Below are 72089 nucleotides of genomic sequence, written 5' to 3' on the forward strand. Positions count from 1 at the left end.
TTAATCTTGTAATCAACAATTAATCAAGTTTTAATACAAGTTTTATTTCCTTAATCTCTCTTTTGTTCATCCTTTATTTTGGGTAATTGAAGATTATTTGGGTTATTATTGGGAGATTGACAACCTTCCAATCAAGCATCAAGTACTTCTTTTATTCTTTGCTTTATTATTGGAATCATTAGTAGGTATAATTCTCTTAATCCCTTTTTAATTATTGTTAATTACTTTCATTTATTCATCATGTTTCAATTTATTGGTATGATGGACAACCTTGCTAGCATGTTCAACATGATAATGAGTGAGTAGTTCCTTAGCTAGGGTTCATGGGTAATTAGGGGAAACCAACATGGGGAATGATTCAGGCTTAAATTAATATGCTTTCATGGTTTATTTGCTTGCTTGTTGTGATCTCAACTCATGCACATGTTATGTTTGATGAAATGCGAGCCTATGAATCCTTGCATTTTTTACCCATCACCTATCTTTTCAATGAGACTTGTAAGACATAAACCAACTCGAGTCTCATTAGACCATGCATGTTGTTGAGTAGGGAAGATTAAGTCGACTTGTAGGTGTTGTACAATCTAATCTATTCGGCTCCGGGACCCAAACTTTCCTAGGATTGTAAAATATAAACCAACTCGATCCATCACAACAATAATTGCTTGCTTATAATTTGAGAACATGTTTGTATGATCAATTCCCATGAATCCCCTATGACCCCGTGATACCCTAGTGCCTTTTATCAATTGTTTACAACCCTTTTTAATTCATCTTGCTTGTTTCCTTTCATTGCTATTTAGTTTAGTGACCTTCTACATCAACCCCAATTGTGACACCCCTAATACACCGCTAGTTACAATAGAAATCTCATCTCAATTCCCGTCCCTTGGGATCCGACCTTTACTTGCCTCTTTACTAATTGTAGAGTTGTTTGTGAAGCTATAAATTGTGTTTTGGTCTAGGTGCTCCTAACGACAAGTAACCGAAAGACATAGTAGTCCGACCAGGAAACCGCTAAGATTATCCTAATGGACCTAAGCATAGCGACTGGAGCGAAGGTTTCGTCATAGTGTAAACCATGAACTTGGGTGAAACCTTTTGCCACCAATCTAGCTTTGTAAACATCCACATGTTTATCCACGCCGAGCTTAATTTTATATATCCATTTACACTGAAGGGGTCGCACTCCCTCAGGTAAATCCACCAAGTCCCATACTTGGTTCTCGTACATGGAATCCATTTCGGACCGCATGGCTTCTAGCCAAAGCGAGGAGTCGGGACTAGACATGGCCGATTTGTAGGTAGTGGGTTCATCACTTTCAAAAAGTAACAAAACACCATCCTCTTCGATGTTACCAAGGTAACGGTCAGGTGGATTAGAAATCTTACTTGACTTTCTAGGAACAATTACCGTTTCAGAGGAAGAGGGAATGATATCCTCCACGTTCTCCTCTACCTCATTCTCGGTTTATGGCTCTCGAACTTCTTCAAGTTCAAATTTTCTCCCACTCTGTCTCCTAGAAATAAATTCCTTTTCTAGGAAGACAGCATCACGAGCCACAAACACTTTGTTCTCGTGTTTATTGTAGAAGTAATAGCCACGTGTTTCCCTTGGATATCCTACAAAAAGACATTTGTCAGACCTGGGTGCAAGCTTATTGTCAAACTTGATCTTAACGTACGCTTCGCAACCCCAAATACGCATGAATGACAAATGAGGGACTTTCCCTGTCCATATCTCATATGGAGTCTTATCGGCCGCTTTAGTCGGGCTTCGATTTAGTGAAAATACTGCAGACAAGAGGGGAAAACCCTAAAATGAACTAGGAAGCTCAGTTAGACTCATCATTGACCGAACCATATCAAGTAAAGTTCGATTTCTCCTTTCGGCCACACCATTTAATTGCGGTGTGCCAGGAGGAGTCCATTGTGATACTATACCACAATCTTTTAGGTGTGAATCAAATTCAATATTTAGATACTCACCACCACGGTCGGACCGTAGGGTCTTTATCTTTTTATCCAATTGGTTCTCTACTTCCTTTTGAAACTCTTTGAACTTGTCAAAGGCTTCACTCTTGTTCTTCATTAAGTAGACATACCCATATCTACTTAAGTCATCAGTAAAAGTAATGAAGTAGTGAAAACCTCCTCTAGCGGTGATGGTTAATAGTCCACATACATCCGTGTGTATGAGAGCCAAAACCTCACTAGCTCGTGTCCCTTTTCCCGCAAAAGGTGCACGAGTCATCTTGCCTAAAAGGCAAGACTCGCATGTACCATAAGATTCAAAACCAAATGGTTTGAGCACTTTTGATGAAGCAAGTCTCTTAATGTGTCTTTCGTTTATGTGGCCTAAACGACAATGCCAAAGGTAGGATTCGTTTGGATCACCCTTTTTGAGCTTTTTAGTTTCCACATGATAAACGTCATTAACATCATTTAAAACATAAATGCCTCCAATTGAAATGGCCTTGCCATAAACCACATCATTAAAAAAAAAGTACAACACTTGTCCTTAATCATAAAACAAAAGCCTTCCGCGTCTAACGCGGAAGTGGAGATGATGTTCTTAGTTAAAGTTGGTACAAAATAACACTTATTTAAATACAACTCTAAACCACTAGCTAAAGTGAGCACATAGGCCCTACGGCAACGGCGGCTACTCTAGCTCCATTGCCCATGCGGAGATCCACATCACCTTTTGCTAGTGCTTGCACGTCCCTTATACCCTGCAAATGGTTACAAAGGTGAGAGCCACATCCGGTATCAAGTACCCAAGTGGAAGTACAAGCATAATTAACGTCTATCACATAGAGAGAGGAAATCATACCAATAGGCGTCACACGCCCTTCCTTGAGATCCTCCAAGTATTTGGGACAACTCCTCCTATAATGCCCCTTCCCATTACAATGGAAACATTCGGCCTCGGAGAGCTTGACACTTTTTGCCTTAGGATTGCCATTCTCAACGGCTTTCCCCTTTCCCTTGTCATTTTTCTTTGACGATTTCTTGAATTGGGACTTTTCTTTCCCTTTTCCCTTCTTGATTCCAAGAGACATGTTCTTTAACTTCATGGTTAAAACATCTCCCTTTTCACTCCCACTAGCCTCCATATCCCTCTCCGCTTGGGAGAGGAGTGCATGAATTTCATGGTAACTCTTATCCATGTCATTCATGTTGTAGTTTACCCTAAAGTGGGCAAACTTGGTGGGGAGTGAGTGAAGGATACGATCCACCACAAGAGTCTTAGGAATCTTACACCCTAGACGCTCTAGGATGTCAACATATTCGACCATTTTGAGTACATGGGGACCAACCTTTTGGCCCCTCTCAAACTTAGCTTCAAAGAAGCGTGCCGCCGCATCGTATTGACGGACTTTTGGTGTTTGTGAAAACATAGTGATCATACGAGTGAATATCTCGTAAGCATTTAAAGAAATTCATGATAGCTTGAGCTTAGGGGATATTGACCATATCAACACATTCTTTATATCATTCAACATCCTCACATAGTCATCATAGGCGGTCCGCACCGCCAATGAAGCTCTTGCACCGGGCTCGATTGGAGGAGCATCGGTCAAGTAAGTGAGCACATTGTCGGACAACGCGGCACTTTTGATGTTGGATTCCCATTCAAGAAAGTTACTACCGTCATCTTTTAAAATACATTTGTCCATTACGGACCTTAGCCATGAATCTTTGCCTAGTGTAGTAGTCGATGGAGTTGAAGAAGTTGCCATTGCGAATTAAAATGCTACAACAAAAAGGAAAAATTAACATTCATTGTTTTAAAAATTACTTGTAAAAACATGTTTAGCAAGTTTTAGCATTTATATAATGACCTCCCATTAAATTATATAAATGATTCCAAGACCCAAATATTAAACAAAAATGAGCATCGCTTGGGCGAAACATCCCATAATTGCGTAAATTCGGTAAGTCACGTTGACTAATTCTACCTCTAGAACTCTTGGTCGACGAATTTCCTCAAATTCATCTACTAGCCCCGGAACACAAGACCGTCTTATATCCTGTTGAGTCCAACCAATTTTAGCGTGTGATAACCGCTTACCACCCTACTTACCCAAGGTAAAAAGAGAACACCCCGCTTGGGCGAGCGTGGCTCTAATGAACAAGAGATTCATAGGTGTTACTAATTGGTAAGGCTAATCTCAATTTTAGTTATGTGAGAGATCTTGTCAATTTAGTCATAAATTCCTTATAAGTGAATTAATTCGGTGAATGTAAATGACGTGAATTGACAACCGCGAAAATAAAATGCATGTGAATGGCGATTTTGGCATGCGCGAAAATAAAACAAGCAAACATGTAAGCATATGAATAAATCCTAGTATGGCCACCTAGTTAATAAAAACTAGTCTATTACATTTCGGAAACCAACTCCTTGGTCCCTTGCCTCTTCATTCCATAAGTGGCTCTTCCTTATGGGATTTGGAACACCTTCCAAAAATAGACTCCGTCTCGTTGTAATCCGTCTTTTGGGAACGCCGGTAAAATAACTATTACAAATGAATTACATAGCTATTCCTATTATACATTAATTAATAAAATAAATAAAACTATTAATTAATTACAAACCGACGATACGAGATCGTATTTAATTACAAACAAATCGATATTCCCATTCATTTCGGGTAATAACGATTAAAATTAACTAGGCCATACTAGGTACAATAAGATAAATACTTTAAATAAATGATAATCATTCATTCAACTTAAATAAATATGCTTAAAATGCTGTAAAAAAAGATGCCAAAATCGCCCTATCTATCATTCATTGGTATCCATCTCGGTTTTTGTGGATTTAATCGATTTTTAACATGTAAAAATCAATAATTAACTCTTAAATCTCATTTAAGTCCAAACTAATTGTCCAAACTGATTTGAACCTCAAAATTAGTCCTCACTAATTTTATGACAAATTATTAGTTTGATTTGGTGATAATTTGCTAATTTAATAGATAAAATCATAATATTTAAGTAAAAATCCAAAATAATTGAAAAATTACCCAAAAAATTGAAACAAAAATTTTTAGTATTCTGGAACACTTTCAAGAACACCAAAATGTCAGAAAAATTACCCAAAAATTCCGGATAAATTTTGTGAAGAAAAAGATCGATATTTATCGGTTTTTAACCACTAAAACCAATAAACATCAAAACAAAGTGAAAACACACATGTAAAATCACTTTTGACATTTAAATAATATTCTTAAATGTACATAAATTTATCATGGGCAGAATCAAAAGGTTCGAAATTATGATTAATTAATTTGACTTTTATCGACTTTTAACTCAAAAAATCAATAAACATGCAAAAATTCGAACCAACCTTCAACTTTTTGCATACAATCAGTAGAAAACATGCATGAACTACCATAAAAAATCCATGCACCGAGTCAACTTTTAACTGATTTTAGTCAATTTTTCACTAAAATGCGACATTTTGACTCGGTTTTCTACCAAAAAACATTAAAAATAGCAAAATAACTTCAAAAATCACCAAAAAATTCCACAAACCTTTTGAGATTAGTAGGTATGCATGTCCAAAAAATTTCGTGCTAAAACCTCTTCTAACACAATTTTTGAGTTTTTATAAATTATTACATAATTCATTAAAATGCTTAAAATCAACATGTAAATTACAAGCCTAAGCTCTGATACCACTTGAAAGATCATAGATCCAAATTAGACTCTCTAATAAAATTAATTTATCTCATAAATTGTTATTTAGGTGATCTATGTAACATGCATGCTAATATGAAAGCATAAAAAGAAAGTATAAGGAAAAACAATTTCCTTACATTGAATTTGTGGTAAAAAAAAAAGGGCACAAGCTAGTTCACCTTACTAGCTTGTTCTTGAGCTTAAACCAAATGGAAGATCCTCCTTGCAAATCTTCAATAAGAAGATCTCCTTCTTGTTGCACCCAAGAACTAACCCAATAATAATAACAAGTATGAACTAGTAACTTGTTAATATGAACCCTTGATAATAATTAGTATTATTACTAACTAATCTTAGTAATATTAGTAGTGATGTATTATTATTTTTTAGAGAGATAGAGGAAAAGTGTTCACATGCAAAGTAGTGGAGTGTGTAAGTAAGGTAGAGAGAAATGTGAACAATATATGGAGTGTATGGGAAGGGAAGTGGCGGGTGGAAGAGTGTGGAAGTGGACAATTTTTGTTTTATATTTTTATCTTACATCACATGCAAAATCTTGTATAAGATAAAATATAGTAGTATACAAAATAAGGTGAAATGATTATGGGAGTAATCATCCACTACACTTATTTTGCACGGTCCACTTGACCCTTTACGGGTCCATGTTGGTTCTTATATTTGTCGCACAAATCCGTGTAATTTTTATTTTAAACATCGTATCATGTTTAAATACTTCCATAATTAATTCGTCCAATTCACTCTGTAAATATACGTGTACCACTACACATATTATTTACGTACTAATATTAATCACATTAATCAATTAGTACAATTTTAGTAAATTAACAGTTAATTAACTAAAACCCGTTTCCCAAAACTTATTATTTAATTATCGTATAATTAAATAATAACTGCCGCTCCTCAAGTTCGGAACTCGAAATCTCTCTAAAAATAATCGACTAACCTCTTAGTCTATAAATCAAGGGACTAAACAAATTGTATCTCATACAATTAATTAGTTATCAATTGGGGTTCGTTCCTTTAGGTGTGACCGAAAGGGGTCAGTTGATCACCGCCGTCTCACGACAATAACGTCAAACTCTAGTCAGCCAACCATTATCGATTTACGTTAATCAACTGACGAGGATCAAATAATTAAATATCTGATGATATTCCATTAATGAGATTTATTATGTTAACGCACTATTGTGGAGGACACTAACTCCAACAAGGCCATGCATAGAAGTTGATTAGGAGGAAAGTAAGTCGACTTGTAGGTGTTGTACAATCTAATCGATTCGGCTCCGTGACCCAACTCTTCCTAAGAAGCGTAAGATATAAACCAACTCGGTTCCTCCATAACATTAATTGCTTGCTTATAATTGTAAACATGTTTGTATCATCAACACCATGAATCCCCTATGACCTCATGATATCCTAGCACTTTTAACCATTTGTTTACATCCTTCCTTTTATTGCTTGTTTTACTATATATATTGCTTGCATTAGTTTAGACACCGCTACAAACCCAAACAAATTGTGACAGTAGCATAAATTTAGATAGATAGACTTAGAACCCAAAGCACACCGTCCCATGGATCGACCTCGACTTACCGCTAACTAGTTGTTTGTTGAGTATTATAAATGTGTTTGATTGGATGTGACCCGACGACATCACAACCACATCAGGGATCTTCCTCTAAAACTAAAATTGAGACTAGTCTTTATAAGAGTAAACAACTATGAATCCCTTCTTTGTCGGTAGGCATATAGGACCTTACTCTCCATATGACCCCTTCTATGTTGGGTAAGTAGTTTGTGTTGACTTATTTTATCTCAACATTATAATCCGAAGAGTTTCTCGTGATTATGATGGACTAAAGATAGAATTTACAGAAATTTATCGACCAAGAATTCTAACAGTGGAATTGGCCAAAAGGTTGGCTTATCAATTTACAGATAATTGAGTCTTGGGATCATTTATATAATTCTTGAGGGAGGTCAATTGTAGAAATGCTTGAGTCTTCGCTTATAACAGTTTTGCATTAGACTTAAATCATAACGATGGGTATGCCTATTATATTTTTCTTCTTCTTTTCGAGTGTAGAATTCGTTTTATATTGATAATACTTCTTACAACAAATGGCTGGAAATAATGATATCCCTATGCCAAGTGCCACACTTGCACGCGAGTCCTGGCTCAAAACTTTCATGGACCACATGAATCAGTCTACCCGACTGAAGAATGATGGGTCCAACTTTGCGAACTAAGAGGCATCATTACGGAATGCTGCCATTGCTGACGGTAAGCTCAAGTACTTAACTGAGCCAATACCGCCAAACCCAGGCCCCAATGCAAGAGCTAACGAGTCACTTGCTTATAGTGACTGATAGATTTGATACGTGCATTTTATATAGTCTTATTAGCCTATTTTATGCACGTATTTCTATGCTTTTATCGTGGTTTTATGCTACGAAATGCCCCGAATATGCTACTTTGGTTTGTTTTGTCTTATTTGCAGGAATGAACCCAAAAGTAGTGAAATCAAGCCTTTTACCATCCTTTTAGCATGCATTTGGAGGAAGAGTGAATTTGGAGCGGGAATGAAGCTATTTTGAGATGCGCATTGGAGTAAGGAAGTTAGGCGAGCCAAGAGAGTGCTTCAATTTGCTAGTTCCTGCTTGTAAGAGACATATCTCGAGTTCTACAACAGATATTAAGGTGATTCCAGTTGGAGGTGAAAGCTTATCCTCTTAGCTTTCCAACGCCACCAACCACGCCCTATTTGTCCAAGTAACGAAGGAATGGCAGCCATTTGAAGTTCAGTGCGCGAAGCAGGAATTACATATTTGAGAAGTGCTCGATCGAGAAGTATTTCTATTCGATCGAGAGCCCATTTGCTCGATCGAGAGCTACTTCTTCTCGATCGAGTGATTAAAGGGAAAGAAGTCTTCGATTGAGAGGAATGCTAAGGAATATCACTCGATCGAGAGCCTTAAGTGCTCGATCGAGCAACAATCCTTGACGGGCTGGGCTTTTAAGCTTTATTTTCCGCAATTAGGTTAATAATCCTATTTTTCTTATAAATAGGATAGGAGGTCGACATAATCAGGGGACTTCTCCTCTCTAATTACTCTTAATACTCTGTCACTTTTACACTGTTACTTTGCTCTTTCTTTTCCGGATAACTTAATTCAGTAATTTCTTCCCTTATTCTCTTTTAATGCTTATTTCTTCTTTAATTATTGTCATTGCTTATTTTATTATGAGTAGCTAATTCCCCGTAGTATGTTAGGATTAGGGAAGTCGTGGTAGCAATGTTTTAACTGACTTGAATAGGTTAGACTTGCGATAGGAATTGTATTAGGCAATTTAACTGTTATCCGGTCGAATGAATGCATGCAGGAGACCATAAATCTAGTTAACCCCGACCTAGATCGAAAGATTGGAAGGGAAGGCTTGCTTAATTACAATAGGGTATTGCAGTGAGGGCGAAAGTTAAGCTGTTTACGCTCTAGGGCGGTTTAAGGACCGAAAGGTGACGACCATAGCTCTTCTTATCAATAGTTTAATCACCTCAGTATTCCCGATAGTATAAGATCTGATAGCTGCCACGGTAGACCGACTCCTAGCATACTTCCCTTCTCTTACTGTTAATTCTCTTATTCATTTCCCTCGCCTTAATCTCTAGTTTAGTTAAATCAATCAAAACCCCCAATTGTGACATTAGACAGATAAATAGACAAATAGATAGTATACCGCCTCCCTGTGGAGATCGACCCTACTTACCGCTGACTTCTGTTAGTTGTACTTAGGTATTTATTTTTGGTACGAAACGACAGTATCAGTGACTTCGTCATGGAAGCGGATGCGATAAAGAACGTACTCATTTTTGCAATGGAAACTAATTTGCAAAGACGCTTCATTGCCCAAGGTGCAAACAAGATTTTCACCACGCTCACTAATGAGTTCTCAAAAGAACCGAGAATCGTTACTTATGAGCATACATGTCGCTTCTTTGATGCGAAACTCCAGAAGGGCCAACCGGTTAGCCCACACATTCTTAACATGATTAAGAATGTCGAGAAACTGGAGGCACTTGATTGCAAAATCAGTGAGAGCATAGTCATTGACCGTACGCTTCATTCACTTCATGATGGTTTTGCCCTTTTCAGGGCAAATTACTACATGAATGACATGAAGAAAAGTCCTCATGAGCTACACTCACTTCTCGTACAGACCGAGAAGGATACGAAATTGAGTGGGAGCATGAAGCAAGATGTTCTCATTATTTCCAACAATAATAAGGGTAAGGGCAAAGCTCACGGCGACCTAACTGTAGGAAAGCCAAATTTAAAAAGTCAGGAAACGGTAAGAGTGGGCCTGGTGAGACTAGTGGCTCACAAGGCAAGGCAAAGAGCAAAGACGGTAACGTTGAATGCCACCATTGTCACAAGACTGGACATTGGAGGAGGAACTGTCCCGTGTACTGTGAGGACATAAAAGCAGGCCGCGTCACTCCTGTTGGTATGTCATCTTATATTCATATGATTGAGATTAACCATGCAAGTTTCGGAACTTGGGTACTTGATACTGGTTGTGGTTCTCATCTGTGTAATCATTTGCAGGGCCTAAAAAACATCACACCTCTCGCAAAGGGTGATGTGGACCTGCGAGTCGAGAATGGAGCAAGAGTTGCTGCAGTCTCAAAGGGAACATACGTAATCCAGCTCCCTAGTGGTTTTGAGTTATATTTATATAACTGTTACTATGTACCCAGTTTGTCTAAGAATATTATTTTTGTTTCCGTACTTGATAAAGATGGTTTTTCATTTTCAATAAAGGACAATAGCTGTATTTTCTCTTTTAATGAAATGGTTTATGGCAAAGCAGTTTCCATGAATGGAATTTATATCTTAGATCAAACCAAAGATATATTACATGTGAATAATAAGAAATTAAAGGTTGGTGACAAAGATCAAACTTATCTATGGCATTTTCGAATGGGACACATAAATGAAAAACGTGTAAAGAAACTCATTGAGAATGGGACTATTCCCACATTTGATTTCTCTTCATTTGGCACGTGTGAATCATGTCTTATCGGCAAAATGACTCAAATTTCCTTCAAAGATGTTGGAATGCGTGCTAGTGACCTATTAGAACTCAGACATACTGATGTATGTAGACCTATGTCAATTACCGCAAGAGACGGCTATAGATATTTTATCACTTTCACAGATGATTTGAGTAGATACGGATATGTCTACTTAATGAAGCATAAAAGTGAGTCTTTTGAAAAATTCAAGGAATACCAGAATAAGGTTGAGAACCAACTGGGAAGAAAGGTTAAAGCACTCCGTTCAGATCGGGGTGGCGAATATCTTTCAAATGAGTTTGATCAACACCTTAAAGACTGTGGAATAGTTTTGCAGTTAACTCCACCTGGAACACCTCAATTAAATTGTGTGTCCGAACGGAGAAATCGAACACTATTTGATATGGTTCGATCCATGATGAGTCACACGGTAGTACCTGATTCATTATGGGGCTTTGCTCTTTTGTCAGCTACTCTTATACTTAACCGAAGTCCGTCTAAAGCTGTCGACAAGACTCCATATGAAATGTGGAAGGGAACGGTCCTTAACTTGTCCTTTATTCGGGTTTGGGGCTGCGACGCTTACGTCAAGTGGAGACACGAGGATAAGCTCGGCCCGCGATCGGTCAAGACATACTTTATTGGTTATCCAAAAGGAATGTTTGGTCATTACTTCTATTCGCCTACCGAACATCGAGTTTTTGTTGCGGCTAGTGCGAAGTTCTTAGAGAAAGAATTTCTCGAGAACAAGTCAAGTAATAGAACCTTCGAGCTGTCGGAGATTCAAAAACCAACAACCGAGGAACAGATGGAGGAAGATGTTCCTTCAACTGATGATACGATTAATATTCCTCAGGAACCTAGGAGGTCGGGTAGAGTCTCTAATCCTCCAGATAGATACATTGGTATGGTCAAGGAAAATGACGTTTTGCTCCTAGAGAGTAATGAACCCGCTACCTATAAAGGTGTCATGACCTGTTCCGACTCTAAGCTATGGCTTGAAGCCATGCAATCCGAGATGGACTCCATGTATGAGAATGACGTATGGGATCTTGTTGATTTACCTAACAAGGTAAGACCTCTTCAGTGCAAATGGCTTTACAAAATAAAGCATTCTGTAGACGGGCAACCAGATACCTATAAAGCACGACTAGTGGCAAAAGGTTTCACTCAAGTTCACGGATTGCATTATGATGAAATTTTTGCACCCGTAGTTATGCTGCGTTCCATTCGGAAAATCTTAGCGATTGCCGCTTTTCATGACTATGAAATTTGGCAAATGGATGTGAAAACCGCCTTTTTAAACGGTTATTTAGAGGAGGAATTGTACATGGTACAACCCGAAGGTTTCATAGATCTTGAAAATCCTAAGAAAGTGTGCAAGCTTAAGCGTTCCATTTATGGACTTAAGCAAGCTTCTCGGAGTTGGAATCATCGTTTCGACCAGGTGATAAAAGAGTATGGTTTCACTCGATCGGTCGAGGAACCATGCTTATATGTCAAGTCGAGTGGGAGTAATATTGTTTACTTGATATTGTATGTCGATGACATACTCTTGATTGGGAATGACATTCCTCTCTTATCTTCGGTAAAAGGATGGTTGAAGAACCATTTCCAGATGAAAGATCTGGGTGAGGCACAACGCATATTGGGAATCCGTATCTATCGAGATAGATCACGACGAATGTTATCATTGAGTCAGGAGTCTTATTTAGATAAGATTCTTGAAAGGTTCAGCATGACCAACTCCAAGAAGGGGAACCTTCCAATGACGTCTGGGATGTATTTGCGCAAGTCTCAGTCACCCACGACACCTAAAGGGGTTGAACGCATGAGTCGTGTTCCTTATGCATCAGCCATAGGATCAATCATGTATGCCATGATATGCACACGTCCAGGCGTGGCATATGCATTGAGTATGACGAGTCGGTACCAAGGCAATCCAGGTGAAACACACTGGATAGCTGTTAAAAACATCCTTAAGTACCTACGGAGGACTAAGGATTGGGTATTGACTTATGGAGGAGATACTAAGCTATGTGCAATTGGTTACGCAGATGCTAGCTTTCAAACAGATCGAGATGATTCGAAATCTCAGTCTGGATTCGTCTTTACTCTTAATGGTGTTGCGGTCAGCTGGAAGAGTTCCAAACAGGATGTTGTAGCAGATTCTACTACTGAATCCGAGTACTATGCCGCTCGAATAAAGAAAGGAAGCTATATGGATGCGTCAATTCTTACAAGGACTAACCATAGTTCCTAGTTCGAATGACCTAATCACCATCTATTGTGACAATAGAGGTGCCATCTTCCAGGCCAAGGAGCCTAAGTCTAGCAACAAGTCTAGACATGTACATCGGAAGGCTCACCTGATCCGTGATTATGTGGAGGAAGAGCAGATAGTGATTGACAAGATTGCTTCGGATGACAACATCGCGGACCCTCTCACTAAACCATTGAAATATGATAAGCATGAAGGGCACGTTATTTCCATGGGAATTAAACGTGTTCCTGAGTTGTACTAGTTGCTTATGAATTCGATACATTTTCTTTTCATATGCTATTTATAACTTCATCATAATATTTCATATTGTGAAGTTGATTGATGGTGGGTTCAACGAGCCATAAGTCAAACGGTTGGCTGATCGATCACAGATGCGAGTTATGACGATACCTCATAGGACAATTGTGACAACGTAATGGAGTCCTAAATGTTTAAAACAATTCGGTGTCAGGTCGTGGATTGGACGTCCATTGTGTTCCTAGAGTCGATTCTTTTGACTATCGACTGTCTCTTGAGATTAAGGCAGTTTTTGGGTGACTTTGGTTTCTTTCTCATGGTCGACCGCAACAGGAGGCTAAGCAGATTTTTACTGGGTCATTTCATACTGTGCTTATATCTGCAGGATTCGAGTTGAAGAAAATATCCAACCTTTATCAGGTTTACTTATTTCTCAGGGCCACTCGAGGAGTTGTAACTGAAATGCATGGCCATGCTCGAATGATGATTCGTTTATCAGTTAAGTTACTCTCTAGTCGGGAAAACCACTCTTGATATTGATCACTTGTAAAATACGACCTTTGTGAATACAGATTTTGCAAATTGTTTTACATTGAGTGGGAGAAATTTTAGGATATGAGAATCGGTTATCGCACATTCACTTGTGAGGACAAGTGGGAGTTTGTTGGAGCTTGTGTCTTCCACAGTTAGTGTGATAACATATATAAATCTCTTATAGGTTCACAAGAGTATACTTAGTATTTTATCAGTTGATTAACGTTTATTAATAACGGTTGGCTTGCTAGAAGTTTGACGTTATTATCATACTGATGGCGGTGATCAACTGGTCCCTAAAAGTCACACCTAAAGGATGTGTTTGAGAGATGTGATTATATGAAGATATAATCACATTGATGCCTTATATGACTAAAAGGTTAGTCCATGTATTTGACTAAACAGTTAGTCAATGTGATGATGAGACGATTATTTAATACAATTAAATAATATTAGATGAGACGAATTAACTGTTAATTCGTAAATTGAATATAAACTGTTATATTTAATTAATGTATATAATGTTAACTTAAACGAATTAAGATGTTAATTCGTAATTAAACGTAACCAGTTATATTTAATTAGCAAATTATAAATATGTTATATTTATAGTTAATGTATATATTATGCGAAATTGTCATAATAAAATGTTGACAGACCGGTATTAATAAATCGACTACAAACTGTTGTGTGTGGACTTATTAATACATGTCGACATAATTGACAATTAATATGATACACATTATATACAATTTGAGAACAACCAAAAAAAAATAAGAAGATTTTTCTCCTTATTTTTGTGGTTGGTGAAACCGAGAAAGAGAGAAAAAGGGAAAGAATAAAATCTTCCCATTTTTACTCTCCTTGCACGGTTTTAAGAGGAGAAAAAGAGAGATTATTTCTCTCATTCCTTTTGACCTAATTATCACATCACACAAACCCTAAAAATCATAAGAAATTAGGGATCTATTCTAGCAAAGAAAAGAGGCATTTCTCAAAGCATTTTGGGTGCAACGATTAGGAGAATATCCATCTCGATATTGTTCTTAGGCTATATTGCTAGGACCAAAGATTGATTCTAATCTCTACTCCTTTTGTTTTTACAATTCGTTTATGACTACTAATTTCATATATCATAATTCGTTATAATCCGAATTTTTCTTGATGAAATATACCGATATTTCCCACAAATGATTATATAGGAATTTCAGAACATCATGTTAGCCATGAGTTTCGAGGAATTAAAATAAGTAAAAAGTTGGTAAAGCATTTGCACGATATGAGATTTTGGTGGTGAGTTGGGTGACGATACAATTAAGGATAGAATTGGAATGAATGTTTAGCTAAATTTTGTTGACGGATTTGTTGTTTGATAATTGGGATGTTAACCGAAATAGAAGTGAGCTGTTATGTTTAGAGGAGAGTGTAAGAGATTTGTTATATGAAAGATGGTGGTGTTGTGATGTTATCACTAGTAGTTAACGATGACATTAAATAAAGGAAATAGCCGTCCTAGAGATGTTGATTTTGTGGAGGCCGAATTGGTATGTATGGTTGGGGGGAGTATAAGATGTGGTTATAGTAAGGGGTTGATACTAGTTGGCTATTAATGATATGGTTACATGTGTCAGGTGGTGGTATTTATACGACGGGAGAATGAGTTATATAGGGCATATGCGTTTAAGTTTGGGTGAGAGAGACTCATTAACATGTGGCAACCTACGTGATCAGGATTGGCTAGTTAGATTCTATTATGGGTCTATGATGTGTGTAAGTGTTTGTGTGAGGCTCCGACCTCACGAATAGTGGTATGGTGTGATAGTTATAAAGTCGTTATCTGAGTTTTCCGCGTCATATGTTGTGTACGGTAACCTAATAAGTTGATATTCAAAAGTGATAATTTGGGTGATCTGGAATGGCTAGTGATAGTTTGAGGTTTCGATCTCATGAGTAATAGTATGGATGATATTCATAAGGTTATTATCTATTTATTCCGTATAATATGTTGCGTTGTGATCTAGTGAAGTGGTTTTAAGGAAATTTTCTTGTCAAGGAAGTCATACTGAGTCAGTGTTTATGGGATTGTATAAGTTTTGATGACTACCGATATGGTTGTTGTGCCTCGGGTGGCGATCCGGGCATGGTACTTCGTGATGGGATGCGGGTACTTTCGCGCTGCGGTGCGGCTGTTGGTGGCGGTGTTGCGATGCCGTCATCGGTTGTGGTGGAGTAGACGGGATACTTTTGAGTGGAGTTTTCGAAAGTGTATACCAGTTATAGATATTGTTGTTTTGTTTACTGCTATTTCCTATTAGTTTTGGTCTGGGCATATAGATTGTCGTTTTGTTTACTGATGTCTCTAACCAGTTTCGGCTTGGGAGTGAGGGTAGAATATGATATGGAAGAGTGTTGTGTATGTTTCCGTTGTTTTCATGGTATAGTGATATTCTGTTGATGGGACACAGTTGCAAGAGGTTGTTGGAGTACTTTTGATCTTGTTTTAGAGGAGGCATTGGTTGTCATAGTAATGGCAAGTGATTTGTGAAACATGTGTTGTAGTGAACTGGTAGCTGCAGGTGGTTCATAGTCTTCTATCGGGACAGTAGGTATGGAGCTTGAGGATCTAGTGTGAGTGTGTGTAACAATTGTGGATCGTGAGTTATGATTATAAAGATAAGCGCATGTATTGAGGAGTATGTCACCTTGCAGTACTGTGGAAGATTTGGAGTATTAGTTATGCTTAGGATTTTGTGGTATAGTTTAGGTGGTGTGCCGAATGATTTGAGGTATGAGAACTGTTAGAGAAAGAGAGCCCTAGATATAGGCATGGTTGTAGGTGTTGAGGTTATAAGCGGTTATCGTTGACATGCGGTGGTGATGAGGATAATGAGAAGATATAGCTAAGGATCTAGTATTATTGGGTTACGAGGACGTAACATTTATCTTAAGAGGAGTAGGATGCGACAAAGAGAGTTTGATAGTCGTACATGTTGCAGTATATTTAGAAGTTTGATATATTTGAAAGTCTGGGTGAAGAATAAAGCATGGATTTGTATTGTGGTTGATATAATTAAAGGTCATGGCAGTGCTTGTAATAGTATAACGTTCATGGGTGTGAGTAAACTTCGATAGTGTTTGTTGTAACACCCCTAATTTCCGTAATATAATTCTTTAATTTTATTTTCCCATATTTCATATTTTACTTTCCGGGAAAATATCCGTCTCTTGTCTTTTTAGCCCGTTGGGTTCGAAAACGGTAAAGACCCATTCTTTTCTTAGGTTTCACGTGTGGTTTAGTGTTTATGGGTGAATTTTGCGCCTAAGCTTAGAATAAACCCATGAGCTTTTCTATAAATAAGAAGGGAAACCAAACCCTTGCTTTTCTTTTCTCAAAACCCTAAACCTAATTCTCTCCTCCTCCTTCCTCCCTTGGTGCCGTGAGATCCCCTCCTTCCTAGGGTTTCGTGCCGCGCCTCCTTCCTCCTCCCTTCATCATCTTTCGTGCTTAGATCGATCCTACTCCTTGGATCTATCTATCTTCTTTGTAAGTTTTATGTTTTCGCGTTGTTTTTATAGTTTCATAGTTTATATATATATATATATATATATTAGTATATTAGTATATTTATTAGATTCGCTATCTTTGACACGTGGATGATTCAATAAAGGCGTGGAGACTGCACCTGTAGAAGACGTTTATATCGTTGAAGACGATCTTTAGGAATATTTGCTTAATAAGGTAACTAGGTGTTTTCCTTTAATTGTGTTTATACCAATTGATGTAATTTACATGATTTATTAATTGATTTGTGTAATTGGTACGTGTTTGATTGTTTGTTATTATGTTTAGTTGTGTTTGTTTGTTTACATATGTGTTTTATTGTTTAAATTGCATAACGTATCTTCCCTATGCTCCGTTTGGGTGTTTTGGGCGTGCGGTTAGGGTTCCCCGTGGAAACCCTAGTGGCAGCTTGGTGGGTATTTATGAGAAGACCTAAAGTTATGGTTGAACTGATATAACCTTGAGATTATGGCTCAATGTTATAGCTGATTTGGTACAACTCTGGGGTCGTGATAAAGTTATAGGTGAAGCCGTATAACTTTGAGATTATAGCTCAATGTTATAGATGGGCTACTATAACTTAAGTCAAATGCGATGTTATAGCTAATTCTAATATAATATTAGGCTAATGAAGTCAATGTTATAGCTGAGCTAATATAACGTTGAGTTACAAGGTAAGGATATTGTTGAAGTTATAGTTGGGGTATTATAACACTGAATGGTTAAATGTTAAAGTTATAGCTGGAGTACTATAGCATTGTATGATTCATACTTGTTCACATGTTATGTTGTGTTCAGTTATTTAATTACATTGTGTTTGCATATATCTTTTTGTAAGAAGTGAGCTCTTTCATTGATAGAAAGAAAAAGGACTTACAAAACAACACCAACTAGAGGACAGGACCCCTCTATTTAGACGACTCTACAAAGCTAGGCTAATGCTAACAGCCTCATTAGTGAGGCCATTCATATAAGCTAAGACACGAACTCGGATTACATTTTTGATTACATAAATTAGTTGATCTAAAGAACGATAAGTATTCTGAAAAAGTCGTGCATTCCTCTCAGCCCATAAATTGTATACTGCCGCAGCTAGAGTACATTTAGCCCATTTCTTGCGAATATTCTTCCCAGTGACCTGAGCCAGTTTTCGAAGCTCATGATTAAGACTCAAATGACGTCTTGTAAACCCTTGCCAAGTGAAAAAAGACTAAAGAACACAAGAAGAGTACTCACATGCAAAAAAAAGATGTTGGGTAGTCTCTTCAGCCTTAAAGCACAACACACAGCGACTGACCATGTGAAAACCTCGTTTGCAAAGGTTGTCAATGGTAGAGAGGCTGTTTTGCATTGCAAGAAGGACAATCACCTTATGCCTGGGGATAATGACAGGATCCAGGAGAGCTTTAGTCCAGTATAGCTTAGGAGTGGGACCTCTGAAAACCTGATAGATCATCCTCAATCTGACAGGGGGAGGGCCATTTGCAGGCATAAGCTTGGCCTGATGTATTCCCACAAGTTGAATGAGCTGGTCACGAAGCTGAATAAAACGTTTCCAGATAGTGGAGGATGTCACAAGGGATTGTATGGTCCAAATGTCAGCATCCCTGATGATATAAGAATGCATCCATTTTGTCCAAACAGACCCAGTATTGCAAGTAAGTTTCCAGAATTGTTTCAGCATCAAAGTTTTGTTCTAGCTAAGAATTTCCCTCATATCAAATCCCCCTGCTCTGGTACTACGACAAACTTTATCCCAACTGAAGAAAATAAGTCGTCTTTCACCCTGAATATAACCCCAAATAAATTGCCTGCAAAGTTTTTCAATATGCCTAATAATAGCAACAGGTAAGAACAGGCAAGAGCACCAGAAACTCTCCAACCCAAAAATTGTAGAATTAAGAAGTTGAACTCTTCCATCATAACTCAAATTTTTACTAGCCCAGTGAGTGATTCTGCTCTGAATTTTCTGAATATGAGAATGGTACATGGCATTAGTTAACCTAGAAGAGTGAAGAGGGGTGCCAAGATACCTAAAAGGGAAAGTCCCCTGAGAGAATTGAGTAGAATGAAGGATGGCAGTCTGAATATGCTGTTTTACCCCTCCAAAGTATATGCTAGACTTTTGAGCATTAGCTTTGAGCCCAGACTAGTAAGCAAATTGATTGACCCCAAGGAGAGCAGTATGAACAGAAGCAACATCACCACGAGTGAAGATCAATAGGTCATCCGCAAAAAGCAAATGCGAGAGTCCTATCCTGGCACACTTAGGGTGAGAATTAAACTCAAGTTTCCTAAGATGCCTAGAGAGGACCTCCATACTAAGCACAAATAAAAGAGGGGAGAGGGGATCCCCTTGCCTTAAGCCTTTGTTACCAGGGAAGTAACCAACTAAACTGCCATTAATCTTCAGAGAATGCATGGCAGAGGTGACACAAGCAAGTAGCCATTGAGTGAAAATGTCAGGGAACCCCATGGCAACAAGCATTTGCTGAAGGAAGCGCCAATAAACAGAGTCAAAGGCTTTCTCAATCTTGATCATACATCTGGGGGAGATATTAGAATTAGCATACCCTCTGACCAGCTCTTGAGTGAGGAGAGTGTTATCAAAAATAGATCGTCCGTGCACAAAAGCAGCTTGCTCTTGCCCAACCAAATGAGGCAAAACCTTTTTAAGTCTATTAGCTAAAATTTTACTAATAGTCTTGTAAATGGTATTGCAACAAGAGATAAGGCGATATTCCAAGACAGTATTTGCATTCTCCTTCTTAGGGAGAAGAGCAATGACAGTGGCATTGATCTCCTTCAGCAATTTGCCAGTCTTAAAGAAATCAGTGACAGCTCTAGTAAAATCTCCCTGAATAATATTCCAAGCTTGCTTAAAGAAACCAGAGGAATAACCATCAGGGCCAGGGCTCTTATTCTGGTTAATAGAGAAGAGAGCTTTTCTAACTTCCTCAGGAGTAACACTTTGAATAAGCATATGTTGCAGAGCATCAGTAAGACATGGTCCATTTTTGATAACCCCCAGGTCAGGCACCACATTGGGGTCAGCCTTCCCTAACAGAGTCTTATAGTACTCCTCAAAAGCATAACCAATAGAGTCATTATCCTCACAAATATTTCCATTCATATCAAGAACTTTTGAGATGGAATTATTGTTTCTTCTGGCTGCCACTTTGGAGAAAAAATAGGCAGAATTGGTATCCATAGCCTTAATATCATGCTCCTTAGCTCTCTAATGAAGCATGCTTAGCTCAGATTTTTTAAGCTGATAATATTGCCTAGTGAGAGTAGCTTCCTCCTCCTGTGGGTCGCCATTTGTGGGAGAGACTTGCAACTGAAGTTGGCAGGTGTGAAGCTTATCTTGGACTTCTTTGACTCGAGCAGAGAGGTGAGAGTAGTTTGCAGCATTCAGCTTCTTTAAAGCAGGTTTCAGCATCTTTAAATGGGTGACCAGTTGATACATGGCAGTACCCTGAACCTTAGTGGACCAAATCTGAGCAACAGTTTCCAAAAAGAGAGGATCATCACCCCAGCAATTAAGATATTGGAAAGGTTTAGGCCTTGGTTGAATAACGGGATCAAGAGTGACAATTAAGGGAGAATGATCAGATAAACCAGAGGGGAGGGCCTCAGCAAAAGAAGATGGGAAAGTGGATAGCCAATCAACATTGCAGAGGACCCTATCCAGTTTAATCCACTTCCTACTAGCAGGATTTTGATTATTTGTCCAAGTGTAGTAGCATCCCATAGTGGAGAGGTCATTCAAGCCAGCATCATCAAGGCAGGCATTGAAATCATCTAACTCGGAAAGCATTGGAGGACAATCACTAATCCTTTCATCAACACTTCTGACACAATTAAAATCTCCTAAAATAAGCCAGGGAGAAGCAAATTGGAATTCCTGAGGTGATCCCAAAGTTGCATCCTAGGTCCACCATCATTAGAACCATACACAAAAGTAATAAAACCAGAAAAGGAGGTCATATACTGAATATGGACAGTGATCCATTGACTTGCTTCACTAATAACAGTAACCTTTAGGAGAGAGCTCTTCCACATGAGCCAAATTCTACCATTATAATGAGAATTGTAGTTATGAGTAAGGGCAAAATGCTTAAAAGTAGAGCACATTGCTTTATTCATATTATGAACCTTGATTCTAGTTTCTAAAACTCCAATAATATCCAATTTATTTTTGTTAAAGAGAGCCACTACTTCCTTTTGCTTGAGGTATTCATTCAAACCTCTAATATTCCATGATCCAATTTTCATGGGGAAGGTGGGATATCATCAGTCCCTTCTATAATCTACTCATCTGAGGGTCTTCTAAAAGTCTTCTGTCCAGTATCTAAAAGAAGCATGGTAGGGCCTTCATTAGGAGATAGGACTACTTGCTCAGAAGAGAAACTTGGAATAACCTCTGTAGTATCAGCAGCCTTATCAGCACTAGCCTCAGTATCAATGCACCCCCTAGTCTCAGTAACCATCTCCTGGGATAAATCATTGGTTGTCTCCTTAGAGCACTCTGAAAGTGAAACAGTTTCAGAGATTACCACTCCACCAGAGTTATCAGGAGGTTTTGCCTTTGGACTGACTACCATAGGAGCCTGATCTGCTTCAGGGATTTGGTTCTGAGGCTCCCTAGGGGTCTTAGTCCCATCCTGCTCAGTTTGGTTAGAGTTCTCCAAATTAATTGGTTCCCCAGTTGTCTTAGTAGATTGTACCACTACAACATATGTTTTGTTAGTAACCGTCCCTTTCTTAGGCAATTCAGTTTTCTTAAGAAGTCGACAATTCCCTTTCTGATGCCCAAGTTTCTTACAATGATGGCAGAAATAAGGCATCCATTCAACTACAACCCTATGTAAGATAGAACCCCCAAACGGTTAGTGCAGCAGTAATTCCTCTGGAATAGGTTTAGAAACATCCAGTTTCACAAGAACCCTAGCAAAAGCCAGACGCTCTTTATGAGTAGTAACAGGGTCTGCATAAAGCGATTTTCCTATCTTACTGGCTATCTTGCTTAAGGCTTTAGGTGACCAGAAAAGGGATCTAAATCCATCAGTAAGATCCAAACAGGCACAACAGAAATAGAATCCAACTCACGCCCAAAAGTACGATGCCTGTTTTTCAGAACCAACATACTATTATTCCAATTCCAACATCCACCACGCATAATTGTTTGCATATCCTCAGATTTCTCAAAACAGAAATAGAACCAACCTTTCTTAAAGTATAAGACATCTGGCTTTGAGACATGATTCAAATGCTTCTGAACAAAATCACGAACCCGAGTAAGAGAAGGTTTGGCGCCCAGGAACTGTCCAACTAACGTGTATTGCCAGTAATCAATTTCCCCTTGAACATCCGCCATATCAATTGTAACTTCATTCTCCTTTTCTTGAGTACACGCCATCGAGTATAATTCCATCCCAAGGTGAGAAAGAGCGATGATGCGTTCTTTCCAAGTCATCTTATTCGAAGGGTTGTCACCAAAGGGTGGAGTTGGAGCAGTTGTTGAGTTCACAGGAATAGCAACAGACGGAGTAGACTGAGACTGAGTAACCACTGGAGTGACAGACGAAACCGGACCTCTCGCAGACGAGGGAGTTGATGAAACCCCCGAAGGCGAAAGATGCGTTTGAACAGCAGTCGTAATTACGGTATTTAGAGTAGGTTTTGGACGAATTATAGGAGTAGTATTATTAGCAGATCGACCACGCCGGAGAATCTGCGTGGGTTCATTTGATTTCAGGCGAGCCATGATCGGAAAGCTTGCGTGAAAAGAAAGCTTAGAGAAGATCCTCTCTCATCCAATCTCTCTCATTTTTCTATTTAATAATAATTGCATATATCTTAGGTTACTCTTGTTCATGTGATAAGTAGGATAGTCAATTAGACCATCCTATGAGTTGAGTCGTGATGTTGTTCACGCATGTTAGTACACTTAGTTATACTGTGCATTTGTGGTTTGCTAGTTTGAATAGATGACGGTAGTATCAGTTATGTACTATCGAAACGAACTAACGTCACTCGTTGATGCGGGATTTGTTTGGTCTATGTTCGGGAGGTAGCAGAGGCAGTGGTTATACGCTCTGTTCCCCGACTGTCGTTCGGTTTACCGAGAGTCTGGTCGGGTCTTAGACATATAGGCAGTGGTTATACGCTATACATAGTACCGTGGAGGCAGTGGTTATACGCTCCACACCAATGGAGGTAGTGGTTATACGCTCCATCAGCTAGAGGCAGTGGTTATACGCTCTGGCAAGTTAGAGGCAGTGATTATACGCTCTAACGGGCGTTCGCTCTATTCGCTACGCTTGATTGCTAGCTTTGTGCCTTCTATTGCTGTGGATTGTGTGTTACTATGTTTGTTATGCTTTAATGCTAGCTTTGTGCCTTAGGTTGTTGTGGGTTATTTGTCGCTACTAGTCTTGTAAGTGTTCATGGTCTAGTGGTTGCATATGGTCTAGGTTTGCATGTTTGCATCCGTCTAAGATCGATAAGTCTTGGAAATTTTGTGTTGGTTTCATGAGTATAGATGATCTCACATGTTTACTATTTATGCCTTTCAATTGTTATTGATTGTTGATTATATTCAATTGTTGTAAACATGACTGGGAGAGCATCTAGTTACTCCCGACTGATTGTCGGCCCCCTTCTCAGGTTGTTCAGATTGTTGCTGGCTGGTTGATGCTTGCTTGGGGAATGTGCGAAGCAAGATTTATAATAAATTAGGAGTTTGCCTTATGTTTTAAGAACCTTCGAATAATGTATTAGTTGTTTTCGATTTAGTAGCAAACCGGGTTGGTCAGGTGTTTCCGCCACCTTGACCCTTTTATCAATATCGGGCTCTAATATTTACTTTATATTACGTTTTTCTTTTGTTTTATAATCCGAGTTGTTACATTGATAGTTTGGGTGATGATGTTTATGAGTGTGAGTAAATTTCGAGGATGAAGTTCATTTTAAGGGTGGTAGAATATAACATCCCGTTTGGTGGTTGATCTCGCTTGTTGGATTGTCTTGACGTTGGATTTGCTAGTGGGTAATAGGTTAGTGAGACGGAGGTAGCGACGTTTGTGGTTGGTATTATGGAGTTAGTATCGAGAGGTTATGCTATAGTTGAGACGATATCGTGAGCCGTGTTGTAGAAGTAGGCATGGTTGGTGGAGTTAGTGTTAGGTGTTCATGTTTTATAGGTTGGGTTTGAACTTCGAGGAAAAAGTTCTCTTTTAAGGAGAGAAGACTGTAATACCTCAGATTTATGAGCTGTTGGGTACTCTATCGGGTAAGGCTTACTCTGTCGAGTAAGTTAGTTTTGCATTCTGGAGAGTATTCTATCTTATGGATACTCGATCGAGTTACGGCAATTCGATCGAGTAGGCGGTACTCGATTGAGTACCTTAGTTACTCGATTGAGTAAGGCGAGTACGTTGGTTCTTACGGGTTTTGGCCGGGTTTTGATAGCAACGCGAGAATGATATATAAAGTACTTTCATCAGTTTCTTTTACATTTATTTTATTCTAAACATTTTACAAGGAGAAACCAAAAACTACGTTGCATTCTTCTCTCACATTGCTATCAAATCCAAGGGCTTGAATTGTCTGATTGCAGAGTTCTTTACACCTTTGAGATCGTCGTATTGTGGGTAAGATCCTAGTACAGTTTTTGTATTAATTCGTTAGTTTTGGTTAAACCCTAATTGGGTAATTTGGGGATTTTTAGGAACATTGTTGTTTATGGATTGTGATTAGATGATTATATGTTGATAGGAGGTGATTTTGTAGAGGAGCTCTTTTGATCTGTTGATTGTGTCGAATTGTGGTGATTTCATTCTAGGTAGGGTTTCCTACTCAGTTATTGTATACATGTTTATGAGATGGTTGTTGGTTGTTGGCATTTGATTATATCGTAATTGATTTGGTGTTGTGGATATTGTAATTGGTTGTTGTTGTTTGTTTGTGGTTCGCGAGGTGCGCCCACGGCTGAGGGGAGTCACTTGTGGGAGTAGCTTCACACCCTTGATTCACCCCTTGTGGAACCCGCCATAAGAGGGGATGTGCACATTAAGGAACATGGGTTTTCGCTCGGTAAAGATGAGCAGGGCTTAGGTGGGAACGGCTGCGGTCCCCCACTGGCGGAGTGGATTACTGGTTGCAACTGGTAATCTGGCAGGGCTAGACCTTCAGGTTAGTCAGGTGATTGGTGATGTGACGGTGTTGAATAATTGTGTCTCTGTATTGTTGTTGTATTATCTTATATTGTGTATGCAGTAACTGATCCCGTTTAATTGTTTTAAAAACTGTGGTGATCCATTCGGGGATGGTGAGCAGTTATTGAACAGGTATGATTTGGATGCGCGAGGGTTAGGTAGGGAAGAGACACCACGAGTCAGCTAGTAGTCTTCTGCTGTTATGTTGAGATACTTTTATTTATTTAGTTGGTTTTTTTTTAGAACAGTTGTATCGTACTTTGCAGTTTTGGGTTTTGGCATGTAATCACTTTAAACTTATTTACTTAAAATACGTTCTTTGATGGTCTATTTGATACACATTGCCTCGGACAACTGAGATGGTAGCACTCTCATGCATTAGGTGGTCTTGGTAAGGCACCTTGGTGTATGGGGGTGTTACAGACCCCCTGCATCCACTCTAGGTAAGTCCAATAAAAATTGGAACAAAAAGATGGATGGAAACAAAGGGGGGAAAGGCAATAATGGAAACAAAGAGTCTTCTGCTGGTCAGGGGTCAACTCCGGCCGCGGCTCCTACCCCTCTATGGCCGGCTAACTTTGGTGGCTGGCCTTGGGGTTCTTCTCTTTGGGTATCCTCCATGTCCCTACCCCACTACTCCATGGACACGGCCATCGGTCCAACGTGCTTTCCCTGGTCCGAGACAACAAGCTTACAACAAGCTTATAGTGCTGAAAATATTCCGTCTCAAACTAACACCGAGGCTGCAATGTATACGCTTGGTCTCCACCCATCTGATCCGATATGTTTCATGGATACTGGTGCTACATCTCACCTGAACTCAGACGCAGGTAAACTCTCTTCTTTTGTTAATACGAGCATTACTAATGGAATACATGTCAGAAATGGTCAATTTATGCCAATAAAAGGGCATGGCCACACCGTATTACCCAAACCAAACCCCCCCTTTAAACCTTAAAAACGTGCTTCATGTACCCAACATCGTCAAAAATTTAGTGTCAGCCCGCAAATTTACCACTGATAATTCCGTTAGGGTCGAGTTTGACCCATTTGGTTTTTGTGTGAAGGATTACATGACGAGGACTCGTCTAATGAGGTGTGATAGTCGGGGTGAATTGTATCCGGTTGCCAGTGTCAAGCCTGCCCTTCCACAAGCTTTTTTCACTGCTCTTGCTCCCCCTCTGTGGCATGATCGCTTAGGACATCCCGGAGCTCTAGTTTTTAATTCTCTTAGACGTAATAATACGATTAATTGTAATTCGTCCAACATTATTCTATTTGTCATGCTTGTTCTATTGGAAAAATAATAAAACTAACATTTTTGACTTCTAAATATAATCACGCACCACTATGCCTTTTGACATCGTTCATAGCGACCTATGGACCTCTTTGGGTCCTAGTTCGTCGGGACATCGCTACTAAGTCTTATTTCAAGATGATTTTACTAATTATTTGTGGACATTTCCTATTGCCAAGAAATCTGAAGTCTGTCAATTTTTTATAAATTTCACAAATTATATTCGTACTCAATTTGAACAAGAAATCAAAGCAATAAAATGCGATAATGGAAACGAATTTGACAACGGACCATTTTGGGAATTTTCTGCTAAAAATGGCATGTCTTTCCGACTATTTTGTCCACACACGTCGTCCCAAAATGGAAAATCCGAGCGTAAAATTCGATCTATTAATAACATTGTCCGTACCTTACTTCTCCACAATTCAGTTCCGTCGTCAATGTGGAATCATGCGTTACTCATGAAAACTTATTTGTTAAATATTCTTCCAAGTAAACAACATAACTATGACACACCTCTCCGTCTGCTTTACAACAAAAACCCGTCCTATTCCCATTCATAAGCTTCAAGCTTTGTCCTTCTGTGTGTCTTTCTAAGTTATCCTGAACATCATCACGGGTACAAATGCTTGGACATACAGTCTAAGAAAATCACAATTAGTCGTCACGTCATCTTCGATGAAACCTAATTCCCATTTTCTCGGGTTTCACGTCCTGACTCTCAGCCTTATGACTTTCTTACAGATATCGTCTCCCTGTATGTTCTTCCTCACATAACCCGACTATCGACACCTTCCTCAACTCAAACTGAACATTATGATTTTGTCACTGACCATGTTTCTGCCTCGACTTCCCATGTTTTGCCTCTGTTCTCGTCCCCCCGCCTGACCAACTCAGCAACCACCTCTTTCTTTTTCACCCCGACATCTCCATCAGTCCACCATACACCACACACCTTACCTTCTTCGTCCATACCAGCTGCTAGTGTCTCTAAGGCTGTTACCCGTGGTGACCAAAATATTCGGAAACCAAATCCAAAGTGTAATCCTAATACCAATGTGACTGTTTCCCCTTTACCTCGGACTCCCATTGATGCACTTAAGAACCCACACTGGAAATTTGCTATGGATGACGAGCTTAATGCTCTAATTAGCAATAAGACATGGGAGTTAGTCCCGCGTCCATCTTATGTGAATGTTATACGGTCTATGTGGATTTTTCGTCATAAATTTAATTCTGATGGTTCGTTTGAAAGATATAAGGCTCGTCTTGTAGGTGATGGCAAGACTGAACAGGTTGGAATTGACTGCGGCAACACTTTTAGTTCGGTAGCTAAGCTGTCTACTATTTGTGCCGTGCTAAGCTTGGCTCTCTCTCAAAAATGGTCGATTCATCAACTAGATGTAAAAAATGCGTTTCTACAAGAGAATCTCAATGAAACGGTTTATATGCATCAACCCGTTGGATATCGTGATTCCCGACTTCCTTCTCATGTGTTTCTTCTGCGTAAGTCGTTATACGGCCTTAAACAAGCTCCCAGAGCTTGGTATCGACGCTTCGCTGACTATGTGGCTCGACTTGAATTCGTTCAAAGTAAGTGTAATAATTCCCTCTTTATTTACCGTACTCGTCCCATTGAAATGGCTTATCTTCTTCTTTATGTGGATGGCATAATTCTCACCGCCTCCATGGAATCTTTATGTAAGTCTCTTATGGCTAGTCTTAGCTCCGAATTTGCAATGAAAGACCTTGGGTCCTTGAATTATTTTTTGGGCATTTCCGTCGCATATTGCCGGAATTGCCTGTTTTTATCCCAAAAGAAGTATGCGGAAACCATTTTGGAACGGGCTGGCATGTCCATATGTAAACCTTGTTCGACGCCGGCTGGCACTAAATACAAGTTAAGCTCTCTGTCCACGACGACCTTCTCTCATCCATCTCTTTATCGAAGTCTTGCCGGTGCACTCCAGTATTTAACATTTATTACTCGGCCTGATCTTTCCTATGCAGTTCAACAGGTATGCCTCTTTGTGCATAACCCTATGGAATCCCATATGAATACGCTGAAACGGGTGCTTCGCTACGTTAAAGGTACGGTTCACTTTGCTCTTTATATCTCGGGTGTTCGTCTCCTTCATCCTTAACGTCCTACACCGACGCTGACTGGGCTGGATGTCCGGACACCCGTTGCTCCACGACTGGTTATTGTGTGTTCTTGGGTGATAATCTTGTTTCATAGGCATCTAAACGGCAGCCTACCCTTTCTCGTTCCAGCGCTGAGGCGGAATATAGGGATGTTGCTAATGTCATCTCGGAGTCTTGTTGGCTTCGTAATCGGTTTGGCGAGTTACATCGTCCACTTGACAAGGCTACACTTGTCTTTTGTGATAACATTAGTGCCATTTGCCTCGCTGGCAATCCGGTTCAACATCAGCGTACCAAACATATTGAAATCGATATCCATTTTGTACGTGAAAATGTTGCACGTGGTGATGTGCGAGTTCATCATGTCCCTTCTCGATCTCAACGTGTGGACATTTTTACCAAAGGCCTACCATCGGTGCTATTCCATGAATTTCGATCCATTCTAAACGTTAGTGAACCTCTCTATTTGACTATGCGGGTGTGTGAGACAATAAATATTGTGTGAATATTTTTGTAATATTTGTATTGTCTATAAGGTGTAACAGTATCGTTTCTATTAGGTTAGAATATCGCTTTAGCCTTGTATATATATATACACGCTTCTCTTATTCAATAAAAATTCAAGCATTACATTCTTTTAATCTTTGTAATATGGTTTTATAATGTTTTATTGTAAAACCGTTTTACAAGAAACTTACTCGTATTAAATAAGTTTCTAAAGTTGGTGTTCGACCGTTCCTGTAAAGGCATAAACTTGATTAACTGAGATAAGTTTTAAAAATTAAATAAGGAAGATGACACTATCCATTTTAATAACTTAACACAAGCATTAGAAAATACCACACAATAATATTGCACATACAGCAACGCTATCCAATTACCCTATAATAAAAAACTACGACGAGAATTTTGACATAATGGGAAAATGTATTGGATCGACATTATTATTACATAAGCATGAAAATTACGAAGGATACAGAACGATGACAGATCTTGACCCTAGTATGGGAAAAATCTTGTAGTCATCATAGCCAGCTTTGATGAAAAGTTGCTTCCATTCTTGTTCTGTTCTTTCTTTTCCACCAATGGCGTCGGACAACAGCGCCATATCAAATAAAAGTTGAGCATTATTTATATTATAATTTTGGATATCCAAAACAATATCTATGATTATCACTTTGCCTCCTTCATCTTTACATGGAATTGCTTCTTTACATCGTTTCAGTATTTTTAAGCAATCATCATCATTCCAATCATGCAATATCCACTGCATAAAATTAAAAACGGGTGTTAAAGATTATTATAGGTTCAATCAACTTGATATAGTCGAAAAATACAAGACATATATTATTCACGACATGTTGACAAATTTGTGGAATCCCATCCCCTAGATACTAAGCGTTTGGTATGGAAAAGGGAAAGAGAATGGAAAAAAGAAAGAGAAATGAGGGGGAAGGTATGGGTTACCCTTAGATTATATTAGTTGTTTGGAAACAAGAAAGGGAAATTCAGTTCCACCGTATCCACTACCAACACCACAAACCACTTTATCCTACGCCACCACCACCATTAGGCAATTCACCGTCGCCGCCCAGTAGTCGCCTCACCGTCGTATTGCCGGCCCCAGCCTACCACACCGCCATACACCCCTTAACCCAAACCCGAAACCAACCTAAAAACAACCTCCACCACCCACGAAACTCCCTCCCTCACCGTAGTAAACACACCAGATCTGGTGTTTTATTGTGGTTGGCGGAGGCTTCGACAGTGTTGGGGCTGTCGGAAAGAGAGGTTACCGGCGGGGGGAGGGGGGGGGGAGTTTCGGTAGAGTGGGAGAGTTATTGGAGGTGTTGGTGTGGTGTTTAGTGGTTGGGGATGTGGGGTCCGAATGAGTACGCCGGTGAGTGAGCCGGAATGATCAGGGACCGCCGACGTCGCTGGTGGTGGTTGTGTCGGTGTGGGAGAGTGTGGTGGGTGTGGTGGGTGTTGGTGATAGTGGTTGACGGTGGGTGTACGGATGTAGTGGTGGAAATAGAGAGTAGGAGGGAAAGGGTATGGGCTTACTCTAGGGGGGTGGGGGTATGGATGTGGATGGTTTTGGGGATAAGAGAGGGTATGGGTTATCCTTTGTTTGTGTCAAACAAACAACAACAAAAGGAATCACCCATTTTAATTCCCTTTTCCTTTCCTAAAGCCTCCGAACCAAATGCCCAAAAGAATAGGAAAAGTTTCAAGTTTTCCTGTCTAAAGCACATTTTTTATTTTGATAAAATCTCTTATTTATTTTCCTATTTTGATATAATCGCTTATTTAAAATTTGTCTCGAATATTTTTGTGAAAAATTCGTTCTTTGTATGCTAAATTGTAACTAAAAGATCTCCTAATAAAAAATTTGTAAACAATTTCATTAATTTTATTTAAAAATATATACATTTCATGACATTACTCAACTTTTTTTATTAGTTTTATAGTTCAATTTTCTTTTTTTTTTTTTCTAAAAATAAAAACTCTATAAATACCGCGCATTTATTGCGCGGGATCTAAACTAGTTAATATAACACAAATATGAACATTGCCTAGCCGCACACATGTGGAGTAAGATACTATGATGTATTTCAATACGAGTTAATGGTAAGATAAGGAACCGAACTTTCAATCTTTTTCCAGTTAAGGGACTATACTTTCAAAAAGTCCAGCTAAGGACCTCGTTGAACCTTCTGTTAACTTCCCCGTTAACACAACAAACAATCTCAATAAATTCATGCCATCTAAAATAACAGCAAATTAACGGACTAATTCTTGCGGTCTTGCCAATTCGTTCTTCTATCTTTGTATGATTGATGATCATGATGATCACAACTATGGCCCCCTCAATCTTTCATTCAACACCTACAAATTAATACTAGTCTCTCACACTGTCGCAGCAACAACCACAAGGACAAACTCACTTTGCCCATCACCAATAATCAACCGAAGCCCGAAAGGTTGACGACTTTATTAGAACCAATTAAGAAGTAGATTAACAATATTTGTCATCAATATTTGGAATGGCTGACTTGGATTTTGAAACGACAATTAGCTTTCGAGCGTTCGACGAGTAAAGATATTCCGATGTATGTAATTGCTGGTTCTGACAAAGATAAGAAGGATTGGATTAATTCTTGATTATCGTTTTTGGTTGTGTTTTGGGGGAAAGGGAAGGTTTTATCGCTTTTGGTTGTGTTTTGGTTTTGGTAATTTTTTTGTGGAGTTATATATAAGACAAGGATCTAAACATTCCTCTTTTTTATAGTTAAGGGATTATCCTATTAAAAAATCCAGTTAAGGACCTCAATTCACCTTCAGTCAACTTTGATGTTAAGTGAGTATATATATATATATATATATATATATATATATATATATATATATATATATATATAGAGAGTAGGATCCGGTGAGGCACCTCATTATGGCGAGGCGGCCGGCCTCACCAAATTCCTAGATTACACGCCCTTTATTACATCAAACAAAACCCAAACCCCACCCGACGCTCCCCTTACCCTTACTAACACAGTAACACTCGTTCCAAAAAAAAATAAAAATAAAAAAATAAAATCGTTCCAAAAAAAAAACACAGTAACACTGATACATCGACTCTCTCATCACCAACGCCCACCGCCATCCGACGACTCTCCGATGATGACGTTTGATTGACAGCGACGAGGTCTTTTTCTTGTTTGATTGATGTATGTTTTCTTAAATTCCTAACCCTAATTTTTTCTATTTTGTTTTTTATGTGTTCTTCTGAATCTGTGATTGGATTTTTGCTTAGAAAGCTTTAGAATGTTTGTTGTTGTTGTAATTTTTGCTACTTCGTTGCTTATGTGTTACTTGTGCATTTGTGATTGGATTTTGTTGGAAGTAGCAATAATAATATGAAGAATAATAATAAGGATCTTGCTTTTGGTTTAGTAATTTCGTTAGGAGATTGTTTGTTGTTGTTGTGATTAACATATGCGGCGTTGGTATACAATGGTAGTTTTTCTGAAATCATATTAAGATGTTCTGTTGAAGCTCTCAAACTCTTCCGTCAAATGACATTAGAATCCATGTCTCCGGATGCAGTGACATTGCTCGGTGTGATATCGCTTGTGCTTCTCTCGGTGCTATCACGGTCGGTTCTTCTTTACACATTGTTGTAATTAAACAAGGATACATTTGGCATTGGCGGTGTTCTTTGAAACTATAAACGGTATGGCGAGTTCAAGATCGATAGGTGTAATAAAACCATTTCGAGTATTAGAGGAGAACATTATGGTATTGAAATCTCTGTAAAATTTAAGTGCTAAAGCTGGTGTAATTCCCATCGAGGGAGGCTAATAAGACGAGAACCTATATGCGGGATGACAAAATTCAAGATTGATCTTGACGACTGCATGTTCTGCGACCATTGAAGGAGAACATTATTGGATCGAAGTTTGGAATACCTTAGCTGAGGTATTCCTACTTTGTTGGTCTCCACATATGATTGTCTATGCCTTCTGATTAACGAATAATTTGGGTTTGCTACTTCGGCAACACAAGCTCAATTCCCCTTTTGGGACCCTTCTTTGTGTCATTGGAGCGGAGCTTTGTAAATGGAACTTTGCCGACTTCAACCATTCTGATAAAGACGAGGCCTTGTAAGACCCTTTACCGCACCGCTGATGTAAGTTGGCTTTTAATATTCATTCACTAACCCATCTTCTCTTAATGGTTATGTGGTAATTACTTGGTTGAAATATTTTAAACTTTTGACGGTTTTGTTTGGTTTTTTCGTGGGTCTTTAGTGAGCGATTTTGATATATTCCATCATAATCCAAAGGCAAAGAGTAACGAGTCTTTGACTAAATTAAAAATATGGAAAAAAGTCAATTGAAACACTGTAAAGTTGCAAAATTATTGCACAAACCACTCTTTTCTTTATTAGGTGAATCTCAGACTTTGTTTTGTGAATCTCATACCTTATTCTGTGAATGTCAGACCTTATTCTGTTAATCTTAGAGCTTAATTTGTGAACTTAGAAGCTAATATTCTTAAATTTTGTTATAAGTGATAAGAGATAACCTGTTTTGCTCTTCTCCTGATTTTGTGAATCTCGGTCCTTATGTTGTGAATCCTATAGCTTGTTTTGTGAACATGTAAAATAATTTTCTAAAACTTGGTCATTATAGGTGTTAGGAATCACCTATTTTGTTCTTTTCCTTATTTGGTGAATCTCATACCTTATTATGTGAATCTCATACCTTATTGATGAATCTTAAGGCTTGTTTTTGTGAAACTTGATCATCATAAGTTGTTAAAATAACCTATTTTGCTCTTTTCTTTATTAGGTGAATCTCAGACTTTGTTTTGTGAATCTCAGACCTTGTTCAGTGAATCTTAGAGGTTGTTTTGTGAAACTTGGTCATCATAAGTGGTTAAAATCACGTTTTTTGCTCTTTTCCTTATTTGGTGAATCTCAGACCTTATTTTGTGAATCTCATATCTTATTCTGTGAATCTTAAGGCTTGTTTTGTGAAACTTGATCATCATAATTGGTTAAAATAACCTATTTTGCTCTTTTCTTTGTTAGGTGAATCTCAGACTTTGTTTTGTGAATCTCAGACCTTGTTCAGTGAATCTTAGAGGTTGTTTTGTGAAACTTGGTCATCATAAGTGGTTAAAATCACGTTTTTTGCTCTTTTCCTTATTTGGTGAATCTCAGACCTTATTTTGTGAATCTCATACTTTATTTAGTGAATCTTAGGGCTTGTTTTGTGAAACTTGGTCATCATAAGTGGTTAAAATCACCTTTTTGCTCTTTTCTTTATTCGGTGAATCTCGGACTTTGTTTTGTGAATCTCGGATCTTGTTGATGAATCTTAGAGCTTGTTTTGTGAAACTTGGTCTTAAAATCACCTTTTTTGCTCTTTTCCTTATTTGGTGAATCTCAGACCTTATTTTGTGAATCTCATATCTTATTCAGTGAATCTTAAGGCTTGTTTTGTGAAACTTGATCATCATAATTGGTTAAAATAACCTATTTTGCTCTTTTCTTTATTAGGTGAATCTCAGACTTTGCTTTGTGAATCTCAGACCTTGTTCAGTGAATCTTAGAGGTTGTTTTGTGAAACTTGGTCTTTAAATCAACTTTTTTGCTCTTTTCCTTATTTGGTGAATCTCAGACCTTATTTTGTGAATCTCATACCTTATTCAGATTTTACATGCATATAATGTGCCTTATACGGTCATCGACGGAACTAGTTTGTCTTCAGATCAATAGAATTGGTTTTTCGCGCTTTATAATCCGTAACTATAACTATGTTATCATAATAGGATATTGTGTTATAATACCTGGCTTTTGTGTCACAGAATATTATTTGGCTCTATGGAATAACGTAACAAGTTAATAGAATAACACGGTTACTCTATGTGATAACATGACAAGTTCTTTGGAATAACACTACATGCTCTTTGGAATAACATGAGAAACATATGACTCGAATACTCAAGTGAAGTGGTGACTTATAAACTTATATTGTGGCCATTACATCAACTGTAGTATGTTGGTGGAATATTCAGTTTCTACTAAACTAGCTCATTAGCTCAATTGGTAGAGCATTTGTGCAATTGCACAAAGGATGTAGGTTCAATTCCTACATGAGCTTCTATTATCAATATATGTAACATAAGTGTTACTTTATCAAATAAACAGTGTTATTATATATACGAAACAATGTTACATTATCAAATAACTAGTGTTATTCTTAGCTAGCATCACTTTGTTCGATAATTATTGTTACCACATAGAACAACTAATGTTACTACAAAGTGTAACTAGTGCTTTATATATGTTCGTCTATGTGGGGCTCGAACCCACACCATGTGCAATAACACATTGCTCTACCTTTTGAGCTAATAGAGGACAATGGCCAAATCCGATATGAAAGTAGACAAATAACAACTTATACTCGTAGATAAGAATTTTTCAACCCAAACTAGCACTAACAAGGCTCGGTGAGTCGGTGCATGTGTAGCCCTTTTCAGGTATAGTAGAAAACCTCTCGCATTCGGGTTAGTCCAATGTTAAATTACATATGTAAATGCCTTAAAATTCCATGTTAACATCCCAAGACACCCCTATCTCCATTTATTAAGATTCCACAGATTAAGTGAAAAGTATTGACAATATGCTATGTATCCATGAACATGCCATTTAAAACATGACCATTTTACAGCAGCTTCAAAATCAGAAAAAGGTTGCACTGACCTTCTGTTCACTCGTCTAGTTAATCATTTAGCTTTGATGGGGATGTTCGGTGACTGAGCCATACTAGTGAGCAGATATTAGCACCTAAAATATTATCTATAGAAGTTCTTAATTGACTATATTCTAATTACACACAGTAAGAAATCATTATTTTTAAAAATGGATAAGCGACAAGTGTGTTCCTCGTAACTCTCGCACAAACACAGCACACAGATCAACATACATTTAAAAGAAAACACTTCAGGAACATGAATGTACAAACGTGATTTTAACATCAGGTTAAAGGATGGAAACACATACGTGGCATTAGCAACATCATACAATCGGATGGACTCATCATCACTTTTGTGACCAAGTAATTTGAGACCTGTGAAAGTCCATTGAACTGATTCTTCCACTCTGGAGACAACACAAATTACCAAATCACTTAAGACTCACACTAATAATTGAACCTCCGACAAAGTAATCTAGTAATATAGACGTACGACTACTCCCTCCGAACCTCCTATGTTATGTTTAATGCAAATATCCCCCACGTATATTGGCTGAGTGATAGGCACCACCATATAATGCAACAGCATGGCATTCAATTATGTGACCATACCTTAAAACAATAAAGGCCACGAAACACGATATTAGCTAAATAACAACGGATGACCAATTGACTATACTCTTTCGGATTTACCGATTCTAAAGTCGCAATAAGAAGAAATCATTTCACTCAACAGTCACAAGCACAAGCATAACTTCAATTTATACTCTTAAGCTAAATTATTCGAATAGAACTGAGAGAATTCAAAATAGATCATTTCGCCCAAACAATCACAAGCATAACTTCAATTTCTTCTCTTATGCTGAATTATTCGAACCAAACTAAGAGATTAAACAACAAAACTATCAAAGGAGAGATTAATTACATATATAGTCGTGAAACTATTCTGAAGTTACAATAAGAAGAAATTATCTTCCCGAAACAATCACATGCTACTCTAACCTAAATTATTTGAAAATAATGAAGAAAGAGAGAGATTAATTACATAATCGCGAAACGCCATGCCGACTTCCATGCTTTGTAAGGTTTCTTCAGTCAAATCCAACAAAATCTTCTCGTCTACCAAAAAAAAAACGTCAAATTAATCACAAACGATTGCAATCAGAAAAATTAGGGAAAAAGCGAGATTGAATGAAATTAGAAGAATAGAAACATCAATTGAATGCATAAAGAGTAATAATTAAGTAGCGAACAGATTACCAGTCATTGTAATTGGAATTGAAATCGTGTAACGATCAAGAATTGTAGAGATTAGACTAGTAGTGAAGAACGGAATCGTTGCAGGCATTGAAGATGATCGAAATGCGACGAAAATGGTGATGGAAAGCACAAAATTGAAGAAGTCAAGATCGAAGATAAATGACAAAAGAGAGAAAGAGGAGAGTTGAATAAATGATTGTAAAACGACGGGAAATTAGCAACATACCTGAGATTTTAATTAGTGGGACGTGGCACAATCTGGTGCATTCATTTGTTTTTGATCGGATGGTGGAGATGGGTCAGCAACCTCACCCTAACATGGGTGCCTCACATGATTCAATCTCTCTCTCTCTCTCTCTCTCTCTCTATATATATATATATATATATATATATATATATATATATATATATATATATATATATATATATATATATATATATATAAGGTAAAGAAACTAGATTGATCGAAAATCAATCTATACCATCCTTGCGGATGAGAAAGGTAGAAGGAAATCAAGGATTTCCAAATTACCAGGAAGCAAGCATAAATGAAGGGGGCAACAACCAGAAATTCTCGTTAGATAAGAATGTCACTTTAAAGCCCAGAAAATAATTAAAGAATGAATTAAAATAAAAAACTTATGAGATAGTCTTTTTTTTAAAAAAAAAAAATGGAACCGAATAACCATAAAAAGTTCTAATGGAAAACACAGAGATCCAGAGAGAGGGTGTTCAAAAGATCGGTTAACCGATTTAACGATCGTAGTAAACACGGTAGTTTACAAAATAGTCAAATTACCACACTTGCTAATTTATACTACATCATCCATTTGCACAGAATAAAACACCCAGAAACAAATGATGCACAAAAATAAAACTAAATCTACCAATTTGCTATTGTACATTTATTAGCAAGTGAAGACAGTATCATCTTAGTTTATCAACGTCAAAAAATTTCCCCCTTTTCAAAAGAAACAAATCTGAAAACTTGCTAATAACAAAGAATCGATCACAATCAAATTGAAGACAAATTCTTGAAACATTGCTCTCTAATTCTTGATTTAAACTTTCTTTAACTAAGATATGTGACTAAAAAGAACTCTCCTAGGCTAAAATGAAGAGTAAATTAAAGTCGAGTCTTTTGATAAAGTGAAAATCAAGAAATAAAAACTGAAAATTTTTCAATTAAAAGACTAGAAAAAGACAACAAAATCAACATAATCATAGAGATAAAGAAAGATGATTATGAAGAAATGGGTTGAAGAAGAGAAATGAACTGTTAGGAAAGGAGATGAAGGGAAAGGAAAATCCCCAGATCTGCTTTCAAAAAGCTATGAAAAATTCTAGATGTTTTATCTTTTATTGATTTTCTTTGTTTTTTGGTTTTCTCATTGAGAGAGTTAACTCTTTTTTTGTGTTGTTGTTTACTTTGTCATATAATTCGTATCAAATTAGGCTGGGTTGATGAATTTGAAGGAGTACTTTCTTAAATTTGCTTTGAATCAATATGCTTCCTTCTGTTTCTCATGAACACCGACTTCAATTATTTGTCAATATACTCACTTAATAGCAAAGTTGACGGAAGGTGAATTGAGGTCCTTAACTGGATTTTTTAATAGGATAATCCCTTCACTGTAAAAAAAAGAGGAATATTTAGGTCCTTGTCTTATATATAACTCATTTCAATACTATGGGCTTTGTTTGTTAAAGATCCGTTAGTATCTTACTCCATAGTAAATATTTGTGTATACGTTAGTTTTTCGAATTCATATCTTCTAGATTGTACTCTTATCTATTGAATTAGATTGTATCTTCTTAGGTTAAGGTAAATTAGGTCTCTAATTACTTGTATAAATACTCTTGTTCTTTATGAATAATATTCAAGCTTTAAGCCATAAAATTTTCTACATGGTATCGAGCCCTTGATCGTTTTTTTTTCTCTGTCAATATGACCTCCTCACATACCATTCCAAACAAAGATGAGCCTAACAAGCCTCTTTTTTTCCTCAATATTAACTCCGTTTAGAAACTCATCAGATCAAACTACCAATGCTGGAAATTGCAACTTTTCTCCCTCCTCTTCAACTGTGACCTTTATGGTTATGTCGACGGCTCGACTACTACTCCGCCCAAAGAACTCACCAGTGCCGCCTGCACTGTGTCCTCTAATCCAGCGTACAAAACATGGTTCAAGCAAGATAAACTTCTCTTGGGATCTATGGCAAGCACCCTCACCCCCACCGTTGGTTCTTTAATCCTCAAAGCCACCACCACGAAAGAAGCCTGGGACATCCTTGCAACCACTTATTTCCTCCCATCTCGTGGCCACATCAAACAACTTAAACACAAACTTCGCAACCTGACTAAAGGCTCTTCCTCTATAGCCGACTTTATTAATAAAATCAAAAACATTACCGATAAATTAGCCTTTCTTGGTAATCCCATATTTGGCGAAGACATAACTGGCCGTTTTCTTCAGAGCCTTAATGATCCGCGCTATCAGTCCGTCATTGTCGCGGTTCATGCTCGAGATACCCCAATATCCTCCCCTGAACTTCATTCATGAGAAACTCATTAAGAACAGACTGTGGGAGGAGTGATGAAACTCGACACCCAAAAAATACGACAAACATCCAAGGTCCTTCAAGGAGAAACGAACAACAAGGTCGTCAATAAAGCGCTAAACCGTGACAAAGCAAGGGCCTCTGACAATTATGTTTCAATAGAATTCTTACCTTGTCTTTCTGTGTCAAGGATCTTAAAACAGGGTAACTTCTACATCAAGGTCCTATCAAATATGGCGTCTATCAACTTTTTCCCGCTCGTGTGTCTCATACCGTCTCTAGTGCCTCCGACTTATATCATCGAGTTAGACATTCTTTGTTTCCTGTTTTGCGTCAATTAGCTCATAGTCTTCAAATTTCTAATATTAAGAATAATCCTTGTAATTCATGCCTTATTAATAAAGGCATCAAATTACCATTTAATATTACATCTCTTGTGACCGGCGCTCCTCTGGAGGTTGTGTTTAGCGACTTATGGACTTCTCTTATTTATTCAGTTGATCACTTCAAATACTATGTCGTCTTCGTTATCACTAAACTAAATATGTATGGCTTTACCCTCTCAAACATAAATTCGACATTCGGACCCTCTATTATGATAATGGAGGAGGATTCATCAAGCTTCTTCCCTATCTAGGCACTCATGACATATCCCACCTCACGTCCCCTCTGGACACTCCGGAGCACAACGGATATGCGGAGCGACGTCGTCGCCATATAGTTGACAATAATCAAGCACTTCTCACTCATTCCTCTCTACCTCATTCCTAATGGCCATTTGCATTTCAGACAGTGGTTTATTTGATACACCGTCTCCGCACCCCCACCCTAAATAATCAAACTCCATACTCTAAGTTATTCGGTCAACCCCCGAAATATCATCATCTTCACAATTTCAGATGTCTCTGTTACTCTTAGCTTAGGCCCTATACATCTCACAAACTAGATCCTTGCTCTGTAGCATGTGTCTTTGTTGGCTATTCCCCGAGTCAACACGCCTACTTGTGTCTTGATCCCACCTCGAATTGTGTTTATACATCTCGTCATGTTCGCTTCATTGCCTCCGTTTATCCATTTGTCACCTCACCTGACAATCCAACTACTACTCTCACCACCGACCAATGGTGCCCCTTCACCATTTCTCTCCTTACCTCTGATGTCCCATAAGCTGAACCTGAGCCACCCATACTCCCCCCTGCCTCTCCTATTGCCCCAGAGTCACCACACACACCCCCTACAACCACTGGTCAGTCGCCCATAATCCTACATCACCACCGTCTCCCCCCATATCCCCTACCTCCCCATACCATTCTCTACCACCACCGTCACCCCCTCGTCATCACGCCAATCGTGCTTCCCATAACATATTCAAACCTATTAACCGTCTCAACCTCAATGCTGAACTCTCTCCCTCACCCGAGCCATCCACCGTTAAACAAGCCCTGACACAACCCGTTTGGCGCAATGCTATGCAAGTTCAGTTTGATGCTCTCATCGCCACTAATACTTGAGAGCTTGTTCCTCATACCTCTAATCAGAATATAGTTGGGTGCAAATGGATATGTCGCACCAAATATAATTCTGATGGGTCCCTTAACAAACATAAAGCCTGTCTTGTCGCTAAGGGGTTTAACTAACTCCCCGACCTTGACTACATCGAGACCTTTAGCCCTGTTATTAAGCATGCCACGGTCTGAGTGTTACTTAGTCTTGCTTCTGCCGAGGGTTGGAGGCTCCGTGAGCTAGATGTTAATGATGTATTTCTTCAAGGGACTCTTAATGATGCTATTTATATGTTCCAACCTGCGGGATTTGTTGATCCTGTCCATCCTACGCACGTTTGTCGTCTTAAAAAGGCCATTTATGGCTTGAAATAGGCCTCACGGGCTTGGTATACTGAATTGCGCTCTCAACTTCTGATTGTTGGTTTGTCACACTTCTTTATTTTTTCTTCATGCTACTAATCCTGTATATGTGCTTGTCTATGTCGATGATATTATTGTCACATGCGCTTTCTCTGTCACGGTACGACGCTTTATTGACGATCTTGCTGCTCGTTTCTCCTTGAAGGACCTTGGATGTGTGTCGTATTTTTTGGGTGTCGAGGTTCAATTCGTCACTCCTCATGCGGTCTGTTCTTATGTCAGAGCCGTTATATTCTTGACCTCCTCTCCCGTGCCAATATGGTCGAGTCCAAGCCCTTGTCCAAACCCATGGATTCCACGAAACGTCTCCCGCTCCATTCCGGAGAACCACACTCGGATCCTACTAGGTTTCGGACACTTGTTGGGGGTCTCCAGTTCTTGTCTCTCACTCGCCCGGATGTTGCATATACCGTCAACAAGCTCTCTCAGTTTATGCACAGACCCACTAGGTCCTATTTTCAGGCTCTTAAACGTGTTCTTCGTTATCTAAATGGGACACTTGTTGTTGGTCTCAATCTGTTTCGTGACTCTCCTCTTGTTCTTGATTCGGATGAATTCGTCTCCACTGATGCTTACAAAGTTTATTTGGGTCGCAATCTGATTTCCTGATCTCCAAAAAGCAGCGCTCTGTTTCTCATTCGTCTACTGAGGCTGAGTATCACTCTATTACCTCCGCTGCTGCGAAACTCACGTGGCTATCTAGTCTTTTTCGTGAGCTTCATGTCAATTTTGTTTTTGCTCCCACGGTATTTTGTGATATCATTGGAGCTACTCATCTCAGTGCTAATCCTTTTTTTCATTCTCTGATGAAATATTTGGCAATCGATTACAACTTCATTCGTGAGAAAGTTCAATGTGGGGCTCTTCTTGGCACTTCGGTTGTTAACGATGATCAGTTGGCTGATGTGTTGACCAAGCCGCTTCCCCGGGCACATGTTCAAATGCTGTTGTCCAAGATCGGACATTCTCTTCGGCCGTCTATCTTTCGGGGGCATGTTAAAGATTCGTTAGTATCTTAGTAAATATTTGTGTATACTTTAGTTTTCATAACTCATATCTTCTAGATTGTACTCTTGCCTGTTGTATTAGATTGTATCTTCTTAGGTTATGGTAAATTAGGTCTCTAATATCTTGTATAAACACTCTTATTCTTTATGAATAATATTCAAGCTTTAAACCATAAACTCTTCTACATTGTTGGCTAATAAGTCACTTTAAAGTTTTATAAGTTAATTCTATATTAGTTATGCTTGATTTATAGCACTTAATTTATTACTCCCTCTATTCCTGCCAATAGTTATCTATTTTTGTTTTTGGGTGTATCAGTCAGTAATTATTTATTTCCATTTTTGGCATATTTTTGTGGATCTCTCCATGTACAAGGTGGGAGATGGGTAATTTGTGTCGTCCAAAAATATTTTAATATGTTTCCTTAATCTTGGTGCCAAAAGCAATAAATAACTATTATTTTGGATGAAAAGACTACATTTTCATGCACGATTTATTATACTTGGCGAGTGGTTGATCTAAGAAATTTCATGAGGAGTCACCTAAATAAAAAATTCACTTTAGAGTGTGGTCTTCCCTACCTTATAATCACTTGGTCATAATAACTTTAATGTTCTGGTTTGATTTGAGATGGTGATTGAGCCCTATAACTCTTTATAATTGTGAAATTAATCCTCATAATTTTTAATTGGAGTAATTTAGTCCCATAAGTTATACACTAAGTACAATTTAGCCCCAATTTTAATTGTATCTAATATCTCCCTTGAAATCAATATCTCCTCAATTTCTCACTAAAAAAAATAAGAAAAAAAAACTTATACACTCCATATACGTATTACAAATACACATTTTCCATACATAGTTGTTTCTTCTAAAACGATACACATTCTTCAAACTTGCTTATTCACTTGATTTGTATTTAGAAATTCCTATTATCGACCAATAATTGCTTATTCACTTGATTTGTATGTAATTAGGGTTACCAAATATGCAAACACAATCGGTAAGTACAATAATTAATTTTTCCCATAGTAGGATTAATTCTAGATGTGATTAACTAGCCATTAATGTTGTATTTTAGAGCTTGGAATCGTAGTGGAGTAAATTTTTGGGTGGACCAAAAGGATAGACGATGGGAATGGAAATGAACTTAGTGAAAATTCAAAGAGGATATACTGGTTTAACTAGATTGTATGATTTTAGTATACACTTCTATACTTGTTGGTATACAATGAGATTTTGATGAGATTTTGAACTGGAGTCAAATTGCACATAATATATAACTTATGGAGCTAAATTAGTCCAATTAAAAATTATGGAGGTTAATTTCACAATTATAAAGAGTTATGGGGGTCAATTACCACTTCCCCGAATTTTTATGTGTGGATTTACATGTAGTGGTCATTCTTAGATTATTCATGATATATGTACATCTACTTACTTCGTTCCAAAGACAAAGCTTTTGATGCTTTTAAATTGTTTAAGGCTGAAGTAGAGAAACAATGTGGTAAGCACATTAAAATTGTGAGATCGGATAAAGGTGGTGAGTACTATGGTAGATATACTGAGGATGGACAAGCACCTAGTCCTTTTGCTAAATTCCTTCAAGAGCATGGGATTGTTGCCCAATACACTATGCCCGGTTCTCCGGATCAGAATGGTGTAGCAGAAAGAAGGAATCGGACATTAATTGAAATGGTGCATAGTATGAGAGGTAATATTAAACTTCCTTCATTTTTGTGGGTTGATGCATTAAAGACGGCTGCGTATATATTAAATCGGGTTCCTTCTAAGGCCGTCTTAAAGATGCCTTTTGAGTTATTCAAAGGTTGGAAACCGAGTTTGCAACATATACGCGTTTGGGGATGTCCGTCTGAGGTGAGAATTTACAACCCACAAGAAAAGAAACTAGACCCACGGACTATTAGTGGGCATTTCATTCGATATGCCGAAAAGTCCAAAAGTTATAGGTTCTATTGTTCGTCTCATAGTACCAGGATTGTGGAATCTAGAAATGCGAAATTTTTAGAGAATGACTTAATCAGTGGGAGTACTATAGAAGTTGAACCTGAAAAGGATCAACATGAAGCTTCACCCTCTGTTTTAAGTGACAGGTTGGTTATTGTTCACAGTCCTGAAGTTCGACCGCAAGTTCAACAACCAAATACAGAAATTCCACAAAATGTCGATCAAAATAGGGTGGATCATAATGAGGAAGAAGTTCACCGTGAGGTTGAACAAATTCCATTAAGAAGATCTATTCGAGAAAGGAGATCGGCTATTCCTGGCAACTATGAAGTATATTTACAAGAATCGGATTGCAATGTTGGAGTTGATAATGATCCTATGTCATTTTCACAAGCCATAAGTTCTACAGATTCAAACTTATGGATGGATGCTATGAAAGATGAGATGAAATCTATGGCGTCTAATCGAGTTTGGGATCTCGTCGAGTTGCCTGATGGTGTAAAAACCATCGGATGTAAGTGGGTCTTTAAGACTAAAAGAGACTCACTAGGCAACATCGAGAGACATAAGGCAAGACTAGTTGCTAAAGGGTTCACTCAAAGGGAATGAATCGACTACACGGAGACATTTTCTCCTGTATCAAAGAAAGATTCTCTTCGAGTAGTCATGGCATTAGTAGCTCATTTTGACTTCGAGCTACATCAGATGGATATGAAAATGGCATTTCTCAATGGCAATTTAGAGGAAGAGGTTTACATGAAACAACCTGAAGGATTCTCCTCTAAAGATGGTGAGCATTTGGTTTGCAAGCTAAATAAATCCATATATGGTTTGAAACAAGCCTCCCGTCAATGGTATAAGAAGTTCCATAAAGTTATTTCTTCGTTCGGTTTTGAAGAAAATATCATGGACCAATGCATATACCTTAAGGTCAGTGGGAGTAAGATTTTTTTCCTTGTGTTATACGTGGATGGCATTTTGCTAGCAACCAATGATAAGGGGTTACTATATGAGGTGAAACAATTTCTTTCAAATAACTTTGATATGAAAGATATGGGCGAGGCATCCTATGTCATTGGCATTAAGATCCATAGAGATAGATCCCGAGGCATTTTAGGCTTGTCTCAGGAGGTCTATATCAATAAAGTACTTGAAAGGTTCAGAATGAAAGATTGTTCACCAAGTGTAGCACCTATTGTGAAAGGTGACCGATTCAGTTTAAACTAGTGTCCCAGGAATGATTTAGATATAATGGAACAAATGAAAAATGTTCCATATGGTTCAACTGTTGGTAGCATTATGTATGCTCAAGTCTGTACCAGACCTGACATTGTATATGCTGTTGGAGTATTAGGCAGATATCAGAGTAACCCAAGCACTGATCACTGGAAGGCTGCAAAGAAAGTGTTGAGGTACCTTCAGGGTACTAAAGATTACATGCTTATATATAGACGGACTGATAGTCTTGAAGTGGTGGGGTACTCCGACTCAGACTTTGCTGGCTGCATTGATTCACGAAAATCCACATCAGGATATGTGTTTATGCTAGTCGATTGTGAGTCGTATCCTGGAGGAGTACTAAGCAGACATTGAAAGCCACTTCTACTATGGAGGCTGAGTCCGTTTCTTGTTTTGAGGCTACCTCACATGGTGTATGGCTGAAAGGTTTCATATCTGGGCTAAGAGTCGTTGACTCTATTAGTCGGCCAATTCGAATGTATTGTGATAATTCAGCTGCGGTATTTATGACTAAGAATAATAGAAGTGGAAGTCGAAGTAAACACATCGACATTAAGTATTTGGCCATAAAAGAGAGTGTTCAGGAAAAGAAAGTGATCATAGAACACATTAGCACTGAATTAATGATTGCTAATCCCTTGACTAAAGGCATGCCACCTAAAGGTTTCAAGGGTCATGTAGTGAATATGGGCCTTAGTCCCATAATGTGATACATTTATTTATTGTATTGAAAATTTTCATTTAGTTGGATATTTTCTCATTTTGGATTATGTACGTACATTCTTTGGTTATTTATTTATTTATTTTTATTGAGAAATATCATTATGTTTTGACCTAGAGTAAACATATGGTTTATTCATTAAGTTAAGAGTGAGTGGTGAGAGACTAAGTGTATCGTAATACATGGAAGATTAATTCTCGCTCTAGAGAATTCGTCGCTATGATTCGTACATGAAGTTTCTCTTGCATAGATGGGCCAAGTGAGAGAATGTTGGATTTTTTCAGTTATTGAAAATACTAAAGTTGTGGCCCATTATTTTGGCATTCAAAACATGGACTCAAACTGCCCTATTTTGTCTCCCCATTTCCCTCAGTTGACCACCACTCACTCCTCTATATTTGCAACTGATTTTTGATGGCAAAATCAATATAAATACAACACGATTTCTGATTAATAAGGCCACCAAACCTACTCTCCCTTAAGAAAATATACACCATCTAAATCTGTGAGAAGGAGGGTTCGGAACCGAAATCAGAAAAGGCACACTAAGCAGACGGGTTTTACAGCAGCAAGGGTTTATATCAGAAACGGGTTTATTTCTTTATTTGGGTAAAAGTTGATCAAGAATATCGATAAGCAATGGATGGAGGTTTAATTCTCGATCTTTATTTATCTCTTCCGTATTTTATATTCGTATATTCATTTAGTAATTAGAATATACATGATTAAGAATTAAATTAACTTACAGAGACGAATTGGATCTGGTCCAATGACCTCACGTTCCAAAGAGCAATCAAGCATCTTAAGCACTTAATCATTTACTTCTCTGTCATACGTACGTGAACTAGGTGAATTGTATTTGATTGTCTGAATAAAGAAAGTGTTGTCTATAGATTTGATTAAAGGGTGCATAATTTTTGGACAATTATATTTTAGAAAAATAAAAGTAAAAGACTCTCTTCAAAAAATAAAAATATATAAAATGGATGGATCATAGTATTTAAAACTTGCTTGCATATTTTCATAAATATAAAGACCCGAGTATAATAGCGTTATATCATAACAAAAGAAAATGATGATCTTTCTATAAAAAGTAACGACAAAAACACACTCATAACTTAGTGCGTGAACAACATGAGACATATTTCATGTCATATAACTTATTTACACTTTATTTGGACACAAAAGTAAAAACATGAGAAATGGAGTATGGAAATTTTGTTTCAAATTTTCCCTATGTTTGTATTGTAGAGAAAAATGGATTCGACTATTATCTCTTCATTATTTATTTACTACCTCACTCACCTTTATTATTATTATGTGAATAAAACTCTTAATAGTTTTCCCGCCTAAAAGAATATCTCTTAAATTGGCCTATTTAATTGGATACTATAGAACGATATTATACGATATCCTACCATATCGTAATGATATCGTACCCTTGATATTATTATGCATATCTTCTAATTAGGAATATTGTATATTGGTGTTTAGGAAAGTATCAAGGCGTGAGTTGTTGTATATATACATTGTAATTACGTTGTTATGCTGCATCAATTAATATACAAAGTCTTTTCCACATATCTCTTTCATGCCTCTTGTTTTCTTCATGGTATCAGAGCTATTCGATCCTGATCTAGACTTCCGCATAAATCACACACAAAAAATATCAAATTTGCGACATTAGACTATGCCGGGAGAAGACGGTAAAAGTGGTGATGGAAAGAAAGGAAATGGGAGCAAGACCATTGAAAAAATTGCTCCGTCATCGCCACTATATCTCCATCCGTCTTATAGTCCAAGTTTGTCGCTAACACAAACAATCTTCAATGGTGAAAATTATGAACTTTGGGCCGATGCTGTCCGGAACGGCCTCGACGCCAAAAATAAATTGGGGTTCGTCGAAGGACTCGTAAAGAAATCGGTTATTGTCGAAAGAGAAGAGGAGACACTTGAGGCTGTTGCGTGGCGTCAATGCAACGCAATGGTAAAAGCTTGGTTAAGAAATGCTATTGAACCGAGACTTCACCCAAGTATCTCTTTTTCAGGAAGTGTGACGGAAATTTGAAAGGATTTGAAAGAACGGTACTCGACTGGTAATGCCCCTCGCGTACATCAGTTGAAAAGCGAGTTAAATGACTGTAAGCAAGGGGCGAATCAGTCAGTCGTGAAATATTATACCCAGTTGAAGGCCATTTGGGATGAGCTCGAAAATTACAGTCATGTCCCTCAATGTACATGCGGAGCAGCATCAGCCTTAGCTAAGGAACGAGAAGACGAAAAGGTCCATCAGTTCCTTATGGGACTTGACACAAGTCTCTATGGACACGTTCGCACCAATTTATTAATGGAAGATGACATTACGTCACTTAGCAGGGTTTACGCACTTGTGTTGAGGGAGGAGAGACATAGAGCCGTAACCAAAGGAAAAGAGGAGATTAATGATGCAGCAAAGGCGGTTCATACGACCAATGGAGACGGTAGAGGACGCGGCATTGGAATGAACAAAGAGGCAGGGGAAGTTGAACCAGTACGATGTGCCTATTGCAAAAAATTCTACAACGAGGAGAAGAATTGTTGAGAGAAATTTCCAGAGAAAGCACCAGGTAGAGGCCGAGGCCGCGGACGTCGAGGAGGTCGTGGATATGGACGTGGTATCAGGGGGCAAACAAGCACGTTCCAAGCAGCCAACGCGGCATCAACAAATGAAATGCAGGCGTTCACGGCAGAGGAAGTGTCACAAATACGCACGCTGTTGGGGACAAAACAGGCGGAAGGTAATCAGAAACTCTCAGGTACGACGAGTACATTAATTATTGGCAATTGGTTATTAGATAGCGGTGCCTCTCATCACATGATGGGCAGCGCGCATTGCTTAAAAATATCAGAAAGGAAGCCCCTTCCACCGTATCTCTGCCGAATGGAATTCGCATTATTGCTCAGGAGCATGGACAAATTGCCATACGGGAGAATTTTATCTTAAAAGACATTTTATATGTTCCCAATTTGAATTGTGATTTAATACCAATTAAGCAGTTAATAGAAGAAAACAACTGCATTGTAACATTTTACCCTACCTATTGTGTTATACAGGACCAATATACGAGGACGACGATTGGACGGGGGGAGCACAAAGATGGGGTTTATTTTCTGAAGAATAATCAAGAAATGGTAGCTGCAACCCAAACGAGTGGCAATACTCGACTTTGGCACCGGAGGCTCGGTCATCCATCTCGTAGTATTTTGTCTTCTTTTTCCAGTTTAGTTGGCAGTAATTTGATTTGGAACAATCGTGACGTTTGTGACCCATGTTGTCGTGCTAAGCAAACAAGGTCCGTTTTTAAGTTAAATAATAAAAGAAGTAATGTTTTGTTTGCCCTTATTCATTGCGACATATGGGATCCTTATACTACGAGTAGCTTGTCAGGTGCCCATTATTTTTTTACCATTGTAGACGACTACAGTAGGGGAGTGTGGGTTTACCTGATGAAAGATACAGGGGAAGTAAGCCAACTACTGATGGATTTTTGCCAAATGACCATAACTCAATTCGGTAAGCAAGTAAAAGTAGTCCAAAGTGACAATGGCACTGAGTTCCTTTCAGGAACAATGAAAGAGTATTACCGTCAACACGGGATGATTTTTAAGACTAGTAACATAGATACCCCACAACAAAATGGAAGAGTAGAGCGAAAGCATAGGCACATTTTGGAAAAGGCTGGAGCTCTTCTCTTCCAAGCAAATTTACCTATTGCGTTTTTGGGGGAAAGCGTACTCACAGCTGCATATTTAATTAATCGCACTCCAACGCGAATTCTTAATGACCTTACTCCATATGAAATGATATATGGCGTCCAACCTCACCTAGATATTATTCGGGTTTTCGGTTGTCTTTGTTATGCGCACAACAAAGACAAACCAAAGGATAAGTTTAAAGAACGAGGCAAGCATTGCATTTTTATTGGATATCCGAGTAGTAAAAAGGGCTGGAAAGTCTATGATCTTGCGCGACGAAAAATTGAGTCTCGGGATATTGTTTTTTATGAACATGTGTTCCCTTTCTCTATTAATGCTACTGCCAACAAAGACCCAGACCAATTAAATACACAGGCTGATATTCCACAAGATATTCCGTCGGATTACATATCGATGGATGAGCCAAACAGTCCTGACATGGTTGATAGGGGGAGTGACAATGCAGATGATATAATTGAGAATGCAGATGATACAGTCATTGAGAATGCCAATGATAGGGAGGACGACGTGGTGATCGAACAAGCTGTCGAGGAAGTACCAGCAGGTAGAGGAGCTCGTGAAAAATTCGAGCCCTATTGGCGGAAAGACTACATTTGCAAATCGACAAGAATAATAAACCCCACGAAGCATGCTCACTTGGACCAATCAACGACCTCAAAGAAAGGTAATCGTTATCCAATAGCTAATTATGTTGCAACCAAATGTTTTTCTTCTACCCACAGGTGCTATTTAGCCGCAATTGATACAATCAAGGAGCCACGACACTATTCTGAGGCTGCAAACCATATTGAGAGGAGTCAAGCAATGAGAAAAGAAATCGAGGCCCTTGAGAAAAATCAGACTTGGAGAATTGTCGACCCGCCCGTTGGAAAGCGACCCATTGGATGCAAATGGGTTTATAAGGTGAAGTATAAGGCCGATGGCACACTTGAACGGTATAAAGCGCGGTTGGTGGCACAAGGTTTGACTCAAGTAGAGGGTGTCGATTATCATGAAACCTTTGCCCCCGTTGCAAAGATGACAAGTGTTCAATGCCTCCTTGCCATAGTTGTGCACAAAGGATGGTCCATAGCATAGCTAGACGTGAACAATGCGTTTCTTCACGGAGATTTAGACGAAGAAGTCTATATGCGCTTGCCACCGGGATTTGAAACGAATGGGTCACACAAAGTTTTCAGGCTGTTAAAATCGCTATATGGTTTGAAGTAGGCCTCACAAAATTGGTTTGCAAAGTTAGCCGATTCCTTGAAGCAATACGGGTTTGTTCAATCGCTTGCTGATTACTCACTTTTTACATACAACAAGACGGACATTTTTATGGGGATTTTAGTCTACGTTGATGACATGATTATTGTGAGTAACAATGATGCAGCCTGTTCACGCCTTAAAGATTTCCTCGACAAGCAGTTTGGAATCAAAGACCTTGGACGACCCAAATATTTTTAGGTTTTAGAAGTGGCGTCGGGTCCTCGGGGATTGTTCCTTAGCCAGCAAAAGTATGCGACAGATATTGTTAAAGAAATGGGAATGGACGGAGCTCGGCCTGTCAGTACGCCTATGCAACCAAATCACAAGTTAGCTTTTGCTAACGGATATCTACTCAAAGAACCTATGAAGTATAGACGGTTGGTTGGTCGTCTAATATACTTGACAACTACACGACCTGACTTAGTTTATTTCGTGCATATTCTTTCGCAATTTATTCATGCCCCACGCAAGGAACATATGGATGCCGCATTAAGAGTAATACGCTACATTAAAGGGTCTCTTAGCAAAGGCATCATCATGGATAAACAATCTGATTTGAAGCTATATGGTTACTGTGACTCTGATTGGGGAACCTGTCCTATGTCTAGACGATGCATAACGGGGTATTTTGTGTCACTAGGGAATACACCCATCTCCTGGAGGGCGAAAAAGCAAGCAACAGTATCAAAATCTACGGCAGAGGCCGAGTATCGTGCCATGGCGGCAGTGACGAGTGAATTGCTTTGGTTTAAGTCGTTTCTTCGTTCTCTTGGTCTAGATCACACCGAGCCTATGAAAATTTTCTGTGACAACCAAGCTGCATTACACATTGCCAAAAACCCCGTTTTCCATGATCGCACCAAGCATATCGAGATTGATTGCCATTTCATTCGCCACCATTTACTTGCTCGTACAATCTCAACATCTTATGTGCGGAGTAAGGAGCAACGAGCTGATTTATTTACTAAAGCCCTTAATAGCGACGCTTTTGAGTATCTACAAGGCAAGTTGGGCATTGGTTTACCCACCGCTCCAACTTGAGGGGGAGTATAGAACGATATTATACGATATCCTACCATATCATAATAATATCGTACCCTTGATATTATTATGCATATCTTCTAATTAGGAATATTGTAAATTGGTGTTTAGGAAAGTATCAAGGCGTGAGTTGTTGTATATATACATTGTAATTACGTTGTTATGCTGCATCAATTAATATACAAAAAGTCTTTTCCACATATCTCTTTCATGCCTCTTGTTTTCTTCAAATACTCACCGGGAATGAGATTGTGAATGAGATTATTAATAACCCATTATATTGCATTTCAATTATTATATTAAACATGTGTCGGAACTATATATAGAAACAATAATAACTTTATATTTTATCTCTTTTACAAGTAAGAATCACTATCTCTAATTTATTATACAATCATTTCCATAAATATTATTCTTCATCGCTTAAAATATAAAATTACGCAAATCTACTTCTTATGCAAGCTTTATCATAATTATTGTTCATTACTTACACTCTAAAATTACGTAAATCTGCTTCTTATTTTATCCTTCATCAGTTACACTCTAAATATAGTTTTTTTAGGATGTACCAATTTTTATATATTTTTTTATTAGAAATAAAAAAAATATTAGTTTAATTATTCGTAAATCGTCTTTTAATGCGTGGTATACTGTTTTTACCTGTTTTCATTATAAGTGTATACGCGTTTTAATTACATTTCATATCACTTAATTGTATTTTAATGTCATAAATTAGTTTCATTCAATGATATAACATTATAGAGTTATTTTTTTATAGTAAAGTAAAAATAATTTAAAGACAAAAATAACTTAACTTAAAGTTTCTTTTAATGGTAGTAACTTTCATTTTTTATCTCTTACTATTAGTACATTATTAAACTATAAGTAAAATTAATTTATGCAATTAATTTAATGAAAATGACTCTTTATAAAAAAAAACTAAAAAATACCATGTAGCACAGGGATATACACTAATTTGTTAATAAAACTTTAAATTTTACATGTTTTTGTTCCTCTCTTATCTTCTTATCAAAATAAAATCTTGACGAACACATCATTCTATTGTTCTGTGGTCTTCACTCCTTCTCAATATAGATGAATGACTTCTAATATCATATTATAAATTTTCATTTGTGATGGGTATATCTATCGCCAATTTGCGACAGTTTCAGTATTATCCATGTGGAGTAGATAAGATAAAAACAGAGTGCATAGGAAGTAGCAATATGTTTTGTCTTATCTACCCACAAATTCTCATTTATTGTGATGGATGCCCGTCACATGGGAGACTTGTTGATATCATATTGGATGAGTTTGATAAGGATACGTAATACGTTTGGTGAAAGCAACGATCACAAAGGATAAATATGACAATTAATTAACAAATACTACATGTATAAAAAAACTCAAATCATATTGCATCAAAATGTCTTGCAAATAGGCTTAAGCTTGTGATACCTTCAATTGTTTCCGACTCTCAGCAAGCTTTCGTTCCTGGACGCCTGATGACTGATAGCTGTCTTGTTGCCCACGAGGTGCTGCACTATATTAACAAAACGACAAAAGGTACAAACTGTTACGCGGTGCTTAAGCTTGATATGAACAAAGCCTTTGATCGTGTTTCATGGACTTTCCTCATGCTGATAATGAAACGTATGGGATTCCCAACTTTCTGGCAGAACATTATTTGGGAATGTGTGGCTACCATCTCTTATAGGGTGCTTATTAATGGAGAACCCTCAGAATCTTTCCGTTCGTATTGTGGTCTTCGACAGGGGGATCCACTGTCTCCCTATCTTTTTATTATGTGTATGGAAGTTTTGTCTCGCCAGTTACTCAAAGCTGAAAAATTTGGCTCCATAACCGGCATTAAGATCTCGAGATATGCACCTACTCTTTCGCATTTGTTTTATGCGGATGACGCTCTTCTTTGCTGCAAAGCAACACCGCTGGCCTTTGAGACTTTAAGGGATCTGTTCAGGGATTTTGAAGCGGCTTCGGGTCAAATGGTTAATTTTAATAAGTCCTTTATTAAATTTAGCCCGAATACACCTGCGGACTACCGAGAGCATCTGACTTCTATTTTGAAGATGATTCATGTGCCTGCTTTTGGTACTTATTTGGGAGTTCCTATTGATTTCCCTCGAAAAAGGTCTGAGCTGTTTCTCCCTTATATTGATAAGCTTGTTACTCGCATTGTTTCCTGGTCTGCTCTCCATCTCAGCCAACCAAGTAAATTGATAATTATTTCGGCCATCTTGCTTGCTTCCCTGAATCACGTTTTCTCCGTTGTCCCTATTCCTCTTGGTGTGTGCCGTAAAATAGATGCCTTGCTGGCATCTTTCTGGTGGCGTAATGATTGGAATAAGCAGTCTATTCACTAGGTTTCCCAAAGTGTACTGCAAGCACCGAAAGAATATGGAGGTCTTGGTTTTAAAAACTCCCACCTCTTCAGTCAAGCTTTGCTTTTTAAGAATTTCTGGCGTATCCATTCACAGCCAACAGCGCTACTGGCAAGATATTTGGTTCCAAAGTATGGCCGAGATTTGCCTATCCCTTTAGCTAAATCTCGCGTTTCTCATCCATCATTTATATGGTCTGGTATTTGCAAAGCCGTCTGTGCGGCTAAAAGTGGTATTTGTTGAAAGCTTGGTAAGGGGAATTTTGTGGATATTTGGTCCAATCGTTGGATTAATGGTTCTCTGCCATCTGTTACTGTTCCAGTTCCGGCTACAGATCCTACACCATCTCTTTCTGATTTCTTACTGGAATCGGGTGACTGGAATCCTAACATGGTTTTCAGATATTTTTCCCCCACCTGCGCAAAGGAAATTATTGCTTTGGAACCACCTGCACGGAACTTTGATGATTTTCTTTACTGGAAATATACAGAAGACGACACTTACTCAGCTAGATCTGGCTATTCCCTCCTATGGTCAGAATCTCCAGCTTCCAGCTGTATCCGCCCTTTTGTCCATAGCTTTCCTTGGAAGCTTGTTTGGAGGAAGGGAATTCCGCCCAAACACTCGATTATGTTATGGCGTTTGGCTCATAACATTATGCCAACAACTGATAATTTGCTTTTAAAACATGTCCCAGTCAACTCCGTATGTCCACTATGTCGGGCATCCCCTGAAACTGAAGAGCATTTGTTTCGAACCTGTGTAATTGCCCAGCATATTTGGAAAGCATCTGCCCTGGGGATCAACACTATTGCTAACCCATCTATTCCTTTCATCTCTTGGATTGCAGATTTCGTGTCATATCTTTATCGTCAAACTTTGGCATCTGATCGAAAATGGCTGCTGCTTTACTTCTGTTGTGTTCTCCAAGACATCTGGACTACTCGCAATTCCGTGCTTTTTCGAAACAATATTGTTGACCCTGCGGTTACTTGTCGCATTATTGAAGATCTGCTGCAATCACATAGTCGACTTTCAGAGGTTAGTTTTACAAATTTTCGATCACTTTATGGATTAGCTGCATCTGCTGCTGTTCTGGGTCAATCAACACTTCCACGAAAAGTGTTTTTGATCTCTGTTTCCCCACACAATGTCCCAAGAACACGTTGTTTCACCTGCTGCATCCGCTATTCCGATTTGGATTTTTCCGACTCAAGCATTATACGGGCGAGTTCATTTTTGGATGCATCAACTAGAATTCTGTTAAAAGCTATGCGCTATGCCCATTCAGTGGGCCTGTGTTATGTTTGTTTTCAGGTCACTTGTTGTAAACTATCTGCAGTTCTGGCAACCTCTTTGCCAGTCCCAATTAGTGTGCGGAATTCCATCCGTAAAATCCGTGCTTTGTTTGTTATTTATCCTTCCTGGTCTGTAAGCCTGGCAACAGGCTAACTCTATGTTCTAGTTTGTCATTTAGTATAATGGGTTTATTAGTGTCAAAAAAAAGACAAAAGAAAATGAGTGCTATGGAAAATTGAAAAACACACCGGTATCATGAGCAAAACTAAAATATTTTGGAGTATCACGTGTATAAACTCTATCTTGGGTTTCTTTTTCAAGCAAAAAATTTTAGTTAATCAAACATTAAGTCATCTTATGTCAATATTATGTTAATGGGAGTTATTTGATTATCTTGATTATGCGGCATATATAAAATCTTAGACATAAACTATGTATGTACCATATCCTATTATATCTATAGAAATTTATCGTACATTATTTGAGTATACGGGTGTAAAAACCAATATTATAGTAATTTGAGAAAAATCATTTGCTCCTGGGACTGAATACTATAGAAGTAATTAGTGTTATTTTTTTTTTTTTTTTTTTTTTTTTTTTTTTTTTTTGATCAAGAGTATCCCTTATCGATAGATAGGGCAATCTTTTTTGGGGCACCGAATGTAATTTAATAGGTTAACTCCTCCCAAGTTTGAACTTTTCATTCGTAAGAGTCAGAAATCGAATATCTAACCACTTGCTTAAGAGATCAGAGTCATTACCACTCACACAAGCCAACTTTAGTACTATAGAAGTAATGTTAATACATGTATTAGTACATATTTCCCTTAGGGTGTGTTTGGATTGAGTGATTTGGAAGGAAAAGAAAGGGAGGGAGAGTAGGGAATTTAAAATCGCTCATTTGGATAGCAAATGAGGGTGGAGGGAAATGGAGGAGGAGAGCTTTGGAGGGATTCAATTTCCCTCCTCCAAGCCTAATCAAAATCACTCCATAATAGACAAGATTTGGAGGAAAATTGTATTCAAACACCCACACCCCATTTCCCCTCCCATTCCCTTCTCTCCCTTTCCCTTCCCTACTTTCCTATCCCCTTCCTTATGCTCCACTTTTGCTATCCAAACATACCTTATAGTATAAATCATTTATACAAACGGTTATCTGTTTAAACTAAGAAAAAGTAGGAACTCCAAAAATTTAAAACCTGTCTATATACTCCGTATATTATGTATACATGTTTATGCAACTTTACAAGGATTATAATCTAGTTTTCATTATAGTAGCAGTTGATGCATTACACCTTGATTAGTAAATTATCAGTTATTTTCATTATAGTTTTAAAGGAAGCTATTAAAAATGAAGTAATGTATGTGAAGTTAAAACATACTCCGTAGTATTCAACACTTTACCTTTAGAAGCACGGCATCAGCTGAAGGAATGAACTGAAACATGTCTCCTCCAACAAAATCCAGATTCAATCCATTAGTTTTTAACCCTTCAACCACATGAGGTAAATCAAGCACCGTACACTTAACACTAGGGTAATTATTCGCAATGGCCTTAGCTAAGGTCCCCGTCCCACCGGCGACATCAACCAACGACTCTACACCTTCAAGCAACCCCTTAAACACAACATCGCCCATCAAAATATCGCCAACAAATTTAGCATCACTCGTCATAGCTTTATTAAAATAATCATTAAATCTCGGTTCATTACCAGCATACTCCCATATTCCACACCCATGGAGGGTATGGAAGGGTGACACATCATCATTTCTAAACCAAGTACTTAAATGGTGAGCTGGCTCAGTTAGGGTTGGGTCAAACATAGCTAGTGCGAAGGGTGCTAGACTCATAGGATGGTCCTTTAGCAGAAGTTTTGAGTTTATGGTTAGGTCAAAGGTCTCTTCCCCGTTGACTAACTTTGACTTGGAAAGGAAATTGGAGTGAACGAGAAGGCGCGTAATGCGATATAAGGAAGCGCACTTGGTTTGGTGGAGACTGAGCGCGGTGGCTAGCTCGCCAAGCGTCATGGGTTTGCCATGCTTGTGGATGGTATCCGGGATTTGAAGTTGGATAGCACATTTAAGGGCCATTGAGTTTAAGGAGCTGAAAATGTAAGTCCATATGTGTGTTTGAGCATTTAGTAGCTCTTCATTGTGGTCGTAGGATATAAGGGTTGATGGATCCATATTTGGAATTCAATATGTTTTGGGGTATTCAATCTATTGTCTCTTGTAGAATATATAGTTCGTATTTATAGAATGTAGCGGTGTGAAATGTTTTATTAGTGTGAATCGTACGTCGCTTCTCATTAGCATAATCGGCATATAAATACAAATGATATTGGGTCAAGCCCATTAATTAAGCAACATAGCCTAAGTCGGCCTAATATGCGGGATTGAAGGTGAATTGTATTCAATCCATTACGGAGTATTATACAATTATACTCTATTTATTACGGCCATTTATTTATCTTTGGTTTTGATACAAAGATTTATATTCACCTCTTTTCGCTCCTTAAGGTTTGGTGTTGATTATTTTCTTTGCTTTATCAATTGTTATACAAGTATACAACATTAATTAGCAAACTTTTTGGCTGCACATATACAAAACATATAACTTCATTGACAGTTTAAGTAGTAGGTCAACTTAATCCGCACAAACACGAACGTAATTAGATAAACAAATTTCCAAATGACAACTTTTCAAACCAAGCGTTCCACTCCAGTTATAACGAGGTTGATTCATACCATAGTAAACGTTTTGTTTTTTTCAACAAAGAAGTATATAAAATAACCGTTATGCTACAAAAGAGGGAACGTCGAAGACTTCATAACTAGTAAGTGACAAATTAACAGATCTAATATCGCATATGAATGAGACTGAAGTAGAAGGACGAGTTTTTTTGAAAGAAGGATGATAATGATCTTCATAATGAATCGGCTTCACCTCCTGTCTTTTAGTTCTCGTAAGTTCGTAACTGCCCAACAGTTTCGCGTACCTTATCTCTTGCATTACCTTTATTAGCTGTGACTAGACCGTCAAAGCTTGATCCACCCATAAATCCGACTCAACCCGTTTTTTCAGGGTAAAAGACCTATAAATCTCGACCGACGACCAGAAACAAGCCGAACCCAAAATGACCCAAGATGATAGAATTAGAAGCACGATTTCACGTGGTTTACCCCACCGACGGACGAAACATAAGAACAATTTCACGTGGCTTAGTTGGAGGAGGCGTTCAAATATTCATTTTAATATTGTGATAATGCAAATAGATGAGGAGATCGAAGTGCAATCAAGTTTTACGAGGTGTTGGATTCCGCTAATTTCAAGAGTTATTTCCCATTTTAAAACCCAATAGATACGGTATGTCCGGTTATTTATTATTTTTTTATTTTTTGGTATCTCATTTAATTGTTATTCTTTCTATTTTGAGAATAAATTTGATGAACAATTTTATCATTCATACTTAATTTGTCCACTTGTCATTTAGTAATTGGCCCCCTTCTATTTCTTTGGTCTTTGTGCTAAAACCAAAGGATAACGATTGATCGGGACGGAGGGAGTATATGATAAAGAGATCTAAGTGCGGCGAGGTTTTACGAGGTATTAGATTCCGCTGATTTCACGTGGTATTTTTCCCTTTAAAATCCACAATTATTTAAAATTTATATTGATGTTTGGAGGGACGACTGACGAGGGAGTTGGTCTAGTGTACTATGTACCCATTGCAAAGACTTTTTTTTTGACGATATGAACCCGGTTATAAAAACCAATTACAATATAAATATAGAAAAACTTAGAACCTTTAACTGCCAAATGACCAACTAACCAAGCTAATATTATGAGTGGACAAAGACAACCCTTTCTGAAGGGAGGATGACAATGATCGTCGAACCGGATTGTTGGGATTCTATGTTGACGATGACATGTCCATTTAACATGTGTTTCTTAGATTATAAATTTATGAAATCATGATCACCTTAACAAGAATTAATCAGATATTCATTTCAACAATAATGTTTCATACATCAGAATTTACAAATACCAAAGAAGTAACAAGCAAATTACAAACTTAGCTTAAACTATCTATAATGCATTCTTCTAATACCTTATTGCCATATGATATGCTCTGTTGTGCGGAAGCGTGAATACCTCGTATAGGGCCTCTGCTGCATCGGTGTCCACTGTCCATAATAGTATGATATTGTCCGCTTTGGATCAAGCCCTCACGGATTTATTCTTGGGCTCCTTCCCAGAAGGTCTCGTACTATAATATTTTCAAGACACTTATAAAGATGTTATTTCACCTTTACACTACCGATGTGGGACATGAGTTTGCACCCTAACAATCCTTCCCTCAAATCAAGGACCATCATCTTAACTCAGACCTTGACCTCTATGGAAAACTCCCCACACCATACAGCACCAACTTTTAGACACTCGCATCACCAAGTCTTGATAACCTCCCTTTAAATGACACACAATGTGTCCCACGGGGCGTGTGCTACACTTGCGTACCAAACTCCTCTGCATCCAATATACCCTAGACTAGTCCGAATCCACTGCCTCAGTGCGCCACACCGGACCGCCTTTGGACTTACCATGAACCGCTTTTGTCGCCTCCATTAAGCCTCAGCCCACCACACATCGGGCCGCTGACGGTCTTCCTTGGACCGCCCTGTCTCAACGCAGTGAGACCATGTCGTTTATTGCGAACATGTTATCTCTCCCTCAAGCTATAGGAGTTCCACGACTTATAATGTACGTCCACCTTCATCTCTTGGCCTGATAAATCTTTGTGTCTAGCCCAAGTCGAACCTGAGCTCTGATACCACTTGTTGTGCGGAAGCGTGAATACCTCGTGTTGGTCCTCTACTGCATCTGTGACCACAATCTATAATAGTACGATATTGTCCACTTTGGACCAAACTCTTACAGATTTACTCTTGGGCTCCTTCCTACAAGGCCTCGTACTATAATAGTTGATGAACTCTTATAAAGATGATGTTCCATCTTTATTCTACCGATTTGGGATATGGGTTTGCACCCTAACAATCCTCCCTCAAACCAAGGACCATCATCTTTGACTCGGGCCATGACCTCTACGGAGAATAATTCCTCACACCCACAACCCCAACTTCTAGACACCCAAAACATCAAAACTGTAATACCTGGTATTTTAGTGACATGGTCAGTGGCTAGTCAATAGTGAAAATGTGTTTTATAAATAATAATTGAGCCTTTTATATTTTAAAAATGATATTTATAATTAATGATTATGTTATGAGACGGAATAATAAATAATTGAATAATGAGCCGGGATGACAATTGGGTGATAATAATATACGATAATTCATATAATTGATGAGAGTGTCGTTGGGGCTCTCAGTCAAACACATTTATATTCTCAACAAACAACTAGTTAGTGGTTAAGTCGAGGTCGATCCATGGGATGGTGTGCTTTGGGTTCTAAGTCTATCTATCTCAATTTATGCTAATTTCACGATTGATTTGGGTTTGTAGTTGTGTTCTAAACTAATGCAAGCAACAAGGTAAAACAAGCAAGTAAAGGTGTAGACAAATAATAAAGGATACTAGGATGTCATGGGATCATATGGGATTCATGGGAGTTGATCATACAAACATGTTCTCAATTAAATAGCAAGCACTTATTATTGTGATGAGATCGAGTTGGTGTATGTCTTACAATCCCTAAGAAGGTTTGGGTCACGGAGCCGAATCGATTAGATAGTACAACACCTACAAGTCAACTTAGTCGTTCTTATTCCACTATATGCATGATCTAATGAGACACGAGTTGGTTTATGTCTTACAAGTCTCGTTGAAAAGATAAGTGATGGATAAGAAATGCAAGGATTCATAAGCTTAACATTTCATCAAACATAACATGTGCATAAGTTGAAATCACAACAAGCAAGCAAAATAATTATGAAAACACATTAGATTAAGTATGAATCAATTCTCATGTTGGTTTCCCTTAATTTCCCATTAATCCTAGCTAAAGAACTACTCACTCATTATCATGAGAAACATGTCATCAATGGTGTCAATCATTACAACAAGTATAAACATGATAAGAGAATGTGGAAATAAACAATAAAGAGTAAAGAGTAAAGGAATTATACCAAACTTAAGATGAACAAATGGAAAGGAAAGAATAATAGAAGAAAACTTGAATGATTGATGAAGAGTTGTCAATTCTCCAATAATAACCCAATAATCTTCAATTACACAATAGTAATAAACTTGAACAATGATTAAGAAAAGATTAAAATGTAATTTTGTGGAATGATTGAGAATAATCTATTCTAATCTACTACTAGTCTAATGGTTATCTACTTGGCCTTTTTTTATTATTACAAATGGGGTATATATAGTAGTACATCATTAGGTTAAGTAAGGATAGATTAGTAAATAACAATGCTAGGTTTTAAAGTAGGGAAATGCAAGTCTTGCGAGGAGATGAGCATATCACGTTGCTAGTCCCGCCACAATATGCTCGGATCGTTTTTGAAGCATGGGCGGTTCTGCCACGGGGTCTGTGCGTCTCTGGGAGAAGACGCTCGGATCGAGCACGGGACGCTCGGATCTGAGACAGTGTTCTTCTTCATTCTTGTCTGCCTAACAATCCGAGCGTCTTGGAGGGGGGATGCTCGTCTTGCAGGAGATGCACGTCTTGGGTCTCGGGACGCGCGGATTGGCGGACAGCTTGTCTATTTGAGCTCGGATTGTAAAACGGACGTCATTTCCTCATCCGGACTCCTATTGGAGTGATTCAAAAGCCTAGACCACTTGATTTTTCGACGTCGTTTCATCTAGCATACTTTCAGAGCCAAAGAAGGAACTCTTGGTTTAGGTACGAGCAATTTCCTCTTGTAATCGCCTCCTTCTCGTCATCCTTGCTTTTTAGCCTATGATCCTTCTATATACTCTTTATTCCTACATCCTTGGTCATCATTCTTGCCTCCTCTTCATACTAGTCTATCCAAGATCATCAACAAGCTTCCAAATATGCACGAGAGACGGGAATTCCGCCTCATTATCTTCTTTCCTTCAAAACATATACAATGCAATAGGAAAGCAAAATAGGAAGAAATTGACGGATAAAATGGCCATGAAATGTTATAATAGTATGCAAAATAGGTTCCATTAGGGGACTAAATGTGCGCAATTATGAGTCACATCAAACATCCCCAAACCGAACCTTTACTCGTCTCGAGTAAAGAGGTGACTAGAACTAGACCTTTATTTAAACTATTAATAATATAACTGATGTGAGACAATTAGCGGATCTCACTCCGCCCCTTCAACTCACAGCAAGACATCTATGAGGTAAGATGCCTTCTTGCAAGGTAAGGTGGGGCTTGCCAAAATGGGGATACATCCAAGCATTAAGGACACAAAAACAAGTAATGGATGCACCTACAAAAATGAATAGCCACTTTCCTCATCTAAGCGGCGGAAATTATCTACAAGGGAAGCAATCTAAGGGTACACACTCCTTCATAGATACGGTTTCTTCAAACTACTAAGCCTAGGAGGATACCAATAAATCACCTCCAAGTTGTGTCAAGCTAGGGTACCTTTCGTCAAGAGTAGTCTCCCTATGGTGTTAGAAACACTGGAGGATCGCGGAATTCCCCTTCTTGCCTAGACAAGAAGAAGGGTCGTCCCCTCTCTACCATGCACAAAAGTGGATTCGATGGATAAAGGGGTTGTAGTATTTGAGTTTCATGTGGGAGTTTGTTTTTGTTGTTGTTTTCCCCCCCAATTTCTTGTGGCATTTGACATTTGAGAGCACTTTCTTTTTGCCATTTCTTTTGATGTTTGGCATTTCAATAGTTGACAATTTCAACTTTTTCTTGCATTTTCTTTTGAACATTTTCAAAGTCACTCCATTTGTAGTGAGGGTGCTTATATTTGAAGCATAGGAGTTTTCATTTTAGTTACTCCTCTTTTCTTTTGATGGAATTGCAAACTTTTTGACTTTCAATACTTGAACTCAAATTTGAACGATTTTTGTGCCCATTCCCTTTTGTTGACAAAAATGTGGTAGAATATGGATAATGGTTGCATTGCTTCAAGGGTCACCTTGGAATAAACGGTAGCCAATGAGTTATCACACCACAAGGTACTCTTGACTAGGCCTTAATCCATGGGTCAAAGGATACTAGCATGACACATCCTAGGGTGTTTTAGAAGTATTATAACAAGCAAAGTTTTAATAAGAAAAAGTATCTACAAGGTCCATATATACACTTGTCAAGCTTCCCAAATAGATGTTTTCACAAAAAGTTTCCTAAATGCAGCTATATGCCATGATGCAACTATCATATATACAACCTAATACATATGCTTCTACCAACTAGTATGCCAAATAATCTAAATGCAATCCTATAATCACATTGTTTATACCGCATCAATCAAAATAAAGCCACATAGTCATTAACATAAAGAGGAAAAAAGAGATTGGAAAGATCATACCATACGGTCTTCAATATCCTCATGTCTCGGATGTGGCGTAGTCGATCAATGTGACAAAGGATAGACAACCACAATATATACAAGACTACACTATAAAGGAAATGAACATGTTTTTGGGGTTTTCAATTTTTCAAATTTTTATTGTTTTTATGCTTTATGGAATAAAAAGACATGTTTTTGTCAATTTGTCAATTTTTATCATTTTTAGAATATAAATTCTCATCCCCCACTTTATTTTGGACATTGTCCTCAATGTACATGTAGGAGTAGGAATGAAAAAAAAAGTACATGTTTTTGGATTTTTAATTTTATGGGAATGAAGTACAAATGCAATGATATGATATAAATGCATGCTCTAACTAAATGCAATTCTATATGACATATATAACAAATGAATGCAATCTAAATTATACTAGATGATGCATGTTCTCACCTATGATCAAACCTCCCCAAACCGATTTAAACACTATTTCTAGTGTAGAAATGAATAGGTTTGGTCATTAATGAATATGCATGAATTCTAGTCTATATGCAACTAACTATATGAGATATATTACAATGCAACTATACTATTTGAAATAACTAATGTAAATGCGATATAAAATATAATACAAATGCAAGCTAATTGTATATGTACATAACTAAATGTAAGTGTAAATGTAATGCAAAGTCAAAGGAAGAAAGGGTATCTTACAAATGGTGGTTTGAGGGAGTACTCCACCAAACTCATTCCTTGTTTCCATGGTTATTGATGTTGTCCATTTTGCTCAATGCTCTCAATAACCGGTCCAAGGCTTGAGCACAATCCTCAAATAAGCAAAGATAGAACCATGGCCACTTCAAAATGGAATAGAGCCAATCCTCCACAAGGGGCTTTTCATTAAAATTTCTCCCCTTCACCTTGGCCTTTTCATAATAGCCTTTTTGGCTCTCCAAATTAGCAAGCTTAAAATTCTTGTCATCGGGAGGCTTCCATTCTCTCCTGTTGGTCGTGATCCCTAGTGAGGGGTTTAGTTTTCAGTACTTGTCGTCAAGAGCACCTAGACCAAAACACAATTTATAACTTCACCAACAACTCTACAATTAGTAAAGAGGCAAGTAAAGGTCGGATCCCAAGGGACGGGAATTGAGATGAGATTTCTATTGCAACTAGCGGTGTCTTAAGGGTGTCACAATTGGGGTTTGATGTAGAAGATCACTAAACTAAATAGCAATGAAAGTAAACAAGCAAGATGAATTAAAAGGGATGTAAACAATTGATAAAAAGCACTAGGGTGTCATGGGGTCATAGGGGATTCATGGGAATTGATCATATAAACATATTCTCAAGTTATAAGCAAGCAATTATTGTTGTGATGGATCGAGTTGGTTTATATCTTACAATCCTAGGAAAGTTTGGGTCCCGGAGCCGAATTGATTAGATTGTACAACACCTACAAGTCGACTTAATCTTCCCTACTCAACAATATACATGGTGTAATGAGACTCGAGTTGGTTTATGTCTTACAAGTCTCATTGAAAAGATAGATGATGGGTAAAAAATGCAAGGATTCATAGGCTCACATTTCATCAAACATAACATGCGCATAAGTTGAGATCACAACAAGCAAGCAAATAAACTATGAAATCATATTAATTTAAGCATGAATCATTCCCCATGTTGGTTTCCCCTAATTACCCATGAACCCTAGCTAAGGAAACTACTCACTCATTATCATGTTGAACATGCTAGCAAGGTTGTCAATCATACCAACAAAGTGAAACATGATGAATAAATGAAAGTGATTAACAATAATTAAAAAGGGATTAAGAGAATTATACCTACTAATGATTCCAATAATAAAGCAAAGAATAAAATAAGTACTTGATGCTTGATTGGAAGGTTGTCAATCTCCCAATAATAACCCAAATAATCTTCAATTACCCAAAATAAAGGATGAACAAGAGAGAGATTAAGGAAATAAAACTTGTATTAAAACTTGATTAAATGTTGATTACAAGATTAAAGAGATATTTGATTGATATTAACTATTCTAAAGATTGCTAAGAAGAACATGCTCTTATAATTAGACTAATGAGGTATTTATAGTGGGGATTAGATGCATGAATTAGGGTTAACTAAGGGCTTAAATGACGATTAAGTCCCTTGTTGAGGAAACGCCGGTCTCTTTTGGGAGACTCCGGTCTCTAGGGAGACTCCGGTCTCTAGAAAAAGATGTGCATCCTTCCTTGAAGCTTGAAGAAGACGAAATGGGATTGTCTGGGAATCCGGGCGTCTTTAGAACGGGACGGGCGGATTTGGCAGCTTTTGCCCGGGCGTCTTGTGGAGGAAGACGGGCGTCTTTGGGTGGTTTTGCCCGGGTGTCCAGAGGGTGAAGACGCACGGGTTGTGGGTGGTGGACGGGCGTCTTCAGGGGAAGACGCACGGATTGTTAGGCAGTTTCTTTCCTTCTTCTTTTCTTCATTTTCTTCATAAAATCCTTGAGGATTTCCTCGGGGATGCAAGGATCTTTTCTCATCATTACCCATCCACTATAGTATGTACAAAGTGTGGGGTAATATCCGTATAAAACCCTTAAAATATAGGACTATAACGCAAATTTTACATGTGATAAAATGTCATAAACGAAAAACAATAGAGAAAACGATAAGGCATAAGAATTAACCTCGGGTCCTTGAGAATTCGGCCTAAGATAGAAATCAACGTAGATTTCCTCCTAATCGTTGCACCCAAGACCGTCTGAGACTATGCCCTTTTGCTAGAATGTATTCTCTAATTGCCTTGCAATATTGAGAGAATTGTTGTGAGTTTTGCTAGATGTGAGATCTAGGTTTTTCAGAGAAAAAATGCTCTAAAAAAAACCCTAGTTGATTTTCAAATGAAAATGCTTAGGTTACAAAAGAGAGAGAGCCTCTCTTTTGTTTGCTCGGCCAAACCGTGGGTTTTAGGGGGAAGTGGGCTTTCCACTTTCTCCTTATTTTTTAACTCGTGGTCCAACTCGATTTTCGCTAAATGTATATGACGCGGTTTTATTATAAATCGTCATCGGTTATCGGTTATTAAAATATCGTCTAGCAACATGAATTAGTCGATATAATAATACATGTCCGATAATGACAATATTGTATAATTAATTCAATATACATCAATTAAATATAATCGTTTATATTTAAATTACGAATTAACCGTTTAATTCGTTTTAGCCATTATTATTTAATCCTTATTAAATAAAACATCTCAACATCGCGTTTGACTTATTATCAGTCAATAACTCCGACTAACTGCTTAGTCATATTAGGCATCAACATGACTGTATTTTCATACCGTCACATCTCTCAAACGTATCCTATAGGTGTGACTTTTAGGGACCAGTTGATCACCGCCATCTATATGACAATAACGTCAAACTTATCTAGCAAGCCAACCGTTATTGATAAACGTGGACCAACTGATAATAATACAAAAGTATACCCTTTGATCCTTTTATAGATTTAAATGTTATTGCACTAACTGTAGAGGACACCAGCCCCAACAAGCTCCCACTTGTCCGTACAAGTGTATGTGTAATAACGTTATCCACACTAACTGGAGGACACGGCTCCAACAAACTCCCACTTGTCCGTACAAGTGTATGTGCGATAACCGATTCTCATATTCATTTAAAATTTCTCCCACTCAATGCAAAACAATTTGCAGATCCGGATCCGCAAAGGTCGTATTTTACAATCGATCTGTATCAAGAGTGGTTTCCCCGACTAGAGAGTAACTCAACTGATAAAACGAATTCGTATTCGAGCATGGCCATGCATTTCGATTCTGACTCCTCGAGTGGCCCCGAGAAATATCGAGTACGATAAAGGCTGAATATTTCCTTTAACTCGACTCCTTCAGACCTAAGCACAGCATGAAATGACCTTAAAAAATCTACTTGGCCCCTGTTACGGATGACCGTGAGAAAGAAACCAAAGTCACCCAAAATCTGCCTTAGTCTCAAGAGACAGTCGATAGTCAAAAGAATCGACTCTTAGGATCACCATGGAGGTCCTATCCACGACATGGCACCGAATGTTTGAAAACATTTAGGACTCCACGTCGATGTCACAATTGTGTCCTACGAGATATCCGTATAAATCGCCTCTGTGATTGGTCAGTCAACCTTTTGACTTATGGTTCGTTGAACCCACCATCAACCAACGTCACAAAGTAATTGCCAGAGTTATCAGCTCACGTGGGCAATTAAGGACCAAAAATATAATGTTTGTTTAGTTCACTTTGTGGTGTTCAAAAATTGTCGTACAAATCCACATGAAAAACAAAATATATAAATATCAAAACGATGATGTCGTATAGAGTACAAAAGAGAATGAATCTAATCCATAAAAGAGTACTACAACTCAGGAACACGTTTAATTCCCATGGAATTAACATGCCCTTCATGCTTATCTTGTCGTAATGGTTTAGTGAGAGGATCGCTATGTTGTCATCCGTAGCAATCTTTTCTATCACTACCTCCTTTTGCTCCACATAATCTCGGATTAGATGAGCTTTCCGTTGTACATGTCTAGACTTGTTGCTAGACTTAGGCTCCTTAGCTTGGAAGATGGCACCTCTATTGTCGCAATAGATGGTGATCGGGTCATTCGAACTAGGCACTACAGATAGTCCTTGTAAGAATTGACGCATCCATATCGCTTCCTTTGCGACTTCGACGCGGCATAGTACTCGGACTCAGTCGTAGAATCTCTTGTAACACTTTGTTTGAAACTCTTCCACTGATGCAGCGCCATTAAGAGTAAAAACGAATCCAGATCGAGATTTTGAGTCATCTCGATCCGTTTGGAAGCTTGACATCTGCAGAACTTAGGTTGCGCATAGCTTTTGTTCGCCTCCAAAAGTCAATGCCCAAGCTTTAGTCCTCCGTAGGTACTTAAGAATGTTCTTGACAGCCATCCAATGTGATTCACCGGATCTTTGTTGGAATCGACTTGTCATACTCAATGCATATGCCACGTCCGGACGTGTGCATATCATGGCATACATGATTGATCCTATAACCGAGGCATAAGGAATCCGTGTCATGCGCTCTTTCTCTTCCGGTGTCTCTGGTGCCTGAGATTTGCTCAAATGCACCCCTGAAGCCATAGGAAGAAACCCCTTTTTGGAGTTAGTCATGCTGAATCTCTCTAGAAGCTTGCTTAAGTCCATAGATGGAACGCTTAAGCTTGCACACTTTCTTAGGATGTTCTGGATCGATGAAACCTTCGGGTTGTACCATGTATAACTCTTCCTCCAAATAACCGTTTAAGAAGGCGGTTTTCACATCCATCTGCCAAATTTCATAGTCATGAAAAGCGGCAATCGCTAAGATAATCCGAATGGAACGCAGCATGACTACGGGTGCAAAAATTTCATCGTAGTGCAAACCTGTCACTTGGGTGAAACCTTTAGCAACTAGTCGTGCTTTATAGATATCTTGTTGACCTTCCACAGAATGCTTTATCTTGTAAAGCCATTTGCATTGAAGGGGACGAACCTTAGCAGGTAAGTCAACAAGATCCCATACGTTGTTCTCATACATGGAGTCCATCTCGGATTGCATGGCCTCAAGCCATAGCTTTGAGTCAGAACTAGTCATGGCACCTTTATAGGTTGCGGGTTCACTACTCGTTAAGAGTAGAATGTCATCTATGTCATGTTCCTCGACCATACCAATGTATCTGTCCGGAGGAATAGAGACTCTTCCCGACCTCCTAGGTTCCTCAGGAATGTTAACCGCACCCGGGATTGAAGGAACTGGTTCCTCCAATGGTTGCTCGGTATTTGGTTCTGGAATCTCCGATAGTTCGAAGGTTCTATCACTCTTTGCATTCTCGAGAAATTCCTTCTCTAAGAATGTCGCACTAGCCGCAACAAATACACGTTGTTCGGTTGGCGAATAAAAGTAATGACCAAGCGTTCCTTTAGGATAACCTATAAAGTATGTCTTGACCGATCGCGGGCCGAGCTTATCCTCGTGTCTCTACTTGACATAAGCCTCGCAGCCCTAAACCCGTATAAAGGACAAGTTAGGGACCGTTCCCTTCCATAGTTCATATGGAGTCTTGTCAACAGCTTTAAACGGACTTCGGTTGAGTATTAGAGCAGCTGAAAGAAGAGCATAACCCCATAATGAGTCAGGCAACACGGTGTGACTCACCATGGATCGAACCATATCAAGTAGTGTTCGATTTCTCCGTTCGGACACACCATTCAACTGAGGTGTTCGGTGGAGTTAATCGCAAGGCAATCCCACGATCTTTGAGGTGTTGATCAAACCGGTGAGAAAGATACTCGCCACCACGGTCCGAGCGCAGTGTTTTAATCTTTCTACCCAGAGGTTACGTACCCGATTCTGGTATTCCTTGAATTTCTCAAAGGATTCACTTTTGTGCTTCATTAAGTAGACATAGCCATATCTACTTAAATCATCCGTGAAAGTGATGAAATACCTATAGCCTTCTCGTGCGGTGATTGACATAGGTCCACACACATCCGTATGTATGAGACCTAATAGGTCAGCAGCGCGCATTCCAACACCTTTGAAGGAAATTCGAGTCATCTTACCAATGAGACATGATTCACACGTGCTAAATGATTGAAAATCAAAGGCCGAGATAGCTCCATTCTTTATGAGCTGTTTTACGCGTTTCTCATTAATGTGTCCCATACGGCAGTGCCATAGGTATGTTTGATCTTTGTCACCAACCTTTAACTTCTTATTCATTACGTGTAATATTTCGGTGGTCTGATCTAAAACATAAATTCCG

At 38.3% G+C, this 72089-nt stretch overlaps 1 protein-coding gene and 1 long non-coding RNA gene across 2 annotated transcripts; both read right to left on the reverse strand.

Moving 5' to 3' along the window:
- Nucleotides 1-29935: 29935 nt before the first annotated feature.
- Nucleotides 29936-58960, reverse strand: LOC141621801 (trans-resveratrol di-O-methyltransferase-like). The gene is made up of 2 exons (XM_074438019.1): nucleotides 58178-58960; nucleotides 29936-30341 (listed from the first exon to the last, which is right to left on the reverse strand). Exons 1-2 carry the CDS (start codon nucleotides 58958-58960, stop codon nucleotides 30039-30041), a joined length of 1086 nt encoding a protein of 361 aa, XP_074294120.1. The 3' UTR covers nucleotides 29936-30038.
- Nucleotides 36714-37652, reverse strand: LOC141621800 (uncharacterized). The gene is made up of 3 exons (XR_012532683.1): nucleotides 37600-37652; nucleotides 37385-37458; nucleotides 36714-36746 (listed from the first exon to the last, which is right to left on the reverse strand). It is a non-coding gene; the product is annotated as an uncharacterized LOC141621800 (long non-coding RNA).
- Nucleotides 58961-72089: the final 13129 nt, after the last annotated feature.

Source organism: Silene latifolia, chromosome X (assembly GCF_048544455.1).
Source record: "Silene latifolia isolate original U9 population chromosome X, ASM4854445v1, whole genome shotgun sequence".
Lineage (NCBI taxonomy): Eukaryota > Viridiplantae > Streptophyta > Magnoliopsida > Caryophyllales > Caryophyllaceae > Silene > Silene latifolia.

Bases quoted from the DNA above. Each gene is read 5' to 3' on its own strand.
- LOC141621801 (XM_074438019.1), bottom strand. From the start codon at position 58,960: ATGGATCCATCAACCCTTATATCCTACGACCACAATGAAGAGCTACTA. The intron at 30,342-58,177 runs GTAAAGTGTTGA...AATTTTATGCAG, and splicing joins CTGATGCCGTGCTTCTAAAG to TGGATATTGCATGATTGGAA.